This window comes from Zingiber officinale, chromosome 6B (genome assembly GCF_018446385.1).
Source record: "Zingiber officinale cultivar Zhangliang chromosome 6B, Zo_v1.1, whole genome shotgun sequence".
Lineage (NCBI taxonomy): Eukaryota > Viridiplantae > Streptophyta > Magnoliopsida > Zingiberales > Zingiberaceae > Zingiber > Zingiber officinale.
In genome coordinates this window covers 8,130,593-8,202,158 of record NC_055996.1, presented here as the reverse complement: position 1 = coordinate 8,202,158, position 71,566 = coordinate 8,130,593, and the positions used below count along the sequence as shown (strand labels likewise).

General features: G+C 38.9%; 4 protein-coding genes across 21 annotated transcripts in view; 2 read left to right on the top strand and 2 right to left on the bottom strand.

Annotated features, from left to right (window-relative positions):
• LOC121991859 (pentatricopeptide repeat-containing protein At5g41170, mitochondrial-like) overlaps nucleotides 1-302 on the top strand; it is a 5,449-nt gene extending 5,147 nt beyond the window's left edge. For all 7 annotated transcript variants that reach the window (XM_042545923.1, XM_042545924.1, XM_042545922.1 and 4 more), the window contains one exon: nucleotides 1-302. This exon is cut by the window's left edge. The gene's annotated coding sequence lies outside the window, so the exon portion shown is untranslated.
• Nucleotides 303-43,230: 42,928 nt separating this feature from the next.
• On the top strand, nucleotides 43,231-45,313 carry LOC121991858 (acyl transferase 7-like). The gene is made up of 2 exons (XM_042545916.1): nucleotides 43,231-43,803; nucleotides 44,222-45,313. The coding sequence occupies exons 1-2, from the start codon at nucleotides 43,369-43,371 to the stop codon at nucleotides 45,059-45,061; spliced, it is 1,275 nt and encodes a 424-aa protein (XP_042401850.1). The 5' UTR covers nucleotides 43,231-43,368; the 3' UTR covers nucleotides 45,062-45,313.
• A 198-nt stretch (nucleotides 45,314-45,511) lies between these two features.
• LOC121991856 (arabinogalactan protein 22-like) lies at nucleotides 45,512-59,802 on the bottom strand. Of its 11 annotated transcripts, none has more exons than XR_006114748.1 (5): nucleotides 59,238-59,802; nucleotides 59,061-59,141; nucleotides 58,915-58,975; nucleotides 45,809-45,886; nucleotides 45,512-45,715 (listed from the first exon to the last, which is right to left on the bottom strand). XR_006114748.1 is itself a non-coding variant. In XM_042545915.1 (3 exons), the coding sequence occupies exons 1-3, from the start codon at nucleotides 59,349-59,351 to the stop codon at nucleotides 45,642-45,644; spliced, it is 264 nt and encodes an 87-aa protein (XP_042401849.1). In that variant the 5' UTR covers nucleotides 59,352-59,802; the 3' UTR covers nucleotides 45,512-45,641. The 11 variants fall into 11 exon arrangements, 1 of the variants encoding a protein (XP_042401849.1); XR_006114751.1 differs by lacking the exons at nucleotides 45,512-45,715; nucleotides 45,809-45,886 and adding exons at nucleotides 57,223-57,479; nucleotides 58,568-58,630 and having other exon boundaries at nucleotides 58,915-58,993; XR_006114747.1 differs by lacking the exons at nucleotides 45,512-45,715; nucleotides 45,809-45,886 and adding exons at nucleotides 57,223-57,479; nucleotides 58,568-58,630.
• Nucleotides 59,803-62,389: 2,587 nt separating this feature from the next.
• LOC121989909 (probable WRKY transcription factor 12) lies at nucleotides 62,390-64,385 on the bottom strand. Of its 2 annotated transcripts, none has more exons than XM_042544208.1 (3): nucleotides 64,035-64,385; nucleotides 63,663-63,959; nucleotides 62,390-62,640 (listed from the first exon to the last, which is right to left on the bottom strand). In XM_042544208.1, exons 1-3 carry the CDS (start codon nucleotides 64,301-64,303, stop codon nucleotides 62,472-62,474), a joined length of 735 nt encoding a protein of 244 aa, XP_042400142.1. In that variant the 5' UTR covers nucleotides 64,304-64,385; the 3' UTR covers nucleotides 62,390-62,471. The 2 variants fall into 2 exon arrangements, with proteins under 2 accessions (XP_042400142.1, XP_042400143.1); XM_042544209.1 differs by having other exon boundaries at nucleotides 63,663-63,935.
• Nucleotides 64,386-71,566: the final 7,181 nt, after the last annotated feature.

The window sequence follows — 71,566 nt, the reverse complement described above, 5'->3', positions numbered from 1 at the left end:
CTGACTAGCATGAAGGAAGAAGGCAAATCCAGCTATAAAAAGGAGGAAAAAGTTATATTAATCGACTATAACATGTGCTTTTCCAGAAATCAAACAAACAACCAGTCCTAGTTCTCTTTGTTGTATTTAAACTATCTTTTCATGACTAAAGAAGTTCATTGCTTGTAAGAGCTGGCGAAAATGCTCAGAAAAAAGACTAGAAAAATAGTTCATTGCTTGCATTGTTCTTATTCATGTTTGAGCTAAAGGTCTTTACTGTAAATCTTCATTGTGTTACACGAGCTTGATTTACTTTGTTCTCATTGCAAGAAGTCTTTTTTTGAGGTTTCTCCAACCTTTTAGCACCATGACTATGAAGAAGGCATCCAAGTTAAAACAAATAATGTCATGAGGAATGAAATACCAATGCTCTAAACATCCCACGTTTCTGATATTTGAGAGTATTTGGGCTTTGGTCAACTAATTCTGAAAGTAAATGATCATCTTCCTCATTCTGCTGAGGTCGATTGATTAAATTATAGTCTTCTTCAGTTAATTAATTCTGCTTTCTGATTTGTTTCTTTATTTCAAGATTATATTTCACCAGTTTTTCTCCATCATTTAATTCTAAGCTACTTAATTTGCTCGCAAAAATGTAGTAAATGCATGCATCCATCTCCAAATTCAACTAATATTCCTGCTTGTGTTATCGTTGTTAGGGCATCTTCAATAATTAAATCTCTTCATAAGTTTTTTTTAGTTTTCAATATGCCACATCAATGTCACATCAAAAATAGAAAAATTTACTATTCTCTCCACAATCAAAAAACTTCCATACAATTTTTTTTGTAGGTCTTACATTACAAATCATACATCTTTATTTTTTTTTCATTTAATATCTCTATATAATTTTTACTTAATATTTTATTTAATTCTCATCTTTAAATTAATTTATTTGTAATTTTTAATTAATAAATTAATAAACTTATGATTTTTAATTTAATTTAATTTATAATTTTTATTTAATATTTAATTAACTTATGAATTTTAATTTAATTATAGTCATTTGTATTTTTTTTAACTTACTAAATATATTTATTTTCAAAAGAAAAATGTATAATTTAACTATTAAATAAAATATTAATGGTTTAAAAAAATCAAACATGCAATATTAATTTTTCAATGATTAATGGCTCCATTTTCAAGAGAAAAAAATATGTTTGAAATATCAAACCTGCTCTTAAAATAAAAACCTCAAAACTTATGTCTCCATTCATTAAAGCTTTTTTGTTGAGTTTTTTCAACTTTACAAACCTGTTAAAAAAGCTACATTCATTAGAGCTTTTTTGTTGAGCTTTTTCAACTTTACAAACCTGTTAAAAAAGCTGTATTCATTAGAGCTTTTTTGTTGAGTTTTTTCAACTTTATAAACCTGTTAAAAAAACTGTATTGGAGATGCTCTTATGGCTCAGTTATTGATGGGTGTTTATAGCCAATTAAATGCTCAATATTTTTGCTAAGTAAGAGATATCAATCAACCTAGCTACAGATTTTAGCAATTGATCTAGAGAAGTCTGCATTGATCACTCAAGTCCATATTCTTATGAGATTAATTAATTATAGTGTTCATGTGGAAGCGTGCTTAACTTGCCGTTTAAGAATTCACCCTTCACTAAGATCCACAATACAAGAGCTTGATGTTGGTCATGCGAGTGCAGTTAATCCAAGTTAGATAAGCCATTGAAAAGATTGGCAACTCCATCGTTTCGCCACCAGAATTTACTATAATTTGTTCCCTCAAAATAGCTAAATTTCGCTTAAATGAACTAATACCGTTCGCTCGTGTTGCATGGGTTACTCTTTTGTTCACCACCTGGTCCACCTTGGCCGGCATGAACTAGACAGCTCGATCACGTGGCCATCATAATTTACCATAATTTTTGCAAAGCCTAAGAATTTAAAATATCATAGAGATTTGAATAGTGGTAAGGATTGATGGCCCATTTAAAAAGGACAGATGGGGTTGAATGGACAGTGCTAAATTATTAACTTTATCATTAATTTTTCATGTGTTAGTGCAATCGTGTATTAGTGATCATGTTTTAATATGCTTCACAAAAGGTTTAATTATGTTACATTTGTTTATGTTACTAATGTATGGATGAAATTTAGAATATATGAAGATCTTACTAACTCAATGAGGTTAAATGTGGTTATTATCTTAACATAACTAAGCTAATTTATTTGAAAGGTTTTGTCTATGAAGTGATGGATGCTCCCATATCTAAGAAGGCCTAGTGTCTCGCCATGTTTAACCTGGAAGCCAATATCTGAAATTAATATTTAATTAAATTTGTAACATAGGTGAATTTGGATTAATAATGTTAAGCATTGTTTGTGATCCAAGTCTAAACTACTAAGAACAGATAAGTTGAATTTGGAATCAATAATATTAAGTTTTGTTTGCGATTTCAAATTTAATTTCTAAAGAACGCAATAGGTTATTAGGAATGATTCAGGACTTGTATAAAATTTTTGTACAGGGGAACCGGTACGATATTCCCAGTAGCAACCAACAGTTAGAGCAAATTTTGTTGATGTTTGTTATGTTTTAGCAAGTAATCTAACATTTCATTACCTTGTTGAAGCTTAATTTGTATTTAATTTGTACTTGGTTAATTGTTAAGTTGGCTAGTTTTCAGTTAGGGTTTAAAGTTTGCTATTGGTTAGATTTATTTCCGTCTCGCTATTTCATATTTAGAGTTAATGGTGTTGATGATGAAATTCATTACGTAGTGTGACAATGCGTATGGATTAATAGGAGATACTTAGTTAGATTTTACTATTGCTTTAGATTAGTTCTTATTCGCTTTGATTTTCATTTATTTAGTTTAGAATCAAAATTCAAACCCCCAATTCTATATAGCAATCCCAAAAAAATAAGAATAACATACAATCTTAGGTTATCATCGGACTGTTAGTTCCTCGAGAGATTCAATTCTGGGCTCGTTATTACAGCATCATTGTGTAGTTAAGGGGTTCAGTGGATATAATTTGTTAATTTGATTTGCGGGTGTGACAGATTGCACTCATCAAATTTTGGCGTCGTTGCCGGGGAACTTGTAGCGGTGTTTGATAGTTTTAGGATTGTTCATTATTTTGGAAAACTTACAAATTTTGTTGTTTTGATTGCTTTCATGTTCATATATCCATGTGTTTGATTTTATTTGTTCCTGAGTCTTCTGATTTTCTTTGTTAGTTGTCAGTGTAAGAACAGGAAATCTATTTGACCATGGATCCATATTATCAGCATTTTGGAGATTGGAGGGAGAGTTATTACTATCAGCCTCAGACTCAGTTTTATCAGCCTAAATATCAATATGAGAATGTACAAGTATAATTTGCGGAGTCAATTTGGAAATTCAATGAAATTATGCAACAAATGAGAGAGCATCAAGAGCAACAATTTGCAAGGATACAGAATATACAGAGTCAGTTAGATCAAATTGCATTATCCATCAATCAGTTACAAGCACAAAACTACAGTGGAGAAATGGATAGTAGAGATTCTGTCAGGCCGGACCCTACTTCCATTTATTCACAAGATTTTTCAGTATTATTTGTGATGATGATGTAGTTATTCAAATTTTTGATTCTACTAATGTTATTGCTTTAGATGTTGGAAATGATGCAGGTATTGATGTTGAAGATAATTTAAGTATAGGGGAATGCTTATTGGAAGCATTACCTCAAGAATCACCTGAATTTGATGATGATGAAGAAGAGAGTGTAGGGACTTGTGCTATGGAGCCAAGTACCCAAGAATCACTACCTTTGGTTGTACGTTCTCCTGAACTAGAACCTGAGCCATTACTTGATGAGAAAGAGGTAACAAACACCGCTCTAGGTACCTTTCAACATGATAAGGTTAATATTTCTTGTGATTTTTCATGAAACTTCTTTAAGGTACCTATTTTTGACTTTATAGCATGTGATACTCATTTTTATCCATTTGGTTTAGACACTAATTGTATTTCATTTTCTCCTAATCATGTGAGTGCACGGGAGGTGTTTTTCTTTGATCTTGCAGGTAGCCATAGGATTTTGAAATGGTTACTTGATCTGAACCGCCTTCGTCCTCCAGAAAGAATTTGCAATGGAAAAATGAAGAATAAAAAGGATTTGTCTGTATCCACGATTACTCCACTTCCGGGGTGGTTTCTTCTTTTAAATCTTCTTCAACCACCGGGAATTAAAGGGGAGTTGGTTCTAATTTCGTTTCCTTTTACATTTTAATTCATGCTTTGTTAATAAAATCTTTGTTGCAACTTTCCTTAGTTTCATTTTCTTACATTTGCATTTTGTCTAGTACATAGCATGTCATTTTGAATAAAACTCTCCATGAAATTGTTCTAGTAATATTTTTAAGATGGTCAAAGTTTCTTAAATTTGATCATCAATTTTAGGTCATTGGACATGATTGGATGCTTTACTTACATGAAATTGGTTAGTTTGGTGGTGGATTCCACTTTGATCAATTGAGTTTGATTGCAAAAAAAAATTACCTAGAAAGGACCACTTTAAGCATATACTTCATTACTTCCTTTTGTGTGGCATGTACTCATAGCAATTGAACTCTAGAACTTGCTTTGCTTCTTTTTAAAATCACAATAGCATATGTATGCGTGGAAATAAAGGACATTTGTCATTCTTTTTCCCTCATTATTTCCCACTCCTTCTTCCCACAATTTTCTTAAACATTTTCCTCTAGTATTCTAACCTTTGATTACCTTTTCTAGCTCTATTTCATTGAGGGTTTTGGTTGACTATCTTGATGAGTTAGATTGTTCGATGATGGACAAAGTTTTAAGTGTGGGGGAAGTGTTAAGTGTTAGTGTTTAGAATGAATGTTTAATGTGTAGTGTAAGTTGCAATTCAAAAATGATTTGGAAATGGATTCTATGATGATCTTTTGTAGAGCTATGGAAGTATTTTGGTCTTGTCTTTACACTTCATTGTTGGATTTTGCCATAAGCTAAATTTGTACAGCAGATTTATTCAAAATATTGGAAATATGTTATTATGGAAGCATAGCTGGATATGAAGTTGCTGTTTTGCACTTGTTTTAAAATGCTACTGATGGAGAATTGAATCTATGGAGTGGTTAAAAGAGTTGAGAATGGAGTTGTTAAAAGCTGAACTACAGAAGTTAAGGAACACCACTGAATTTGAAATGGAAAAAATGTGTAGGAATCTGTTTGGAAATGCAGGATTTTATGCCAAAAGTGTATCAAAAATCAGGTACAACATTTAAACAAGTGAGAAGTTTAAGTGAATCTTTGGGATTTGCAGTAACAAATGGTATTCTTGTTCCTTATTGACCTCTATAAATTGTATAGTCATATTACAAAGAATTTGAATGGCTGTAATAAGGGACAAGTGCAGGAAAAATCAGATTAATTGTACAAGGCTGAAATGTTGAAAATCAAAGCTGTGCCACTTTGGAGATTTTGATTTGTTAGAGCTTAAACTAATTGAGTTCAAGCTTGAAGTGATTGAATGATAACTGAAACAATCTTTAGGGATAAAATGTTGGAGCTTGATCAAATTCAGCTAAACATTTAAACCATTTGAAGTTGAAAAGGTGGTGTAGAGTTTTTTTTTTAAATTCTATGTATCATGTTGGTATCAAAACTTATAGAAGACCTTCAAAATAGTTATGAACTCAATTGAAACTCATTAAATTCAGTAACAAATGGTGCCTTTGTGTTTCTATGTTTTATACGAATTGACTAGACGGATCTCTCAAGTTTGTTGGTGCAATATTCCCTAGGTCAATGTTGACCTGGTTGACTGAACTTGAATTGGGTCAAGCTCGAGTCTTGATGGTTAAGTTTCGATGTTTGACAATACATGTAGACAACACATGGAGATTGCAGGTGCGATTGTTTATGTGGGGAGATTGTGAAGGAGAGTCAAGTAGGTCAAGGTTGACTGGATACTTGACTGAAAAGTCTTAGTGAGTGAAGCTAGGCAGAAGGAAAGTCCCGGTGAGTGAAGCTGGGCAGTTGAAAGTCCTGGTGAGTGAAGTCAGGCAGTTGTGAAAGACCTAGTGAGTGAAGCTAGGCAGTATGGGAAGTCCTGGTGAGTGAAGCTAGAAAGAAGGGAAGTCCTGGTGAGTGAAGTCAGGCACAGGAAATCCAGATGGATCAAGGTTGATATGACATCTGGTGTTGGGAAGTCCAAGTAGGTCAAAGGGATTGACCGGATACTTGGCACGAGGAAATCCAGATGGATCAAGGCTGATCGGACATCTAGTGGAAGGAAGTCCAAGTGGGTAATGGAGGACCGGATACTTGGCATAAAGAGAAAGTCCAGATGAGTCAAAAGTTGACCGAACTCTTAGCGGTCGTAAGTCCAATAGGGAGTTGGCATGAAACTAGGAAGTTCGGACGTAGTAAACTTCCGAAGACCATAACTTTTGACTCGAATATCGGAATGAGGTGATCTCGGATGCGAAATGAAGCTAATTTCAAGCTCTACACAGATTTCTGCTTCCCAATCAATTGGTCAATTGATTGGAGGGTTCAATTGATTGGGCGACGTGATTTTGTGCAGAAAAGCTGTGGATCGATTGGGTAATCGATCAAAACTTCCCCAATCGATTGGTCAATCGATTGGGAGAGTTTTTGAGTGAACAATGAGCTTCTGATCGATCCGTTGATCGATCGAAACCTCCAATCGATCGGGCAATCGATTGGGAGGCTGGAAAATCACGCGATAGCTCTGGAATCGCGTGAGACACGTTGAATTGATTGGGCAATCGATTCAAGTATTTTCCAAGAGCACAAAGGCGCTCTGGATCGATCAACCGATCGATCCAAAGCCTCCCCAATCGATTGGGAGCAATCCAATCGATTGAGATTCGACCGTTGGTGCGGATAAAGCCGTTGGCGAGCGTTTTTCTACAAAATTCTTCATATCTTCTCCATGGGCGATCACAGCAGCTCTCCACAGTGATCTTTTCTTCCTCACTGCCAGTTCTTGATGGTTCTTGGAGGCTCATCTAAGTCAAGAGGCGAGTTGCAACAAGAAGAAGAAGAAGGTAGGGTTTTCATTGTAATCTTGTAAGATTCATTTGTATTTTGCTTATTTCTTTCTCATTGTTGTATTGTGAGGTTGTAAGGCTTCTCCGCCTTCGGTAGTTACCGAGAAGGAGTGTTTTATAGTGGAGGGTGCGTGAGTGTGTGGATCCTTGGACTAGTCACCTCTTCTTGAGGTGGATACCAAGTAAATCCCTAGAGTTAGCGTTGTTGTTTGTGTTTCTTGTATTTCCGCTGTACATCATCCCAAGAAGCGAGCAATGACGAGCACGACGATTGCGACGAGCTATTCACCCCCCCCCTCTAGCTCCATTTTCGGTCCCAACAAGTGGTATCAAAGCTAGGTTGCTCTTCATCGGAATCATCGCGGGAAGGGGCAAAAAGCTAGAGGGTGAAGAGGTTGGAGCAATTCTACAAGTCGAAGACTTCATCAAAAAGGCTCAACTTCAAGATGGAATTTCGAGATGGACTCGGATTCGACACAAGGGTGCCTCCACCATATGTATCCACAAGTTTCGATTCTTGGAAATCAAGAATTGAAAATTTTCTTATGATGGAGATAGAGCAATGGTTTGCTCTAATGGAAGGCTTAGAAGCTCCAAAGAATTCAAAGGGCAAAATTCTCAAGAGAAGCAAGTAGAGCCAAGAACAAATCCAAAGGTGTGAGGCTAATGACAAAGTGACCAAGCTTTTGGTCAATCTATTGCCGAGCAACATCTTGGAGAAAATTGGAGAATTTGAGGATGCCAAAGAACTATGGAGCAAGTTGGCCAAGCTTCATGAAGAACCCTCCAATGTACCAATCCAAGAAAAATCCAAAGAGGGAAACTCAATGGAACAAGATCAAAAGGAAGAGGATTCCGAAGTTGAGAGATGCTCAACTTCTGAAGAAGAGGTCCAAGAAGCTTCATCTTCAAAGGAATACAATGAAAAGGGCAAAGAGGGAGCATACTCCTTGTTCCATGTACAAGATGAAGATGAAGAAGTCTCCACCTCTAGGATTGAGGGGGAGCGACCCTTGTTGACATCGGATCAAGAAGAAGGAGAAGCTTCTACATCCGGGTCAAATGGAGAAGAAGACAATGCATCCTCCAAAAATCAAGAAACATCAAAAGGAGGAGCAAGTGTCATCCCTACATGTGAAGGTATAAGTATTTCAATTAAAAATAAAAATCATATCATATGTTTTGAGTGTAGGGAACATGGGCACTACAAAAGCAAGTGCCCTAACTTGGCAAATAAGAAGGGCCAAGTGACACTAAAGGGCAAGGAGAAGCCTAAGGAGACTGTCTCCGCTACAAAGAAGAGCAAGGAGCACATTGTGTGTTTCTCGTGCCATAAAAAAGAACATTACCGGAGTCAATGTCCTAAGGGGAAGAAAGCAGTCAAAGCTAAAGGAGGAAGCATAGATCAAGCAGGAGCTTCAAAGGTAAAACGCAAGGTATCATTTATTGAGCCTACCTCTTTAAATTATGGTAAAAAGCATGCTAGTTCTAATTTATATTATTTTAATGCTATTTACCATAAAAATAGGAAGCATGATAGTATTAAGGAAAAACATGTAGCTCTTCATGCTAAAACTACCACACCTAGGTCTAAGAAGGTAGATAAAAATTTAGGCAAGAATTCTAAGGATTTTAGTTACAAGCCTAAAAATAAAAATGCTCAAGAATTAAATGAAAAACCAAAAACTAAGGATTTAATGAGAGAAAATCGAGTCTTGAAGTCAAGACTTGATAAATTAGAAAAGACCCTAAAAAGGATGGAAAATATCCTAAAAGGGCAAAATGAGCAAAATCTAAGTTTATGACAACAAGGGTCATAGAGGTTTGGGATACAAACCTAAAACTAAAAAGGATGTGCCCTCTTACCATAGAGTTCCATATAGTTATGGAACTAACCCTAGGCCTAGTGGTCAAGTCAAAAATACAAGGGAAGTTATCCCTAGAAGTATTTTTGCAACAACAAACATGACTAAGACTTCTAAAAGGTCTAAGAAAGTCACTAACAAGGTCACAAGGGAAGTAATTCCTAGAGTTGACCTAGAACATGTGACCAAGGCTTCTAAGAAGTCTAACAAGGTCACTAGGAAGGTATCTAGGGAAGTTATCCCTAGTGAGTACCTAGAGCATCCAAGGAGCACCAATAGGTTTTGGGTTCCTAGGAGCATTTTCTCTACCCCTTAGATGAGTTAGAGAGTGTCAACTCAAATTGAAAGGGTGGTTAACCTAATCATGATGAAGTTGATACTCGGAGAGCATTTTCAAGGTTGTTGTTGACCTTTGAAAATGAAATTGATAAATAAGTTACTCTTGGAAGGGGTAAGATGTGTTATAATTTGAAAAATTGGATATAATTTTAATTGGCACAAGAAATCAAGTGTAAAGAAATGTCAAGTTGGGATTTTGACATTTTCTTGGGAAATAGTGGGAAATCTAGGATCAAATTTTAAGTTAACTAAGGTTAAGGATAGTTAGATAGATAATCTAGGTATTCTATTTATGCAAATTTTTTATGTTTTGCTTGCCCATCATATGTCATGACATCATATTTATTTATTTGTTTTTTCATTCATGTTTTATTATGAAAAAAATAAAAATAACATGTCATGACATACATACATCATGTAGTTATAGGAAATCTTCCTTTGAAAATTATTTCATTTTGATGTATGTCATAACATATCATGCATTATGTCTAATTCCTTGCAATTAAGGACTAAATAGCATTTACTAACAAGTAACATCCTTGGTGGATGTTTATATTTCAAAATGCCTAGATAGATATGCATGATCCCTAGTTTAGGTCAAAATCAAACTTTGCATCTCACAAAAGGACTATAAGGTGACTTGTGTGTATTTTCATACACATTAAATACAAGTGAGATATTAGGGTGATGAACAAAACTCAAGATGTTGATTTAGTGCATTCTTTTGAGTTTTATGTTCATCAAAACACATAGTTATGTGCTTTCCAATCATTGGGAAAGCTAGTGTACAAGTCATGTACATTGAGCCCAAGGAACATGGTTGGATATTGGGTTTGAAAATAATTTTAAAATGCTTTCGGAAAACCTTGATGAAGACTATCTTTTGATAATAATCATCATTGAATAGTTAGGCACAAACTTGGAAGAAAACACTAAAGTTTTTATAAGTTTTTAAGTTTGTGTCAATCTTTGAAAATAGAAAGTATTTTCATAGAAAACTATTTTTCCTTGATAGTGTATATCCTAAGTAGTGTCTACATGAATTTTCATGATTTTTCGAATTTTGTAGAATTTTTGGGGAGTTACTGAAGTTGACTGAAATTGAATTTCAGCAATTTCAGGCCTCCAATCGATCACCCGATCGATTGGAGTGCCTCAATCGATCGAGTGATCATTTGAGAGGCGTTTTCTCGCAAGCAGAAGCTTGCTGGATCGATCCACCGATCAATCCACATGGTTTGAATCGATCCATTGATTGATTGAATCACTGATTTTAGTTGGGAAAGCTTGTTTTCAGTGATTTAAACCATTTTTGGTCTAAGTAACCATTCCTAACCCCTTGAAACATATTTATATACATTTAGGGGGAGTTTTCATGATGAAAATAAGGATGGATTGGTTAAGAAAGACTAAGTAGAGGTTTAGGTTGAGGTTTGGTTTCATTATTGAATTTTTGAACCTAACTTCTAAATTTGAGTTTCCTAAAGATTTAGGAATTCCAAGTCATTGTTGGTGCAATGACAGAAGTGACGTGCATGTCTTTAGGGGGAGTTACTCTTTAAGGACATGAAAATCTATTTTTCATACACCTTGGGAGGTGGCTAACCTTCTTTAGCGTAAATTCTCAAGGTTGGGCATTTGCCTACAATGGAGAGTGGGTATCTTCATTGTTCACGGGGTATATGCTCAAGGTTGAGCGTTAAGAATAATGAAGGGTATGAGACCTTCGTTATTGTGCTGTGAACAACGGGTGAAGTTGTAAACAACATTGGGTAACTCTTCAGCGGGAGAGTTTTTGATGTGTGCCAATAGGGGAGAATGTAAGGTTAAGTTAGGCCTTCATTACCAAAGAGGGAGGTTGTCCTCTAGAAAATGAGGAGAATGGAGGGAATCCTCATTCATATATTGGCATGAAGGAGGTTGAGGCTATGAGATTAGTCTAACTTAAAGGAGGTATTGTCAAACATCAAAAAGGGGGAGATTGTTGGTGCAATATTCCCTAGGTCAAGGTTGACCTGGTTGACTGAGCTTGAATTGGGTCAAGCTCGAGTCTTGATGGTTAAGTTTCGATGTTTGACAATACATGTAGACAACACATGGAGATTGCAGGTGCGATTGTTTATGTGGGGAGATTGTGAAGGAGAGTCAAGTAGGTCAAGGTTGACTGGATACTTGACTGAAAAGTCTTAGTGAGTGAAGCTAGGCAGAAGGAAAGTCCCGGTGAGTGAAGCCGGGCAGTTGAAAGTCCTGGTGAGTGAAGCCAGACAGTTGTGAAAGACCTAGTGAGTGAAGCTAGGCAGTATGGGAAGTCCTGGTGAGTGAAGTCAGGCACAAGAAATCCAGATGGATCAAGGTTGATATGACATCTGGTGTTGGGAAGTCCAAGTAGGTCAAAGGGATTGACCGGATACTTGGCACGAGGAAATCCAGATGGATCAAGGCTGATCGGACATTTAGTGGAAGGAAGTCCAAGTGGGTAATGGAGGACCAGACACTTGGCATAAAGAGAAAGTCCAGATGAATCAAAAGTTGACTGAACTCTTAGCGGTCGTAAGTCCAATAGGGAGTTGGCATGGAATTAGGAAGTTCGGACGTAGTAAACTTCCGAAGACCATAACTTTTGACTCAGATATCGGAATGAGGTGATCTCGAATGTGAAACGAAGCTAATTTCAAGCTCTACACAGATTTCTACTTCCCAATCGATTGCCAATCGATTGCCAATTGATTGGAGGGTTCAATCGATTGGGCGACGTGATTTTGTGCAGAAAAGCTGTGGATCAATTGGGTAATCGATCGAAACTTCCCCAATCGATTGGTCAATCGATTGGGAGAGTTTTTGAGCGAACAATGAGCTTCTGAATCGATCCATTGATCGATCGAAACCTCCAATCGATCGGGCAATCGATTGGGAGGCTGGAAAATCACGCGATAGCTCTGGAATCGCGTGAGACACGTTGAATCGATTGGGCAATCGATTCAAGTATTTTCCAAGAGCATAGAGGCACTCTGGATCGATCAATCGATCGATCCAAAGCCTCCCCAATCAATTGGGAGCAATCCAATCGATTGAGATTCGACCGTTGGTGCGGATAAAGCCGTTGGCGAGCGTTTTTCTACAAAGTTCTTCATATCTTCTCCATGGGCGATCACAGCAGCTCTCCACAGTGATCATTTCTTCCTCACCGCCAGTTCTTGATGGTTCTTGGAGGCTCATCTAAGTCAAGAGGCGAGTTGCAACAAGAAGAAGAAAAAGGTAGGGTTTTCATTGTAATCTTGTAAGATTCATTTGTATTTTGCTTCTTTCTTTCTCATTGTTGTATTGTGAGGTTGTAAGGCTTCTCCGCCTTCGGTAGTTACCGAGAAGGAGTGTTTTTATAGTGGAGGGTGCGTGAGTGTGTGAATCCTTGGACTAGTCACCTCTTCTTGAGGTGGATACCAAGTAAATTCCTAGAGTTAGCGTTGTTGTTTGTGTTTCTTGTATTTCCGCTGCACATCATCCCAAGAAGCGAGCAACGACGAGTACGATGATTGCGACGAGCTATTCATCCCCCCTCTAGCTCCGTTTTCGGTCCCAACAAAGTTGTCGCTGAAAAGTAGAAACAATGCTAAATGCAAATCTTTGTGAAGCTGAAATCTTCATGTTACAAACTAAAATTACCTTAACTTATAGATCTTGAAACTTTATCTTGAATGACCTTGAGGAATGGGTTCAGACCATGAATTTCTGCTAATCTGGAATTCTGAAATTGTACTTAACAGGTTATTTGCTATTATGAAGCTTAAATAGGATGGAAATCAAGTTCTTTTATGATGAAATGATTGTGCAGTCCTATAGAAATAATCTGTTAAATCTTGAAGTAAGGAAGTAGTAGACATCAGAATTAGCAATTAAGTGTACCAATCTGAAAATTTAGAAACTTGTGCAGTTCTGTAAACGACTGAGAGCTGCAAAGTGCACTTAAAATGTAATCCTTTAACAATGGATATCAAGTGATGAGGAAATGAAAATGGGATAAGTAAGATCATAATTGAAAGGCAAGGTTATGAATCCAGAGTTAAAAGCTTGTGCAGAGAATGAGGAAACAGAGAAGGATGCAGAACCTGGAATTTTCCAGCTGTACTACTGATTGTTGCTGAATTCCATGATCAAGGTTGTTGTAGGTGTTCAATGAAGATCAATTTGGTTTTCTACAAATGTAATAGAGTTGCACATCTCTGGCCGAGTGGTATTGAATGTTAGTTGAAAAATCAAGAGCAGAAAAGAACAAAACCATAGTTTGAGCCAAAATCCCATTGCAAGCAGTGTAGTTTGAATTTCTTTTATAAGCTAAATTCTGAATGTGCAGTTACAAGATTCTGGATTGCAGGTTTTCAGAGTAAAGAATGGTTGCTGAAATTTTGGAGTAAGAGTAACAGGACAGTGAAACAAAGAATGTGCATCAAGAGAAAACTAAGCTATGGAATTTTATTTTTTTTTATCCTTGCAGTTGCTGCTGTTGAAGAAGTTTTGATGAAAATTGAATCCCTAGAAGCTAGATAAGAAAAAAAAAACTCTTCTTCCAATGAAGGATACTTGATAAGCAAGAGAACTACCAGCTATATTTCTGGAATTTCAGTTGAACAACTCTTGATTGAGAAGTTAACTGAACAATGGAAGTAACTAACATGAAGGAAATGCAGATGGTAATGGATCATATATTAATCTACTGCTGAATCAGGAATCCTAGATTTTGTAACTATCTGAAATTCTGATACAAGACGCAAATGAAAAATCATTGCATCAATAAGGAATAGTTGGAGTTTGAAAACCAAAACGTATCTATCAAATTCAATTCTGAAAAACACTTCTGGCAGATGGAGAACTGAACTGTAGAATTGCTCCAAGTATGTGAAAATGGCAGTGAAGAGTATAATACAGTCCTAGACTCTTGGTACTCTGGGCTAGTATCATCAATTATTTAAGTACACAAAGTTCAGAATCCTTTGTAATTTCTGGATTTGATGAAGTACAGTTATGCAATGGTGCCAACCTCTCAATCCATTTTCTGATCAAGAAGAAGGTGAATTTAATTCTCTATTAATGCAGTGCTACATGATGTTTACTTCCAAGCTTAACTTGTCATGAATCCGGCCAAGATCTCCTTGAATTCCAAAATATGAAACTAAGAGATTAAGTCCACTTTAGAGACTTAGTAGCTGGTGCTGCAATTCCATAAGTGGATCCTGAAATTAATTTCCAAGCAACTGAAATTGAATTTTCCATGATACAAACTGAAACTACCTTACCTATCAAATCCTGAAACTTGAAGCTAAGAAGCTATTTTGTTCTGATTCTGTTGGTAAGGAAGCAAATGAAATGAATTAAGAAGGAAACAGAATCGGTTGAAGTTGTTGGAGCTGTGCTGATTGTTACTGATTTCTGTGAGCAAGGCTGCTGTGTTGTTTGTTGTTGAAGTTTTTAATCATTCCAGAGCTTAATGAAACCCTATGCCAAGCTTTTGACACTAATTTATGATCAGTTTTACATTTTCATTTAATGTTCCTTCTCTTCCGAGCTTACCATGGATAAAAAAAAATATGCAACTCCAATGAATTGATTTTCTGAAACTACTCAGTTTTACAAGAAATTAGTAAAGTAGCTTGTTAAGGAAGGTGGCATTGGAGATGTTTTCTTGTTAACATGATCAGAAAAATAAGTCCAGATGCAGTGAGTGCAGAATTCTAGACTGCTGCCTTGAAAAGTGAACTGAGTTGCTCTTAGTCTACTCGATATGAGGGGAACCTAAAGCTATTACAGGGATGAGTGTTCTCTGTGAAGTTTTGCAGAATGGCAAAGGGAAAAGGAATTTGAACGTTGCTGCTGTGCAAGAATTCAGAAGTCTCAATTTCAGGAATCACTTAAATATGTGGGAGGCTAGATGGTTACAAATGCTATAGATAGTGAATCCATTGAAAAATCTATAAACTGCTTAAATCTGAAAGCTACAATCATTTTGAAAATTAATGAATTAGATGCTGGAATTTTTGGTAGCTAGAATTTGTGTACAACAGAATGCTTAAAACTGAACATTCCTGCTGTACAAGAATGGAGAGCTAATGAAGACCATCAAATTTGGAAACACCACTGAGTGTTGCATGACCATCTTATGTGTTGTAACTTCTGCAATTTCATTGAAGTCGAATCCTTAAGCTGAGATATGTGATAATACATTAAAACTTGATACACTAAATTTGGCATTGGCTACCAATTAGAACATAACATCTATATGCATAAGTGGAGTTTGAAATGAATTCTGAAAAGTTGTTCTGTGGAGTTGTAATCAAAGTGTTGATTCAAATTCTGTAATCAAAGTGTTGGAATGCATAAATTAGAGCATTTGAAATGATATGTTGAAACTGGACCCTTTATGGTTAAATTGAGGAAACACTAAGATTCCAATTTTGAAATTTTGAAATCTTAATTGTAGAAGTTAAATGCAGGTTTTGGAAATGGTTCATTGTTTATGTGGAATTGGTTTTGGTTGAGATTTGAACTAAAGTGGATATGAGTTGTTGGATAGTTAAACTAATCTTATGGTTTTTCCATTATTATGCAAGAAAAATTCTTGAAGAGATAAATAGAGGAACTCAGGGAGTGAATATATGAATCTCATCTCAAAAAGCTCCTTATTTTTGAAGAGATAAAGAACAAAAGAAGGAAGAAACAGGGAAGCTATTAGACTGCTAGGATTCAAGACTGAACAGTGGCACAAGGAATATGTATCAAGATTGAATAGAGCTATTGAATTTGGTTATTTCCCTGCTGATTGCTAAATTTCAAGAAGCTCTGAAAATGTGTGAGTTGTAGAAATAGATTTGAATTGCTAGTTTTAGAACTGTAACACTGGAATTACAGGAAATACAGAATTTGTATATGAATATTTTCAGGAATCAGAACTGTTTGGATGGATAAGTAGGAAATCAGTGTTTATTCATTTTAACAACTTATTGTAGGGTTCTGGTCAAAGGAACTGAAGTGAAGTTATGATTCAATCATTATCAAGTGATAATATCTCATTTTCAAGCCTTCTTGTTTCAAGAACTTGAAACTTCTTCGAACCTAAATTCCTGAATTTCTTGAATTTATTCGAACTAAATGCTTTTGATTTATATGGGTGATGAGTTTCTGTTGTAAGTTTCTGACCAATAAGAGTTAAAGATGAGGACTGGATTTTCCACTACCAGTCAATAAAAAGGTGAATCATGGATGCATTATTTAAGAATGCTAATGAAGAATGCAGAAATGTTAATGTGGAATAATGACAATGTTGAATCTTAGACTGAACACAGGAATAAAATCTACAAGAATTAAGTTTTGAATTTTCAAAAATGAAGCATGGCTGAATTTGGACTTTGTTGCTGTATGTCCAACGTTCAGAAAAAAAAAATTGCCTAAGATCATGTGTCAATTCTTACTGAAGTTGTTTGTCAACAGCAGCTTAAATTATTTAGTAGTTTGATAATCAAATGCTAGATGTTTGGATAGAATTTTCTTTGGAGTTTCATCATTACACTATATGTTATAGCAGTACCAAAAGATACTCATGATTCACAATTCCTGCAATTGAAATCCATAGAACACATTTTAGAAACTAGCTCCTGTTTTGATTTTTTGGAAGTGGAATTCTTGAAACCAGAAATCCAGAGATGAGTTAGTTCTGAACTGATCTTTAGATGCCAAGTGGAGTTCTTGCAACTAAGGAATCCGTAAGATGAGTTAGTTTGAGTTGTAATTCAAAAAGCTGCAGAATGAAGACAAGAAAATAGTGGTTAAAGAGTATCAAGTAAGTGGATAACATGGTTGTGTTTTATTGCCCGAGACGACCAATGTTGTAAGTGTGAGGGAGGGAATTCTTCTTCACAATTTGAGATTGTTTTAGCTTCCAAGTGATGGAATTTAAGTGGAAAACAGTGAAAAGGACAAAAAATGGTAAATCAAAAGTATCAAGTGTGGAGATAGAGTATCAAGAATCTTGGATTGTCATCAAATTGAAGGAGAGGTTAGCTTGATATTTTGAATTGGTAACGACAAATGGTATTCATTGTTGGTGCAACCTTAGGTCAAGGTTGACCTGGTTGACCCGACTCGAGTTGACTTGACTCGAGTTGTATTTTGATGTTTGACTTGGGAAGATTGTTGATGCAACCTTAGGTCAAGGTTGACCTAGTTGAGTTGCATGTTGATGTTTGACACTCGTGAGAGAGTTCTATTCTTGATATGGGACAAGAATAGATGTTTGGGAGATTATTGGTGCAACCGTAGGTCAAGGTTGACCTGGTTGACCTGATTCGGGAAAAGTCCAAGTATGGAGACTTGGCACTGGAAAAGTCCAAGTATGGGGACTTGGCACGGAAAAGTCCAAGCAGGGAGCTTGGCACGCGAAAAGTCCAAGTATGAAGACTTGGCACGGGGAAAGTCCAAACAGGGAGTTTGGCACGGGGAAAAATCCTAGTGAGTGAAGCTAGGTGAAGGTGAAAGTCCTGGTGAGTGAAGCCGGGCATTGGGAAATCCTGGTGAGTGAAGCCGGTGAAAATCTAGTGAGTGAAGCGAGGGGAATGAGAAAGACCTAGAGGGGATGGTAGGGGGTGTGGAAATCCTGGTGAGTGAAGCCAGGGGAAAATCCTAGTGAGTGAAGCTAGGTGAAAGGTGAAAGTCCTGGTGAGTGAAGCCAGGCAGTTGTGGAAATCCTGGTGAGTGAAGCCAGGTGAAAACCCTAGTGAGTGAAGCTAGGTGAAAGTCCGGTGAGTGAAGTCGGGCAAGGGAAAATCCGGATGGATCAAGGGTGATCGGACATCCGGTGTTGAGAAGTCCAAGTGAGTGAAGCTTGGCATATGGAGTCGGAGAGGGCTCGGTAGCTCGTTCTCCGAACTAGGTTAGAGAGGGCACTCTAACCAGGAGTTGGATCGGTCCGGTGGACCGATCCGGGATCTCGTTTGCCGATCGGTCCGGTGACCGATCGAATTAGATCGATGGCTCATCGACAATCGATCGGGAGACCGATCGAGGCAACGCAACCTGCGAGAAGAAACCGTGGATCGCGACCGATCCATTGATCGGTCGGCGGCACCGATCGAAGAGATCGATGGCGAGAAGCTCGATCGGTATGGACCGATCGGTGGTTCCTGATCGGTCCACGCATCGATCAGGGCTTGATCGCGACACCTGATCGTGCGGGGACCGATCGGTGACGAAGCTTCGCGCCTAGGCTGATCGGTCTGCAGACCGATCAGTGTTCTAGCCGTTGCGATGCAACGGCTAGTTTCTTCGCTGTTTCTTCTTCGCAGGTATAAAGGGGCTGAGGGCTTCTACAGGACTTAAGTTACTTCTTCTTCTTCTTCACTCTTGCGACCAGAGCTTTGCTGAGCTCTTTACTTCGTGAAGCTTCGTGTGAGCTTCCCCGGCTGGTCAGCTGCTGCTGCTCTTCCGTGAAGTTGATGCTTCGTCAACGGAAACCAGTCGAAGGCAAGCTAGTGTTTGTTTTTACATTCATATTGCTCTTGCTTCTTGCTGTATTTCTTGTACACTTATCTTGCTGTTGCAAGAGACTCTGTGGTGAGGTTTCTCCACCCACAAGGAGTATATTATTAGCCGGTTCTCCGGGGACTCATCCACCGACGGATTGACCGGACTCGTCCACCTTACGGACACGCCGAGGAGTAGGAGCCCTAATCTCCGAACCTCGTTACATCCATCGAGTTTGAGGTTTGATTTCTTTCCTTGTCGCTTCTATTGTTTTATTTCCGCTGCTCTAACTCGACATTGTAGAAAGAATCGAACGAATTGGGGTCGGCTATTCACACCCCCCCTCTCTAGCCGTACGAAAGGATCCTAACAAGTGGTATCAGAGCAAGGTCGCTCTTCATCGGATTCACACCCGTGGGAGCACAAGCGCTAGAGATGGATCAATTCGGAGAAGACATCACCATTCCACCCTTCTACAACGACAACTTCGCATATTGGAAGGTAAGGATGATGTATTTTCTTAGGACTAATATGTGGAATTGGTTTTGTGTACAAGAAGAGTTTACTCCTCCAATGGATAAAGAAGGAGAGCCTCTAGAGAAGAACAAGTGGACAAAGGAACAAGTCCATCAATCAACGATCAACAATGAGGTAACTAAAACAATTGAATTTTCATTACCTACTAATATTTTGCGTAAGATAGGTGAATACAACAATGCCAAGGAGTTGTGGGATAACTTGGCCAAGTACCATGAGGAGAGTTCCACTTCAAGCCATGAAGAGGAGCCTAGTGAGCCAAGTAGCTCACATCATGGAGGGAGCGAATTGGGAATTGAGGGCTACTCAACATCCAAGGAAGAAGAGGAGGAGAGTTCCTCTTGCTCAAGTTCGGAGCAAGAAGAAGAAGTTTCCACCTCCGGAAGGGTTGTAGAAGAAAGCTCATCTCCATCCACAACCCTAGGTAACTCAAACACTGTGATTTCAAGCAAATTACACATAATGTGTTTTGAGTGTAGGAAACATGGACATTACAAGAGTAAGTGTCCAAAGAGGGTAAGAAAGACTCCACCTGCGCCAAAGGTCAAGGAAGCCGGAGTCCCGAAACGCAAGGGCAAGGAGCACATCGTGTGTTTCCAATGCAAGCAAAGGGGACACTATAGGAGCCATTGTCCGAGGGGGAGGCAACCTCACAAGGGCAAGAGACCGGGCACATCGATAGGGGGAGCTAAGGCAAACCCTAAGGTAACCTCTAAGGTTCATTTTTGCAACTCTAATAAAATGCATGCTAGGAATTTTATTGCACTTGTCGATAATAACAAGCATGATAACCTTAGGAATCAATACATGTGCTTAGGTGCAAAACATGTGAGCCTAGATAAGGATAACACTAGGAAAGCCAACCCTAGGATTAACTCATCTAAGGTTAAGGAGAACCTAGGTAGAAATCCCAAATCATCTAGACATATGCCTAGAAATACCTCAAGGAATAATGATAAATTAAAGATTGAGGTATTAGAGAAGGAGAATCAAGTCTTGAAGTCAAGACTTGATACTTTGGAAAAGACTCTTGAGAACATGGAGAAGTCATCTCTAGGGTTTAAGAGTCAAAAACCCAAGTCCAAGGACAAGAAAGGTTTGGGTCACAAACCTAAGTCCCAAGTGGTCAAGCCCACCTATCATAATGTTCCATTCGATTATGGAACAAAACCTAGGGCTAGGAAGACTACTACCAAGGTCACAAGGGGAGTCACCCCTAGAGTTGATTTTGATGAGACCCAAATGACCAAGGCTTTAAAGCCTAAGAGGGTCATTAGGAGGGTTGCTAGGGAAGCTATCCCTAGTGAATATTTAGTGAACCCAATGAGCTCTAATAGGTATTGGGTTCCTAGGAGCATCTTCTCTACCCCATAGATGGGTTAGAGAGTGTCAACTCCAATAAGAAGGGTAGTTAACCCAACTTTGAGGAAATTGACACTCAAGGAGCATTTTCAAGGTTTTGTGAACCTTTGAAAATGAAATGAATTATCATTTACTCCTTTGAAGAGTTAAATGTGCCTAAAGATTGGAAATCTCATTTTTAATCTCAATTGGCACAATTTGGGAAAATCTAGAGAACTCTCGAGGAAAAATGAAACATGCCAAGTTTTGAGGATAAATTTGATCTTTAAGTGGCATGAATTAATCTAGAGTTCAAGAAGTGTCAAAATTAGGATTTTGGCATTTTGGGGCAATCTAGGATTAAATTTGAAGTTAGCCAAGTGGTTAAGGATACTTAGATAGGGAATTTAGGTATTTTATTTGTGCTAACTTGCCATGATTGGTTGCCATATGCCATGCCATGACATCATATTTATTTTATTATCATTTGAAATGTCATGATAATGCTTAGGTTATCTATATGTCATGTGTTAGTTTAGTTTCAAACTTTATGCCATGACATCATGACATTGGCACATGTTTTCATATCATTATATGCCATGTCATCATCTCTTGCATTATAATCAATGAAATTGATTTAAGGACAAACATATAATTTGATATTGAGATCAAATTGGTGTTTAGAGAATGCATGAGACCTTAGTCTAAGATACCTAAACTCATATCTCACATCAAATTTGACTTGGATGTGTTTGATACACTTTAGATGTGTGTGAGATATTAGGATCATGAGTTAGGATCAAGGTGCATAGTTCTTGTATCTAGATGAGCCTAATTCAAGAAACTAAGGATCATAGGGAAAGCTTGTGTACAAGTCATGTACATCTAGCCCTAAGATTATGGTCCTAAATTCAAATGGTTTTAAAAGCATTTTAAAATTGATTTGAAAAACCTTGATGAAGCTTTCCTAGTGATAGCATTCATCATTGAACTTTGTGATACAAAGTTGAGTTAAAACTTGAACTATTTCAAAGTTTTTTTAACTTTGTATCAAGATTTGAAAATGGAAACTATTTTCATAGAAAATTATTTTTCCATGATAGTGTATGATATGAGGAATGTATCCTCAAAATTTCACAATTTTTCGAATTTTCTGGAATTTATTAGGGGTTTCTGAATTTCGGGAGAGGAAAAATCAGAAATCCCTGTGATCAGTGTCTGGATCGGTCGCTGGACCGATCCAGGGAGGGCTGGATCGGTCACTGGACCGATCCAGAGTGCTGTGGATCGGTCTGGTGACCGATCCAGTGAGGTCTGATAGCGTGCCAATGTGCTGAAATTCGACTGCATGTCTGAAATTTCGGCTGACAGTTGGTTTTTAGATTTATAAAGGTTTGAAACTCTCCAAGACATTGTTGGTGCAATGGTCAAGGGGGAGTTGGCCTTTAGGGGGAGTTTTAACTATTAGTCAAGGGGAGTTGACTTTTAGGGGGAGTTTTTACTCCTTGAGGATTAGTGATATGGGATTATCACTAAGTGGATTGTTGAGCTTAGTATCAAGGGAAAAATAAGAGTTTCAATGAAAGGTATGGGACTTTCATTAGGAAGAAACTCTTGACCTTGATACCCTCCTTTTTTCTTTTTGATATGTGTCAAAAAGGGGAGAGTGTTCATTGGAGAATTATTAGAGAACCCAAGTTAGGTTATCGGTTTAACCTAAGCTAGGGGAAGATTGTCAAGGAATGTTCGAGGAAGAACATTGGAATACTTTTTGATGTGTGTCAAAAAGGGGGAGAATTATTAGAGAACCCAAGTTAGGTTATCGGGTTAACCTAAGGGGAGAATGTCCAGAGAATGTTCAAGGAAAGAACATTGGACATTGGAAGATGGTTGGAAAACCTAAGTTAGGTTATCGGGTTAACCTAACTTGATTATGATTTTGTCAAACATCAAAAAGGGGGAGATTGTTGGTGCAACCTTAGGTCAAGGTTGACCTGGTTGACCCGACTCGAGTTGACTTGACTCGAGTTGTATTTTGATGTTTGACTTGGGAAGATTGTTGATGCAACCTTAGGTCAAGGTTGACCTAGTTGAGTTGCATGTTGATGTTTGACACTCGTGAGAGAGTTCTATTCTTGATATGGGACAAGAATAGATGTTTGGGAGATTATTGGTGCAACCGTAGGTCAAGGTTGACCTGGTTGACCTGATTCGGGAAAAGTCCAAGTATGGAGACTTGGCACTGGAAAAGTCCAAGTATGGGGACTTGGCACGGAAAAGTCCAAGCAGGGAGCTTGGCACGCGAAAAGTCCAAGTATGAAGACTTGGCACGGGGAAAGTCCAAACAGGGAGTTTGGCACGGGGAAAAATCCTAGTGAGTGAAGCTAGGTGAAGGTGAAAGTCCTGGTGAGTGAAGCCAGGCATTCGGGGAAATCCTGGTGAGTGAAGCCAGGTGAAAATCCTAGTGAGTGAAGCTAGGTGAATGAGAAAGTCCTAACTGGGATGTTAGGCAGTGTGGAAATCCTGGTGAGTGAAGCCAGGTGAAAATCCTAGTGAGTGAAGCTAGGTGAAAGGTGAAAGTCCTGGTGAGTGAAGCCAGGCAGTTGTGGAAATCCTGGTGAGTGAAGCCAGGTGAAAACCCTAGTGAGTGAAGCTAGGTGAAAGTCCTGGTGAGTGAAGTCGGGCAAGGGAAAATCCAGATGGATCAAGGGTGATCGGACATCTGGTGTTGAGAAGTCCAAGTGAGTGAAGCTTGGCATATGGAGTCGGAGAGGGCTCGGTAGCTCGTTCTCCGAACTAGGTTAGAGAGGGCACTCTAAACCGAGGAGTTGGATCGGTCTGGTGACCGATCCGGTGATATCTCGTTTGCCACGATCGGTCCGGTGACCGATCGAATTAGATCGATGGCTCATCGATTGCAATCGATCGGTCCGAGACCGATCGAGGCAACGCAACCTGCGAGAAGAAACCGTGGATCGGTCTGGCCGATCCACCCATTTTGATCGGTCGGCGGCACCGATCGGGAAGAGATCGATGGCGAGAGGGGAGGCTCGATCGGTCTATGGACCGATCGGTGGTTCCTGATCGGTCCACGCATCGATCGGGGCTTGATCGCGACACTGATCGGTCCGGGACCGATCAGTGACAAATGTAAGCGCCTGGGCTGATCGGTGCAGACCGATCGATGTCTAGTTGCGATGCAGCGGCAGTTTCTTCATTTCTTCTTCGCGGTATAAAGGGGTGAGGGCTTCTACAGGACTTGCTACTTCTTCTTCTTCTTCACTCTTGCGACCGGAGCTTTGCTCTCTTTTCGTGAAGCTTCGTGTGAGCTTCCCTAGGCCTGCTGCTCTTCCGTGAAGTTGATGCTTCGTCAACGGAAACCAGTCGAAGGCAAGCTAGTGTTTGTTTTTACATTCATATTGCTCTTGCTTCTTGCTGTATTTCTTGTACACTTATCTTGCTGTTGCAAGAGACTCTGTGGTGAGGTTTCTCCACCCACAAGGAGTATATTATTAGCCGGTTCTCCGGGGACTCATCCACCGACGGATTGACCGGACTCGTCCACCTTACGGACACGCCGAGGAGTAGGAGCCCTAATCTCCGAACCTCGTTACATCCATCGAGTTTGAGGTTTGATTTCTTTCCTTGTCGCTTCTATTGTTTTATTTCCGCTGCGCTAACTCGACATTGTAGAAAGAATCGAACGAATTGGGGTCGGCTATTCACACCCCCCCTCTCTAGCCGTACGAAAGGATCCTAACATTCATCTCTTTACACATCAAAATGGTCAACTCATCAAGTATATTTCTCCAATACTCTTATCTTCTCACTTTCCTTATTGAATTCTTTTCTTTTGCCTATTTCATCCACTTTAATTGTTCTTTTTGATTCCATTTCAATTCTTGATGATAAAATCCTTTTGATTCATGTATGCTATGTTTTATAGTGGTGGAGAATTAGAAAATAAGCAAGCTTATGGTAGTGAAATGTTGTGAGTTGCATTGAGTGAGCTCCACTTATATGCATGTTTGAGTGTGAGAGATAGAATAGGTGAATACCTTGTGAGATTGCAACTTGCTTAATTTTTCAATTGGATTGAAACTACCATACTTACTGATTATTGTTTGGATTGTATTCATGATTGTTTGTGATCTTTAGATGGTCTTAGTTAAATTCTTTTTACTATCTTCTAGGAATTGCTAGGAAATTTGTGGAGAGATGATTTTTAGATTTTCTTTACTTTCACGGGACACTCAAGACTAAGTGTGAGAGATTTGATAATCATGATTTTACTGTATTATTTTGATTCATACATGCATGGTTTGATGTTATGTTCATAGATAAAACCTATATTTGCATCACATTTCATGCATTGTCTTTATTCTTGGACTTAATTACAAATTATCTTATTTTTGTGTTATTTGATGATAATATTTGATTCTTATTTTGTAGGAATCAAGGGATCTTGGATTTGGATCTATTCAAACCAAATTTGTGCTCGAATCAGAGTTTAAACGAGAAGATCAAGCTGCGGAGTATTATGGACCGTTCATCAAAGATTGGACAGATCTGAACCATCCATTGAAGATCTTGTCCATCCGACCTAAGGGAGAGTAGATCCGGACCCTTGATCAAGATCAATACATTTGGATCAGATTTTAGGCAATCTTTCACCGTTGATTGAGCTCCGAAGCATCCCAGCCGTCTGATCAAATCTGAGATCTGATTTAAAACGAGAAGCTACAGTGCTTCGTGTTGGTCGATCTCCTCCACACTGTGCTTCGTGTCGCGCGGGCATCTCCGACGAGTTCCAACCTCGTTTTCCACCTCCAATCATCCTCTCAGGCGACATCATCATTGCAGAGTTTCAAGGCATCTTCATCCCGTTCATCTGGAGCCATCGGCGGGCGTTCCCTCCGGCGCAATTTCTATTTCTGCAATCCTCTATTCACCTCAGATATGGCGGCGTTCCTCCACCCTGAGACTTCTCTTCCCATCAGCAACGCTTGGCGACGTTCCTCAGGCGTTCCTGAGCTTCATCCGACGATCATCCACAATCCACAACTTCCATTCAGATCCAGAGATCCGGATTATAGATTTCCAGATTTTCGGCCATTTGTAGGTTTCGGGTTGTTTCTAGCTTGCCGGAGGCGTTCCTCTGGTGTAGCTAAGCAATTCTGAGCTGATACGCCACTGAGATTCTCCACTGATGACCGGAGTTGGGCGTTCTCGTCTCCGGGCTCTTGTGTGACGACAAAAGTGTGAAGTTTGGTTAGATTGATTGTGGGATTGGAACGGCTATCATTTTAGTTCCTTTTATTACTGTTTTAGAAGTTAGAACAAATTTCGTTGATGTTTGTTATGTTTTAGCAGGTAATCTAGCATTTCATTACCTTGTTGAAGCTTAATTTGTGTTTAATTTGTGCTTGGTTAATTGTTAAGTTGGCTAGTTTTCAGTTAGGGTTTAAAGTTTGTTGTAGGTTAGATTTATTTCAGTCTTGCTATTTCATATTTAGGGTTAATGGTGTTGATGATGAAATTCATTACGTAGTGTGACAATGCGTATGGATTAATCGGAGATACTTAGTTAGATTTTACTATTGCTTTAGATTAGTTCTTATTCGCTTTGATTTCCATTTATTTAGTTTAGAATCAAAATTCAAACCCCCAATTCTATATAAAAACCCCCAAAAAATGAGAATAGCATACAATCTTAGGTTATCATCCAACTGTTAGTTCTGTTGGGGCAATTTCCCTTGGTCAAGTTTGACCAGTTTGACTAAGCTTAAGTTGAGTCAAGCTTGAATCAGAATTTGAGTTTTAATATTTGACAATATATGGAGATTGCTAGGGCAATCGTCTGGTTGTGGAGATGGTCAAAGGGTTGACCAGGTTGATGAGAATACAAGTCAAGTAGGTCAGGATTGACAGGAGACTTGACTCTGGAAGTCCTAACTGGAGGTTAGGTAAATTGAAAAGTCCTAGTGAAGCTAGGCAGGAGAAAGTCCTGGTAAGGAGCTAGGCAATTGGAAAGTCCAAGTGTGATCTTGGCAAAGGAGAAAGTCCTGGTGAGGAGCCAGTCAATTGGGAAAGTCCAAGTGTAATCTTGGCGAAGGAGAAAGTCTTGGTGAGGAGCCAGGCAACGGGAAAGTTCAAGTGTGATCTTGGAAAAGGAGACAGTCCTGGTGAGGAGCCAGGCAAGTGGAAAGTCCAAGTGTGATCTTGACAAAGGTTGTAAGTCCAAACATGTGGTCTTGGCAAGGTAAGTCCTAGTGTGACTTGGCAAGGAGAACTCGACAACTAGGATGAGGCCGAAGGAAGTTCCTGAAGGCAAGGCATGAAGGATGGGGAGATATCCAAGGGACGCAAGGCTGATGGAGGAGGCTAGAATGCTAGTTCGAGGTTAGTCGAGTGTGGTGGTATAATCCGACAACTAGGATGAGGCCGAAGGAAGCTCCTGAAGGTAAGGCGTGAAGGATGGGAGATATCTGAGGGACGCAAGGCTGATGGAGGAGGCTAGAAGGCTAGTTCGAGGTTGGTCGGGTGTGGCTAAATGCTAGGCATGGAGACCCAACAGGTCACGGTTGACCGGGAGTTGGGTTTGGGAATTTGGACTTGAGTTTGAGCCAAGTCTAGGCTGGTCAATTGATCGGGCGATCGATTGAACCAGAGTCCAATCGATCAGTGGATCGATTAGAGTGTGCTGCGATTGTGGGAAGGCCCAATCGATCGGTCGATCGATTGGGATATGAAATCGCGAGCACAGAAGTTTTCCCAATCGATCGGGCGATCGATTGGGCAGGGGAGTTCTTGCACGATCGCGAGAACACAGAAAGCTTCTGAATCGATCCACCGATCGATTGAGATGTTCCCAATCGATCGGTCGATCGATTGGAATTCGATCGTTAGGCAGGATGCAGGTGATGGGCGACTGCGATGGAGCGGTACTGATGTGGCAATCAATTGGGGATAGATTAGATTTATTGGGAGCACTGTTTAAAGCCTTACTGGAGCGTTTTCTCCGCAGGTTTTTGCGATTTCTTCCTGCAGTTTTCTGCAATCTTCACCAGCGATTTCCTCCGAGTTTCTTGCCAGTTCTTGAGGGTTCTTGGAGTGCATCTCCAAGATTCAAGAGGCAACAACAACACACAGCAAGCAAGCAAGAAGAGTGTGTTTTCACTTGTGTTTTTGTATTTCGCTTCTTGTGTGAGTTGTATTTGTGTGTTTGGGTTTGTACGAGGCTTCTCCGCCTCCGGCTGCGACCGAGAAGGAGTATTTCATAGTGGAGGAGTGAGCCGGTGTGTGGATCATTGGATTAGTCACCTCTTCTTGAGGTGGATACCAAGTAAATCCTACTTGTTAGCATTGTATAGTTTATCTTCGAGTTGTATTCCGCTACAAACCATCAAGACGAAGCAAACGACGCAAGCGCGCGACGAACCGCTATTCACCCCCCTCTAGCGGGCACAAAGGTCCCAACAATTGGTATCAGAGCGAGGTCGCTCTTCTACAGACTAACCACCAAAAGAGCAAGAAGCTAGAGGAAGAAGAAGATGGAGAGTGAAGGACCTCTCGGATGGGACATCCGGATTCCACCTCCATACGACAAAGAGGACTTCAATTTTTGGAGGAACCGATTGGAGACTTGGTTCCAAATGGATTGGAACCAATGGATGGTCTTGGAGGACCCATTTGAAGCTCCAACGGACAAGAAGGGGAAGCGCCTCCAACCTCGACATTGGACCGAGGAACAACGGGAACAAGCGGAGGCCGATAAGGAGGTAACTAAAATTTTGCTAAATTTATTACCTTCTAATATCATTGTGAGTGTAGATGAATACACAAGTGCAAGTGATCTTTGGAAAAAGATCATTGCTTATCATGAGACCCCTACACAACTTCAAGGAGTGGAGGAGCCCAAGGAGAAGAGCTCATTGGTCCAAGAAGAGAAGGACCAATCGGATGTTGACACGAGTGCAACATTTGAGGAAGAAAAAGAAGAGAAAGAGAAGGAAGATGAGGAGAGATCATCCACATCTTCAAGAGAGGAAGAGGTGGAAGCATCCACATCCTCACGAATTGAAGACGTGAAAGCCCTCACACCCTCAAGAGGAGAAGAAGAAGAAGATGATGCTACCTCCACAATTCAAGCTACATCAAATGGAGAATCAAGCATCATCTCTACAAGCAAAGGTATATAAACTTCAATTGTAAATAAAAAATCATATTATTTGCTTTGAGTGTAGGGAACATGGGCACTACAAGAGCAAGTGTCCCAAGTTGGCCAAGAAGAAGAGCCAAGTAGTACACAAGGGCAAGGAGAAACCAAAAGAGACAATCCCCACAACAAAGAAGAGTAAGGGACACATTGTGTGTTTCTTGCGTAATCAAAATGGGCATTATCGAAGTTAATGTCCAAAGGGGAAGAAGTCAGTCAAGGTCAAAGGAGGAAGCACAAGTCTAGGGGGAGCTTCCAAGGTAAAAATCAAGGTATCATTTAATAAACATATTCCTTTGACACATGATAAAAAGCATGCTAGAAATAACTTTTATCATTTTGATGCTAATTATCATGAGAATAGGAGGCATGATGGCTTTAAGGATAAATATATTTCTCTTCATGCTAGAACTACCATACCTAAGGTTAGGAAGGTAGATAATAATTTAGGCAATAACTCTAAGGATTTTAGATACATGCCTAAATATAGAAATGCTCATAGGGGTCAAGAAAAATCCAAGCCTATGGATTTAATGACGGAAAACCAAGTCTTGAGGTTAAGACTTGATAACTTAGAGAGGACTCTAGCAAGAATGGAAAATATACTTAAGGGTCAAAATGAGCAAACTCTAGGGAGAGCTAGACAAGAGTCATCCAATGGCTATAGAGGTTTGGGATACAAACCTAAAGCCAAGAAGGATGTGACTTCCTTTCATAGAGTTTCATATAGCTATGGGACCAACCCTAGGTTTAGAGGTCAAGTCAAAGATACTAGGGAAGGAATCCCTAAAAGTACTTTTGGCAAGACCAATGTGACTAAGACTTCTAAGAAGTTTAACAAAGTCACAAAGAAAGTCACAAGGGAGGTCATTCCTAGAGTTGACCTAGTAAAGGTGACTAAGGCTCCAAAAAGGCCAAATAAAGTCACAAAGAATGTTACAAGGAAAGTTAGCCCTAGAAATGACCTAGTGGAAGTGACCAAGGCTTCTAAGAAGCCAAGAAAGGCCCTTAAGAAGGTATCTAGGGAAGTTATTCCTAGTGAGTACCTAGAGCATCCAAGGAGCACCAATAGGTATTGGGTTCCTAGGAGCATATTATCTACACCATAGATAGGTTTAGAGAGTATCAACTCTAATCAGAAGGGTAGTCAACCCAACCTTGATGAAGTTGGCACTTGGATAGCATTTTCAAGGTTTTACTAACCTTTGAAAATGAGAAGGATTAAGTGTTACTCTTTGAGAAGAGCAAAACGTGCCAAAATTTGAGGAATTGAAATTAATCTAAAATTGGTACACCTAAGGAAACTATAAGAAATACTAAGTTGGGATTTTATTATCTTCTTAGTGATTTAAGGGAAATCTAAGTGTTAATCTAAAGTGTTACTATTTGGAGGAGTAAAATGTGCCAAGTCTTGAGGAATTGGACTTAAATTTAAATTGGCACAAATGTAAAAAGAAATACCAAGTTGGAAATTTGGTATTCTATTGAGGGGTTAAGGGAAAATTTAAACCTTAATCAAATTAATTACTCTTTGGAAGAGTAAGTTGTGCCAAACCTTGAGGAATCATATCAAAGGTAAGTTGGCACACTTAGAGAAAGGATAAGAAATGTCTAGTTGAGATATTAGTATTTTCTTAAGGGATTAAGAGCAAAATTAAGTCTCAATCTAAATGTTTGATCCTTAAATAGAGTAATATGTGTCAAACAAATATTTGAGAATTGAATTCTTAATTTCAATTGGCACAAATAGAAAAGGGGTAAAAGAAATGCCAAGTTGGGTTTTGACATTCCTTTAAGAGATAAGCAATCTAGGCTTAATTTTAAGGTTTTAGCTAAGGTTTAAGGATACTTAGATAGATTATCTAGGTATATTTTATTTATGCTAAAATGTCATGATTGATTGCATATTATATGTCATGACATCATGTGTTGCATTCATTTTATTATGAAAAATATAAAAATATCATGTCATGTCATACATACATCATGTAGCTATAATATATTTTTTCTTTTGAAAATTGCTTATTTTGATGTATGCCATTGATCATCATGCATTATGTCAATTTCCTTGTAATTAAGGACAAAAGACATTTATCATGAATGGTAAATATCTCAATTAGTGGGATTATACCAAATGATATTCTAGGTAAATGATCATAAGTCTTACAATGCTTAGATAGATATGCATGATCCCTTAGTTTAGGGCAAAACCAAATATACATCTCACAAGAACTATATATAAGGTGACTTGAATGTGTTTTAATACACGTTAGATACAAGTGAGATTTTAGGATGGTGAGCAAAACTCAAGATGTTGATTTAGTGCATCTTGTTGAGTTTTAGGTTCATCAAAGCATATAGTCATGTGATTTCTAATCATTGGGAAAGCTAATGTACAAGTCATGTGCATTGAGCCCAAAGAACATGGTTGGATATTGATTTTGAAAATGATTTTAAAATGCTTTTTGAAAACTTTGGTGAAGACTATCTTTTGATAGTAATCATCATTGAAAAGTTAGACATAAACTAGGAGAAAACATTGAAGTTTTCAAGGGTTTTCAAAGTTGTGTCAATATTTGAAAATAGGAAGTATTTTCATAGAAAACTATTTTTCCTTGATAAAGTATACCTTAAATAATGACTACATGAGTTTTCATGATTTTTAAATTTTTGTAGAATTTTTAGAGAGTTTTGAATTTCGCTGAAATTGGATTTCAGAGAAATCAGAAACCCAATAGATTGGATTGGGTTCAATTGATCAGCCAATCGATTGGGAAGCCAATTCCCGCAAACAGAAGGGTAGTGAATCGATCAGCCGATCGATTGACCCAGGCTGGATCGATCAGTCGATCGATTCAGAGGGAATTTCTGCGAGCAGTAGCTTGCGGAATCGATCAATGGATCGATTGAAGTGATTTCAATCGATTGAGTCCCAACTTCAAACGATTGGGAAGTCTGTTTTTGGCTGGAAAAGCCTAATTTCAGCACTTCAAGTCACTTCGAGTCCCGTTAACCACTCCAAACCCCTTGGAATACATTTGTATACGTTTAGGGGGAGTTTTCCATGATGAAAACAAGTATAGATTGGTTAAGAGAAACCAAAGTGAAGTTTAGGAAAAGGTTTAGTTTCAATTCTGAATTTTGGAACCTTAGAACTTCAAGTTTTGGTTTTCAAGGGTCATTAACCATTCCTAACCCTTTGGAATATATTTGTATATACTTAGGGAGAGTTTTCATGATGAAAACAAGCATGGTTTGGTTATGTAGACTTAGGTGAAGTTTAGGTTGAGGTTTAGTTTCATTATTGAATTTTGAACATCAAAACTTCGAGTTTTGATTTTCCTAATTATTTAGGAACCCCAAGTCATTGTTGATGCAATGATAGAAGTTTGACCATATTTTTAGGGGGAGTTACTCTTTGAAAATAGAAAAATCTTTTCAAAGACCTTGGAAGGGGGTTAAACCTTCGTGATGAATTAATACTCAGGGTCGAGTATTGGGGAGCAATGGAAGATTGATTATCTTCATTGCTAGGATGATAAATGCTCTCAGATGAGCATTGTGGAGTAGATTACTGCTCAAGGGGGAGCATTGGGTTAATGAAGGGAATCAGACCTTAATTGGTAAAGTGAAAAATGCTCTTAGATGAGCATTGAGAAGAAGATTACTGCTCAAGGGGGAGCATTGAATACAATGAATGGGAGTTTCATTGGGAAGTTGATACATGCTCTAGGATGAGCATTATGAAGTGAAATAGAGCTCAAGGGGGAGGTTTGGCGGCAATGAAGACTATGAGATCTTCATTGTGGGATTGTTAACAATATATGAGGTTTTAAACAACGAAAAGTTAACTCTTATGGAGAAGAATTTGTTTTCTGGTTTTGATGTGTGACAAAGAGGGAGAATGTAATGTTAAGTTAGGCCTTCATCCCAAGAAGAAGGTTAAGGATATGAGATTTAGCCTTGGTATAAAGAAGGAGTTAAGGCTATGAGATTTAGCCTTGTAATAAGGAAGAGGTTAAAGCTATGAGATTTAGCCTTGGTATAAAGAAGAGGTTAAGGCTATGAGATTAAGCCTAACTCAGAGGTATTAACTTAGAGGTATTGTCAAACATCAAAAAGGGGGAGATTGTTGGGGCAATTTCCCTTGGTCAAGTTTGACCAGTTTGACTAAGCTTGAGTTGAGTCAAGCTTGAGTCAGGATTTGAGTTTTAATATTTGACAATATATGGAGATTGCTAGGGCAATCGTCTGGTTGTGGAGATGATCAAAGGGTTGACTAGGTTGATGAGAATACAAGTCAAGTAGGTCACGATTGACAGGAGACTTGACTCTGGAAGTCCTAACTGGAGGTTAGGTAAATTGGAAAGTCCTAGTGAAGCTAGGTAGGAGAAAGTCCTGGTAAGGAGCTAGACAATTGGAAAGTCCAAGTGTGATCTTGGCAAAGGAGAAAGTCCTGGTGAGGAGCTAGACAATTGGGAAAGTCCAAGTGTGATCTTGGCGAAGGAGAAAGTCCTGGTGAGGAGCCAGGCAACGAGAAAGTTTAAATGTGATCTTGGCAAAGGAGACAGTCCTGGTAAGGAGCCAGGCAAGTGGAAAGTCCAAGTGTGATCTTGGCAAAGGTTGTAAGTCAAAGCATGTAGTCTTGGCAAGGTAAGTCCTAGTGTGACTTGGCAAGGAGAACTCGACAACTAGGATGAGGCCGAAGGAAGTTCCTGAAGGCAAGGCATGAAGGATGGGGAGATATCCGAGGGATGCAAGGCTGATGGAGGAGGCTAGAATGCTAGTTCGAGGTTAGTCGAGTGTGGTGGTATAATCCGACAACTAGGATGAGGCCGAAGGAAGCTCCTGAAGGCAAGGCGTGAATGATGGGAGATATCCGAGGGACGCAAGGCTGATGGAGGAGGCTAGAAGGCTAGTTCGAGGTTGGTCGGGTGTGGCCAAATGCTAGGCATGGAGACCCAACAGGTCACGGTTGACCGGGAGTTGGGTTTGGGAATTTGGACTTAAGTTTGAACCAAGTCTAGGCTGGTCAATCGATCTGGCGATCGATTGAACCAGAGTCCAATCGATCAGTGGATCGATTAGAGTGTGCTGCGATTGTGGGAAGGCCCAATCGATCGGTCGATCGATTGGGTTGTGAAATCGCGAGCACAGAAGCTTTCCCAATCGATCGGGCGATCGATTGGGAGCTGTGGGCAGGGGAGTTCTCGCGCGATCGCGAGAACACAGAAAGCTTCTGAATCGATCCATCGATCGATTCAAATGTTCCCAATCGATCGGTCGATCGATTAAGTGGGGAGTTCTCGCACGATCACGAGAACACAGAAAGCTTCTGAATCGATCCACCGATCAATTCAGATGTTCTCAATCGATCGGTCGATCGATTGGGATTCGACCGTTGTGTAGGATTAGGTGATGGACGGCTGCGATGGAGTGGTGCTGAAGTGGCAATCGATTGGGGATAGATTGGATCGATTGGGAGCACTGTTTAAAGCCTTAGCGGAGCGTTTTCTCCGCAGATCTTTGCAATTTCTTCCTGCGGTTTTCTGGGATCTTCACCAACAATTTCCTTTGAGTTTCTTGCCAGTTCTTGAGGGTTCTTGGAGTGCATCTCCAAGATTCAAGAGGCAACAACAACACACAGCAAGTAAGCAAGAAGTGTGTGTTTTCACTTGTATTTTTGTATTTCTCTTCTTGTGTGAGTTGTATTTGTATGTTTGGGTTTGTACGAGGCTTCTCCGCCTCCGGTTGCAACCGAGAAGGAGTATTTCATAGTGGAGGAGTGAGTTGGTGTGTGGATCCTTGGATTAGTCACCTCTTCTTGAGGTGGATACCAAGTAAATCCTACTTGTTAGCATTGTATAGTTTGTCTTCGAGTTGTATTCCGCTGCAAACCATCAAGAAGAAGCAAACGACGCAAGCGCGCGATGAACCGCTATTCAGCCCCTCTAGTGGGCACAAAGGTCCCAACAAGTTCCTCGAGAGATTCGATCCTGGGCTCGTTATTACAACATCATTGTGTAGTTAAGGGGTTCAGTGGATATAATTTGTTAATTTGATTTGCGGGTGTGACAGATTGCACTCATCACCTAGCCTCTGAGCATTCATTTTCCTTAGCCTTATAGACCTTCAGGGCAAACTTGGAAGCAGCTATCTCGAACCTAGTTCATTCTAATTTGGCTTGTAGGGAGTCCAGCTCAGTTGCTTATGAATCCAAGTTTCGCTGCTGGTGCAATATTGTCAGGTCCTTAGCCTTGGCCTCCCTAGTCATCCGAGACATTGTGGAAGAATGCATCATTCTCAATTCATATAGTTTCGTAATTCTGTGCGCTAGGTCTGATGAGGCTTTGTTCTTCATCATAATCTCAGCTCAAATTTTAGACTTAGCGGTGAGTAGGCGCACCTCAAGTTCTTGCTAGTTCAAATGGTGGAGATCTAGGGCTTGCATCGCTTATGCTAAGACTTTCTCCTTTTCAGCAAGCAGTTGTGGCTGGTGCTTCACCTCTAGTCGGAGTTGTTGAAGCTCTTGAGCTACGGTGAGGGGATGAGATTTCAACTCCATTACCTGATCAAAACAATAAATCATAGTGGCTAGATTAGCCAAAAGATAAAAGATCACCGACATACCATAGTGGGATTCGCAGAAGGAAGACAAGGGAGAGGCGCAACAAAGACAAAGAATAGACGGGTGTTAGAAGTCCTCAAACTTTTTAAAGAGGGATCATGAGACATAAACCATATGATCGCATCGAGAGATGAGCCACTCACCAAGACCGGTGGATCAAGGAGTAGGTGAATCATCGTCCGTACAAAAGGTCACACGTCAATTGTCTTGCCTAGGAAAGGTAAGTTGGATAAAAGCGTGGCGGTATTGGAAAGGAGGAATATTTATGGCAACAACAAAAGGTGAAGAGGCACGCCATCCAGAGGTTCTTTTCCTACATTTATGACGTTTGCAATCTATCAAGCTTGGCTACAACCCACGAGTATCTCCCTTGTCTAAAGTCACGCTGCTAGAGCTGAGCAGGTCTTCATAAGGGCAGGATGCCTCATCTAATTTGCCCGACCAAATAGTAGGACAGTGGTCAGATTTGAGTCTAGTCAGTCAGTCATGAGCCTTCTTCGACTAGACTTGAGAGGAAGACTTGTTATATGGTATATAATAGAGGGTCCTAAGAGTACGAAGAGGTCAATAGTCAAGCTGATGTGACGGTCACAAGTTAGGAGGTGGCGGTCAAAGTTGAGGACTATGTTGTTGGGATATTCCTAGTCTGGTGTGTGCTAAAATCATGTTTCGTAAGCATGCACAACGGAAGATTTAATGATAAATAAACTAATTTATTATATCACACACACTACATGCATGTAAGATACAATCACGCAGACAAGATTATAAAACAAAAATGAAATTGAATAACAATTATTCTAGGTATACCCTACTGATGACGTTATTGAACCTCGCCTTTATTCGTATCCACGCCAAATTCTTCAAGACAACTCTAAGAGAACAAGCTTTGCCTTTGGACGGTACTAGCTACAAGCGAAGGAAAATGATTAAGAAGAGGAAGAATAAGCAAAAGGAAGATCTTCTTCTTTTGGGTAACTCACGGCAACAAGAGGAGATCCTCTTGTTGTGGTTGGTGGCAAGAAAGAGGGAGAGGGAAAGAGAGGTATTGAGTTTAGATTTCCAAAACCTAATCAAGCTAATAATAAATTGTATTAAAATTTTCTCTTAACCATATCAATATAAGTCCTTTTTAATGTGTTGGATTATAAAGTCCAAATTCAACCCATTATGCCTTAATAAAAAATTAGTCTATTAACCCCTTGGTTTGGTGCATAACTAAATCAAGTTGGTTTATGGCTAAATCAAATTGGTTCATGAATAAACCAAATATGGTCCAACTCTTTCATAAGAGATGTGACCCATCTGTGCTTTCGTTCTGATAAATATTTCTATATTTATCTTATGTATGTTCAATCAAATATTTATCTCTTAATTTGAGAATTCTATTCTCTAACTTGTTTTACGTCTTTTAGAGACTTGTAGTGTGTGTGACCCAATAGGTTCCTGGTTTATCTTGGTCATTCATAATTAACCACTTAATTATAGAAAGACCATGAGTGACACCTAGTAGTAAATCATGATCTCTAATTAACCAAAAAATCATAGTTGATCTTAGAACTAATTATGAGCCCTTCAATAGCTACAGTGAGTCGTGCTTTGTTCCTTTCACTCGTCTTATACCCCACTTGGTTCAGACATGGTTTATGTGTCTGCCCCCACTAGGCTACCTACATCACACATAGCCTAAGTAATACTTCTTTATTCTGTAGATTCAAATTACTCATACATGTGTACGAGAGTCTCATACTCTTAACATATGATTTTTTGGCCAAAGACTTTGAGTAATAATTCTAACGATGGTTATAATCTATACGTCTCCTCGCAAGGAGCGGTGAATCTTATGTGGGCTATCCAAATACCTTCGAGTACTTTGACTTATACCCAATCATCTCGGGTCCACACCTCTAAGAGATATTTGTTTAAGATGTCAAAGTATAAGTCTCTATGACTAAGATGACTTGTATGTAGGATCGAAAAGAATTTAGATATCTCCACAATGGTATGATATTGTCCACTTTGGGCCCAAGCCCTCATAGTTTTGCTCTTGGGCTTTACCCAAAAGGCCTCATGCCAATGGAGATATCTTTTCGCTTATAAACCCATGATCTTTTCCATGTGTTTTCAATGTGGGACTATGTTTGCAACCTTGCAACCCCAACAATCCCCCCTCAAACAAAGGACCACAGACTTCCCACATCCGATCCTCGACCCACCAGGTATTCCTGTCCCTCGGTCCACCCGACCTACTAGGACTTCCTTACCTAGCCGCAACTAGGACTTCCTGCCTAGTGTCTGGTCCTCTTGATCCGAACATAGGAGCCCCCCTTTCTTTGTTCGAGGTCAATATTGTACCCACATGTCTCAATCAGATTATAGCTCTTGTGCACAGTCGGCGATTAAACCTTTTGGCAGTCCAGGCTTTGATACCAATTGTAGGATCAAAAAGAGTTTAGATATCTCCACAATGGTATAATATTGTCCACTTTGGGCCTAAGCCCTCATGATTTTGCTCTTGTGCTCTACCCAAAAGGCCTCATGTCAATGGAGATATTTTTTCTCTTATAAACTCATGATCTTTTCCATGTGTTTTCAATGTGGGACTATGTTTGCAACCTTGCAACCCCAATATTGTAGACCTCAAGTTGAAGGAAACTTGCACTCGAGCTGTAGTAAGAATTTTACAGGCATATCTATATATGTAGAGAACCATAAGAAGTCTTATAGCAAGTTACTCTAATGAACTAGTTATCATACTAGTAATCCACATTTAACTCTCGACATCCTAATATCTCCAAGTAGTGAGAAACAGTTGCTTAGCCTAACCAAGGAGTATAACTCGAGCTAGTCTTACAGAATTGATGATGTCTAAATGTACCAATTCGATGACTAGGAAAATTCTAATACGCTCATAATTACACATGTAAAGATAATCACAAGTTGCGATCAAATCATAAATTCTCTCATGCTATAAATTGTATTACAAATATTCAGTAAATAAATTTAAGACCATTCAAACATATAATATCTACTCAAATAGTAAATCTATATTTATCAATTAAATAGTAAAATCATAAAGTGATTGCCTTAAGACATCCCTCATAATCTAACATCTGTGTCCAAGCAAGCCATTTGGATCCCAGGGCTTAGTCTTCTCACCTCCCGGGTATAGCTCCCAGTCTACTCCCGGCTGGTTCCATGGCGATCGTGTAGGAACCTTTGGCGGCCGACAAGAGCGGGGTCAACTGCCCTGTAAAAATAAAGCGCAAACCTTTCTTGAGCTTTACAGTGTAATTAACTAACACTTACATAAAAAAGAAACTAATTAATAAGAGAAAGAAAAAGAGGCAAAAAAAATTACTTGGTTGCAATCAGAGAATTGCTAATCCAAGGTAAGAGAAGCACACTATGAAGATCTCCTTTGGGCGGAGTAGCCTCTTACAATGTTGATGGCTCACAAATAGTAGTAGAACAAGAAGGAATGATTTACAAGTGTTGTTTTTCACTACTGGGATCAGGGTTGTATTTATAGCCTGGTCGAGACACCTGGAAGGGTTCTAGGCATATGGAGGGGGATAAAGTTTTATCCCCGTCGCAACGGAATGTGACACGTGGAGTTTCAGATAAAACTCTGGTCCGGGTGCCCGGAACCCTTCCAGACGCTCGGACAAGAAAGTCAACTTTTAGTTAACTTTTTGGTCCAGGTCTTCCGCTCCGGTTCTGCTCACTTGGCTCTGGGTCTTCCGCTCCATCTCCGCTCACTTGGGTGATTTCAGCCATCCGGAATAGGGCTCACCCGACCCATTTTCCGACCTTCGACTTCCTGTGCTCCTAAGTTCATGCACACTTAGACACAAGGGTTAAATACCAACAGGACTTAACTTGACTTGGTTGATCACATTAAAACTACCTTGGGGTACTTATAGTTCGGACCCCAGGGCTCAGTCCCCCCACCTCCTGGGCACAGCTCTCAGCCTACTCCTAGCAGACTTCATGCCGATCGGACTCCAAGGGCTCAATCTCCCCACTTTTGGGTACAACTCCCAATCTACTCCCGACTGGCTCCATGATAATCGGACCCCCAAGGCTCAATCCCCCACCTCCTAAGCACAACTCCCAGTCTACTTCCGGTCAGCTTCATGCCGGTTGGACCCCAAGGGCTCAGTCTCTCACCTCCTAGGCACAACTCCCAATCTACTCCCAACCGACTCCATGTCGGTCGGACCCCTAAGGCTCAGTCCCCTCACCTCCTAGGCATAACTCCCAGTCTATTCCCAACTGGCTCTATGTCGGTCAAACCCCAGGGCTCAGTCCCTCTACTTCTCCTAGGCACAACTCCTAGTCTACTCCCGGCCAGCTCCATGCCGGTCAGACCCCAGGGTTCTGTCCCCCCACTTCTCATGGGTACAACTACTAGTCTACTCCCGGCTGGTTCCATGCCAGTCGAACCCCACCCCCCCCCCACTTCTTATGGGTACAACTCTCAGTCTACTCCCGACTGGCTCCATGTCAGTCGAGCCCCAGGGCTTAGTCCCCCCACTTCTCCTGGGCACAACTCCTAGTCTACTACCGGCAGGCTCCACGCCGGTCGGACTATTACTAAGAAATAACATTGTCAGGGAATCACAACTACTTGTCATGGAATAATGATTATTCATCAGGGAATATTCTGATGCTCTGCCATATGCATGAAGTGGCACCTTCTTCTACCCAATGAGAGTCTGTCGTACATCATTTATCACCTAACATTTGACATTCTCTAGCGCCTCATGATTGTGGAGGTTATGAGAGATCGTATAAAAAGGGAGGTCAACTTCGTTAGCCATGTTTGCGCGCTCGCAACACGCACTACTACAGTTCTACTTTTTCATACACTTTCTGCTCAACCTCTGTCTGATTTAAGCGTCGGAGTGCCTGCACTAGAGATCTCTTCCATGGTTCTTTCTCTAATGCCCTTGTATGAGATGTTTGTGATGTGGGTAGGTCCACAGATACCCTTTTCCATCGTCTCCCCTTGTTCCGCTAAAAAAAAAAAAAGGACTACGGTATATCTCTAGGTCCACGGTCTAGGTTTTCTCTCCATCAATGTTCATACCCTCGTCGTCATCGACATCCCATTTGATTCAACTTCTGGATAGAACCATCTTAAAATTTATCTCAAAATTTAAATTTGAAGAAATAACAAAGCTTCTTCCGGTTAAGAGAGAGGAGGCAGAATTTTTTTTTTTAAAAAAAAACTATGAACTTGAACTCATTTTTGATGAGTTTAAGTTCAGCTATAGACACTTTAAAGGTAGACAGTATGGAATCAGACTAGACAGTTCTAAAAATATTGATTCTTAAACTTCTAAGACGATTAACGATTATAGTTTACTATTCAAAATCGTCGGTTAAAATTTAATTCATGCTTAACAACGGTTTAATATTATTATTATTTTACTTTATTTAAAAAATAAATTTTATAAATTTATAAAAATTATATAAACAAGAATTTACACTTGTTTAAATATCTTCTCAAAATATAAGAAAAATTAAAGTCATGTCGTTGGTTATTTCGGTAGTAAAATCTTTTATTTCGTCCTTTAGAAATTACATTTCTTTATTTTTTTTATAATTTTTGCTTAATTAAAGCTTTAAAAAAATCGAAAGTCAAATTTAATGGACAAAAATATTATATTAAATCTTAAATCATTTTTATTTTTTTGATTATATATATATATATATAATTTTTTAATTGATAGCGCCGGATCCCTCCCTGATATTTCTCCAACAGAATTCTCCACCTATATAAAGCTTCTTCCCGTCCCGGTCGAGATCATTCTTTGCTGTTGCTTGATTTCCGTCCGCAAGGCGCTCAAGATCCTGCAAACCTTTTCCACCATGGTCGTCAAGCTCAAACTGGGAGCAGAGGAGCAGTCGAGAAAGGGCGGTGGCAAAAGATTGAGAGCGATCGATGAGGTCAAGGAAGGAGGAGGAGGAGGAGAAGGCAAAGGCATGCAGGGACATGAACTGGAGCTGCACTGCATCCGCTCTGTGCTCCAAAGGTTCTTCGCCTCTGGTTCGATTTCATGGTCTCAGGAAGAGACACTGACTGATCTTTGCATCGAACTCCATATCACGAACGACGAGTATTCGTTGGAGTTAAAAAAATTGGGGTCCGAACTGTCCCGCCGCCGCAGCAACAGAGGCAAACTCTACGGAGGCCGTTCTGAGAGGTTGGCCGTCCCCAGCCGTGATGTGATGGCGCTGGCCAGCACCGGTGAAGCGGTTGAAACCCCATCACAAGATGATTAACAATAATCAAACTGTGGGAAGCTTTTGAGATTTTATTTTTCTTCTCTTTTTTTTTTTCGGTTTTTTTAATATTTACTATGATATTCTTTCTGTTATCCTTGGTCTAGTGGGAAGATAGTCTAATCATTTTTTTTAATAACTCAAGTGTCTAAATTTAGTCTAATTAATTTTAGAGGTAGGCACAATTATCATTATATTTTAATTATTTGACTACATATTGCTCATCTTTGAAGTTGGTATTCTTTGATTGTACACTTGATTTACATACTTATGGTTGAGATCATTAGCAAATTAAAAAGAAATATCTCCTTGCGTTATCTTGTCAAGTGAGGAACAAAAAGAAAACTAAACCTCATCCTTCCCAAATTGAGTGGAAGCAAAGAGGCAAAACAAACGAGGAATTGACAAGTGAGTCATCGATGAGTTGCCACATGTGTTGACAAAGTGACGAAGAAAAGGGGAGTCGATCACAAGGAGTTAGAGTCTCTAAAGTCTTGGGCCACTAAATGAGATGTTATATCCGTGATAAAAAAAGTGCCCTATCATCGTATAGGAAGGTCTCATCTCCCATGTCCCATACTGTAAAAGTTCACACGGGGTTATGCTATGTCGACCATATTATCCCACATGCCCTGATAAATCATGTGTTGCTCCACTTGCTCTTGATTGGTCAGGATAATTGGACTGAAGGATTTGGTATGTCAAGGGGCATCAGATTGGAACGGAGGTGAGTCGAAGCGTCTAATCAATGGAATCGATCGAAGATAAGATGAGTGTTCAATCAGTAAGATTGATCGGAGAGGAGCTGGGCATTCGACCGATGGGGCCTAGTGGAGAGGAGCTAAGTGAAGTCAAGTCAAAGACGAGTAGGGTTGATCTTGTTTACCTATCTTGATACTAATCTCCATCTCGATAAGGTCATTAACCTTCCTTGTACATGTGGAGGCTTCTAATCCTCGCTACAACAACATTGAAACTAAATCAAAACTATAGAGCTAACTTTAATATTTATAATTTGATAAATTAATAAATAAAAATAATTTTGACCATTATTTGCTTAAATTATGCAACATTTTCTAGACCAATGTGTTTATCTCTCTCATTGTTTTTGTTTTTATAAAATAATGTGTTTGTCAACTCTTTATTAATCATTAGAGGAACCCATGACAAGCCAATAATTATGTGCGACTTTGATGATTTCTCTAATTTATTGGTAATTATTAGTATGTTGACGGTAGACAATTTTTTTTTTCTATATTAAAATTTTAATATGATAATTGTCTTGATTTCTTTAATATATATATTACAAAAGTTAAAAATAACTAATTAAATAATGAATATATATATATCATTTTCTGCCGATTTAATTTGCTTAACGTTTCCACTGATTCCATAAAACGTGACTGACTTCTGCCGCAAAGACAAGAATAACAACTGCTGAGCTCCAACGCAACACTTTGCTCCCCACCTAACCCGTGTCTTCTCCTCTCCTTCCTCATCCATGCCGCCTGCTTAATTACACCTCCGTTTGACCTCGATCCACAGCTCCGCCGCCATGGACGCGGCCGAGATCGCCGTCGTCCGGCTGTCGCGGAGGTTGGTGGTCCCGGCGGAGCCTACGCCGACCGGCCACCTCCGCCTCTCCTGGCTCGATCGCTACCCGACCCAGCGCGCCCTCATCGAATCCCTTCACGTCTTCGACCGCGGCGGCTGCCGGGACGACCCGGCGGCCGAGATCCGCGCGGCGCTGGCCAAGGCTCTGGTGCATTACTACCCCCTGGCGGGGCGGCTGGTGGAGACGGACCACGGCGAGCTACAGGTCTCCTGCAACGGGGCGGGCGTTTGGTTCGTCGAGGCTGTCGCCGACTGCGGCCTTCGCGATGTGGACTACTTGGAGCACCCCTTGATGATCCCCAAGGACGAGCTCCTGCCGCGACCCCCGCCGGATCTAGACGCGGAGGAGGAGGAGAGCCTTGTTTTGATGGTCCAGGTACGAATTCTTCACCTAATTTGAGGGGTTCGACTTCGAATCGAAGATGAAAATTTTGAATCAAGTCGATCGGATCGATCAATTACCATTTCGTTCATAGATCTAGGTTTGGGTGGAACACAAATCAAAACGTTACCTCAAAATTACCATCCGCATTGTTTTGAGAAAAACGCAGTTCATGAATGGAGATTTAAATCAAGTCGAATTTGAGGCAATCCATTCATGGATCTAGGGTTTCTTGTGGAAGTTTCCCCAAATTCTGTCTCTTCCTCCATCAGTTCTCCTTGGTTTTTTACATTAAATTAAACAAATTCTGGGGAAAAGCCAAAAATTTATCGATATTTTAGCTGTAAGGAAGGAATTTTCTTCAGAATTCCTCCAGTAAAAGTCCGTTCCAACTTTTTCTTCGAAATTCCAGGCGACCAAGTTTGCTTGCGGCGGATTCGTGGTGGGTTTCCGTTTCAGCCACGCGATCTCTGACGGTCCAGGAGCGGCCCAATTCATCAATGCCATCGCCGAGCTCGCGCGTGGCCTCCCGCAGCCCACCGTGGAGCCGGTGTGGTGCCGCGACGCCATCCCCAACCCGCCCAAGTTTGTCTCCGGGCCGTGCGCGCTGCCCACCGACGTCCACCTCCACTACCTGATCATGGACATCTCCCCGGATTTCATCGGCCGCCTCAAGGCCCAGTTTTTCGACCAGACCGGCGACCGCTGCTCCTCCTTCGAGGTCCTCGTCGCCAAGGCTTGGCAGTGCCGGACGCAGGTCATCCACCTCGCCTCCGACGTGGACGTCCACCTCTGCTTCGCCATGAACACGCGCGGCCTGCTCCACCAGGTCCTCCCCGACAACAGAGGCTACTACGGTAACTGCTACTACATCATGAAGGTGCGGGCGGCGGCGGGGACGATTGCCGCCGCGTCGATCGCGGAGATCGTGAAGCTGATCAAGGACGCCAAGCGGCGGCTGCCGATCGAGTACGCGAAGTGGGCTAAGGGGGAGCTGAAGGAAGACCCCTACCAGCTCACCTCCGCCTACGAATCGCTGCTCGTCTCCGACTGGACCCGACTCGGGTTTTCCGAGATCGACTACGGTTGGGGGCCGCCGGCACATGTGGTGCCGCTCACCAACACCGACTACATCGCCACCTGCATCCTCGTCCGCCCCTCCGCCCCCAAGCAGGGCGCGCGCCTCATGACGCAGTGCGTCACCGAGCACCAGGCCGCCGCCTTCCGCCAGTCCATGATGAGCCTGAGCTAAGCTCCAGAGCTCCAGTACCTCTCTAAACCCTTCGATGTCTATGAATTCTTCCAAGTTACTACATTTTTTTTTTTTCGATTTCTGGCGTTGATTTAAACATACGTGAACTCTTCGTCCGAGGGAAGAATTCTCAGCTCGAATTCTGCCAAATATTCCATGTTTATTCTTGCGAATTGCTATTTTCTCATTAAATTTCTGTTTATTGTACTCTTGCTACTTGGCCTCCGTTAATGACCATTTAATTCTCAACAAGTCATTGCGATTGATGGAGGCGTTCGAGCAACTGAGATCGTACTGACATTATTTAGTTTGGATGGCAACTCGTTCAATGCAATTTTCTTGGATTTATTGCTTTAATTTAGCGTTTCCATAATTTATTTTATAATTTCAAGGAAGTCTTAACACAAGCCTGATCAGTAATCAACACAAAAATACAGAAACTCTTCATTTTTATTCAAACCGTTTTAAAAATAATCCTCTCGTTAACAAAGAGAGGGATTAAAGAATAACTTATAGAACATATAGACTAAATAATTAATTAATTAATTAACCTCACTCTTTGACTTATTAAGCAACTGTCTTAATGGAGAAAATAAGTCATAAGAAGTGCAACGATCATAAGCACGTATGCTAATCCCTGCTCTATTGTCTTACCTGCATCAGAAACGTAACACACAAATTAAGGATACTTAAACAATAATCTAAGACATGAGTACTCAACAACTAAAAGGGACTTAATAATCACACCGTCATTTGATGCAACTCCTTCTTCGATCGTTATCTTTGTCGCCGATATTCCTCGACACAACAATGGATGCAGAAGCACTGCCATGAGCGCGTAAGTAAAGATGAGAGCAGAAACCTTCATGGAAGCCATGCTATGCCTATATATATATCTATTACTGAAATGAAATGGAATTAAAATTGAGTACTGAGTTAATGCTTGGTTATCAATATGCTAAATGCATGAAGATATATATAAAGATAGAGGAGGAGAGCTGGGAGAGAGTAATTAATTAATTAATAGTTAGTAGTTTAATACTCACTGCGTACACCATGCGTTTGGTTGATTAAACAATCGTGTGGTTAAGTTGAATTTTAAGTGACCATTGATTTTGTCCTAAACCTCTCAGCTAATAACAGCAACTAAATTTTTATCCTACTAAATTTATTCTTAAATTTAAGTGGAGGGGGCTTGAAGTGAGATCTAGCCAGCTCTAGTTTCTCTTTTATATTTAGCACTGTGTACGTTCTTTTGAAAATTAAGTGCACAGCAAAAATATAAGAAAAAAAAGGTGAGATAAAAATAAAATAATCGCTAACAAAAGTTCAATTTATTTCATTCAGAGCCTTTAATGATTTATAATCTAAGACTCGTACTCGTTGAATACTTTCATTAAATAATTACTATAAGCTCATAAAAATTACAAAAGTTAAGTATAAATGCAAGAATAATAAAAGAGTACCGACAACAAAAGGAAAAAAAAACTTGATTCTTGGTTGTCGGAATAATTTTTCATTGTCATAGAAGTCTTTTTAGAGCAAGTGCAAGAGCAAAAGTTGAAATGAATGTTGTATTAAAGCTTTTAGACGAAGGCCTTTTTATAGGCCATCTTCAGGCACCCGAAAAATCCCTGCGCACCTCCAACAGGGCCTACTATGTCATTGGCTTATCCTCCTCCAAGCGCTTGGGTTATTGATGTGGCGACTCCTCGGTGAAACTTCATCTTTGAAAATTTATCCTTCTCCGGGCTGAGTGCTTCGACTATGACATGTGGCAGCCAACCCACGTGCACCACATCAGCTCCACTAGTCGCCCTGTTCAGCCCTATCCCGAGTGCCCGGACACAGTCCGATCGCTTGGAGCCTCTTTTTTCATCAACTTATTTTCTTACATTACAAGGTTAGCACAACAGGTAATAATATATAAGGAAAAGTAATATTTGACAGTCTCTAGACTGTCCAGTTCTGACTTTGAGTTTCACTGAAACTCTAGATCGGACCGACACCTATTATTCCCTCAACTTGGAACGCGTCCTTATTGGATCTCTCTTCCAGTTGTTTACCTCCACTTACCAATCACAGACTTCCTTGATGTCAAGTCCCTTGACCCACCAGGACTTCCTACCAGATCTCAACCAATCTGGACTTCAGCCAGTTGTCAACCCAATTGGACTTCCTTCTACCAGATCTCAACCAATCTAGACTTCGTGCAAACTATCAACCTAGCTGGACTTTAGCCTGGTGTTTCGGTCCTCTAGACCCATCAAGTTTATATCTTGCACACTTGGTAGATAAATTAGATAAATATAACATCTAACTTTAATTCATTTGTTATTCATCAAAATCTAAGTTTGACCATTGGTGATAATTGCACCAACAATCTCTCCCTTTTTGATACAATGATAACCTGGGTTAAAGTTAGAAAATAAGCATAATAATATATGCAAGTAAAAATATTTTTATGTTGTTGAATTTTCTATCTATTTAACTATTCCCTCCCCCTTTAGCATTCATCAAAACATATAAAAGTAGTGTGTAACAACAGGACAAAATAACAGTCATAATATTAGATCAAATAGTCAAGTGTATCAAAAGTGCATATCCAAAATAACCAACATAAGGTATGAATAAAATGCAACTAAGATTATCTACTGAGAAGATGATGAAGGATGGTCCAAGATCTGAGAGCAAAGCATATCCATTAGCTCGATATTGCGAGTCATCTCCTCCTCTCGAAGACTAGAATGTCTTGTCGAAGATCGGAGACCTCCTGTCTAAGACTAGTCATAGACTCCTTAAGTATGGTAACTCTATCGTCTAGAGTAGGAGGGGCTAGAGGTGGAGGCAACCCAAAAAGATTAGCAATGATATCGGGCATATCTACCTCCTCTGCTTGAGCTGGGTCAGACTGAGACTGGGCTACGGGTTAAGCTAATGCTGAACCTCTCTTCTCCAAGATTGGACTCCATGATTATCTATATGAACACTAGATAAGGACAAGTTCCTAGCACCTACTATGTCAAACTCATTTAGGGCCTTGACATCACTAGTGGTGACATCAAAATCTAATGATGCTAAGTTGGAGGTTAAAATATGGCAATAAGGTATATGTGTTGGTGTAGTTAGCACTAACGATTTAACCCAGGTTTTGATGAATGACAAATAGGTTAAGTTAGTTGTGTTGTTGTCTGACACTTTGATCAAGTGTGCAGGAAAAGTCCAGCTAGGTCGACGGGCTGACCGGATAGCTGGCGAGAAGTCCAAGCGGGTTAACGGGCTGACCGGACGCTTGGCGAGAAGTCCAGCTAGGTCGACGGGCTGACCGGATAGCTGGCGAGAAGTCCAAGCGGGTCGACGGGCTGACCGGACGCTTGGCGAGAAGTCCAGACGGGTCGACGGGCTGACCGGACGTCTGGTAGGTAAGCAAGGTAAGTCACTGGAAGGGAGTGACTGTGAGGACGCGTTCCCGGGAAGGGGACATTAGGCGTCGATCCAGCTTAGATCCATTTCGGATATCTAAGTCGAGATCGTGACTAGATTCCGGTCTCGGAAAGACGGAATCTAAGTCATACTCTTTTTAATTATCTGTTGAACCTTAACTGTGCTGACAATCTGTTTTACAGGATATACATTTGCCTCGGACTAACTTTGTTTTGCGGGAAAATGGAAGGGATCCGGGCGCCCTGAAGGCGAATTTTATCCAACCAAGTCGTCGCCACGTGGAGCATCTTGGTTTGGCGATTCGTCACACTCCGTGCGCCGGAAGGAATCCAGCCGAGATATAAAAGAAGCCCTGTGCAGAGCTTCAGAAATCAATCAAGCTGAGAACTCTTCTACTGCTGGTCTTGCTGCTCGACGCTCAGTGCGACGCCAACAAAGCTCCGACACTACGCTCCGTTCTTTTCCCTTTTGTCGGTATTTGTTTTTCAGTTTCATTAGCATTCCCTGTACGGTTCTTTTGTAATTATTATTCCGAATTGCTAGTGATTGCCCAACGAAAGTGGTCAAGGACCACGGGCCTTCGAGTAGGAGTCGTCACAGGCTCCGAACGAACTAAAACCATTGTGTCTATTTTACTTTTCCGCTGCGTTTAATCTCTTGTTTTTTCGAATCGATATTCACCCCCCCTCTATCGAATCTAACGGTCCTACAATATGGACCCGTCGACTAGTGCTAAAACTAGATGAATAAAGATAGTATGAAAGATATGTAAACTGATGTTTATGTCTAGCCTCTGACATAATGCATAGAGTAGGAATGAGTGAAATTGGCGCATCATAGCTACATCTCGGGTAGTCAGAGGCAAAATGTGCACATGACTAGTATCTTATAGTCCTGGATCCTAAGGGTGATAGACCTAAATTAAGCCATAGTAGGTATACACTGTCCCCCCAAAAAATATGAATATATGGTATCTAGAGTGACATACGAATAGGGATCATCAAATGATAGATCCCTAGGAGGTAGCATAGAAAAGGACATACATAGGATCGTAATCCTAAGAAGTCTCTAATGAGCATAAGAGATAGTGTAATGTCAATACCTGTCTAGCAGTGTATGTAATATCATTGACTTTAACTAAATTGTTGTATAGTTCAGCACATAAACCTATGTTTATTAAACTAGAACATTATACTAAATTCTGCAGCCTATAGTAATTAATGATCTCTACACAAGGAATGCATGACCGCATAAAGAAGCTTTTATCAAGATATCTAAAATGCAATGGAATATATGAAATGGAGGAAAACCTAATCCTAAACTCCTCTGTAGGAAACTTAGGGTTCATACTAGGAGTTTGAGAAGGACTAGTATCAGTATTTAGTCTCTTCCTATTTTTTTTTTTTAATTCTAAGAATGAAATTTTAAATTAAACAAAAAAAATAACAAAGTAAAGTTTAAGTTTAAAATATTATCGACGTATCTGAATATTTATAAAAGAAATGATGACCTCGGTTGCTTCTAAATCCCTTGCACGCTTGAAGGTCGGGAGTAAAAAAATTTAAATTTGAGGAAAAAGTTTGATTTCGGTAGTTTGCAAGAGGAGACCACCATGTGCACCTAAGACTCACCTCTGGGGTGCCTTATATAGGCGTGTGCGGGTGCCTGGACCAGGAGGTGAGGCATGACGCTTGGATAGGGGTCCAGGCGCCCAGACCCCAATACTAGAGGCGCCCTAACAAAATCGTGGGTTGGTTTTGCCGAGGCGGGGTGGGGTGCCTAGACAAGGTCCAAGCACCTGAGTTTGGGTGAACAACTTGGTTATATTTATTTTTTAATGAAGGTTAAATTAAGTCTTAAATTAACTTTAATTAATTTAACTTAAGTTTTAAGTTAAATTTTAATTAAGTTTAATTTCATTAAGGTTAGATTAGGTTTTAAATTAAGTTGAAGTTTAAATTAAATTGAATTAAGTTTAAAGAATAGGTAATGTTTAACTTAAGTTTTAAATTAAATTGAAGTAAGTTTTAGTTAAAGTTTAACTTAGGTTTTAAATTTTTAACTAATTTTTAAATTAAGTTTTAAGTTTTAATTAATGTTTAATTTTGGTTTTAAATTTTAATTAATTTTTAAATCAAGTTTTAAATTTTAATTAAATTAAATTTAAGTTCAAAATTTAAATTAAGGTTTAACTTAAATTTAAAAGTTTAATTAAGGTTTTAACTTAAGTTTGAAAGTTTAATTTACATTTTAAATTGAATTTAGGTTTAGCTTAAGTTTTAAATTTAATTAAGTTAAATTTAAGTTTGAAATTTAAACTAAGGTTTTGTTGGTGTAGGGAGCACCAGACGATCGAATATAAGCTTTAATTATGGCAAAAAGTCCAAAGTTAAGGTTACTTATTATCTAACAAGTGTGATTGAGCTTGCAGCAAACTCCTAGTGGATTCTAGGCAAGTGGAAAACTTAGGGGTAACCCTAGGTTATAGAAAGTCTTAACTACGGTTAGGCAAGATAAAGTCTTGGTGGGTCGAGCACTTTGTGAGAAATCCTAGAGTTAGAGATTCTATGTGAAATTCCTGGTGGTCGCAGACCAGGTAAAAGTCTGGATGAGTCATGAAGCGAGTGTTGAGCATGATGACTTGAAGTCTCATACGCTGAGCAAAAGTCTAGACAATCATGAAGGACCGGTCTGGTAAGTAAACTCTCTTGAGAGGAGTAGGTGAGAACGCGTTCTCCAAAAAGGGAACAGTAGGCGTCGGTTTGACCTAGAGTTTCAGTGAAACTCAAAGTCAGAATCGAATAGTTCGAGTCTGTCAAATTCATATTATATATATTGTTTATTATTTGGACTAACCTTGTGTTACAGAAAATAACGAGGCTGGAAAAGTTGGTCTGGGCGCTCGGAACTGGTCCGAGCGCCTGGACAGGCTCACCTTGGGCGGGTCGCTGGTACCCAGGCGGTCGGGCGCCCGAACACGGAAAATGATCCATAAGCTTATGTGGAACACGTCGATTGACCGAGCCACGTGGTCCAGGCGCCCAGAGGGGTTCCAGGTGCTCGAAACAACTTATATAAGCAGCATTCGACCAGGGGCTAAGACAACAACATTCTAAACGACTTCTGCTCTTGCGCATTGATCAGAAAATGGTTCCTCAACGCCCAAACGCTGCTCTGACGACTGAAGGCTTAATTCTTCAAATTTGTAGATCATTGGTATATTTTATTTCAGTTCTTCAAAAAGTTGTAAATCTCTACTTGTATTATTTTGATTGATTAGTTATTGCCCATCGAAAGCACTCTCATATGCGGACCTTGGAGTAGGAGTCGCCACAGGCTCCAAGCTAAGTAACTCTTGGTGTTTGTATTTGCTTTGTTTTATTTCTGTCTTTCTTGTCTCTATTCCGCTACATTTTATTCGAACGTTTTTATACGAACGTGAAAGCCACGAGTACTATTCACCCCCCTCTAGCGCAACGATCCTACAATTGGTATCAGAGCTAGGTCTCCTCGAATTGGTGAAACCACCATTCAAGTAAATTTTTTCGTTGTATTAGTTTTCTTTATTTTCTTGGAGTTGATCAGAATTGGTACAGTTGCCTCATTCCGATCAGTTTTATCGCAATCAATTTTTTTTCATCGAAATTGTTGTAACATCATTCGAGACAATTTTTTTTTGCTTTATCTTTCTACCGCACTTCTAATCCAAGACTAAGTCTTGGAACAATCCTACCGCACTACTAATCCAAGACTAAGTATTGGAACAAGTGTCATTGTTTCTGTCTTTGGAAGATCCTTTCTCTAAATGGCCCACCAAGAATGTTACAGCACTGTACGTCCTCCACTCTTCTCCGGCGAAGATTTCGGCTACTGGAAAGGCTGAATGGAGTACTATCTGAAGACCGAGATAGAAATGTGGATCTTCATCCAAACGGGCCTCTCCCTAGCACTTGTGTCATGCGAAAACTGGGGCGCACACTTGATGAAAAAGATCGAGGCTGATGCCAAGACGATTCAAGCCCTACAATGCGGACTGACAAAAGAAGAACTGAACTGAGTCGGCCTATTTTCAAGCGTAAAAGAACTATGGGAGAAGCTGATCAAACTGCACCAGGGAACTTCAGACACCAAGGTAAGTAAGCATGATTTGATTCTAAATAAACTGTATAATATAAAAATGCAGAAATGTGAATTGGCAAGCCAACTTCACTCGCGGATTCAAGACCTGCTTAACGGCCTCCATACAATCGGTCAAAGGGTGGAAAATCATGACATCATCAGGTACACATTAAACGCCTTTCCAAGGAATACTTTGTGGGCATCCATGGTAGATGCTTACAAAGTATCCAAGGATCTTTCCTTAATTAGATTAGACAAATTATTTTCTGAATTCGAATTTCATGAAAAAACTAATGCACTATCGATTGAGAAAGGTATTGCTTTGGTCGCAGGAATAATTAAAATGCGGGAACCAAAAGCAAAGCCTCAGACTAAACCCGAATCTAAAGATGAATCAGACTCAGAAAAAGACAAAATCACCGCCGAACTAGTCAAACTAGTTCAGAAAGCACTTAAGAAGAAGAAGGTGACTCAATCCACAATGAAGGCCAAGTCTGGAGTTACCTGCTATGGTTGCAACCAGAAGATACACTACAAGATGGAGTGTCCAAACCAGAAGAAAAAGAAGAAGGAAGGTCTTGAAAGCAACATGGTCCGAATCCTCGGAAGATTCTGACGAATAACACGATCAATTAAGCTTTCTTGCTCTACCAGTACAAGCGTACGTTGCTGAAACAGAGTCTGAAGCTGAAGCCGGAGCAGAATAAGAAATCGAGTCTGAAAGAAGCCACGGATCAATATCCGTTTCGGAAGGGCCAAACAATATTGCAAGTTCTTTGTTAGCTGATACTCAAATAGATGAATTACAAAATTTAATTGAATACTTATTAAGAAAATTGGCCAAATCCAATATTTGAGTCAAGACACTATAAAAGGAGATAACAACCATTAAGGAAGTGACTAACTTGAGTTCTTTGACTAAGCAAGTTCAAGAAGGAACCTCAACTCAAGTTCAACAACTTGAGGAAAAGTCAAGTTAAGGAACTAAAGGATACATTGGAACAGTTCACCTTGGGTTCCAAGAATCTTGATCTGATTCTTGGAAAACAATGAGTTATATACAATCGATCCGTTCTTGGATATAAAGTTAAACATAAATTTAAATCGTATTTATCTCTTGTTAATAGTACCAATAGAAGAATAGCTCAAGCATGAGCCCCCAAGTCTAACTTGATTAATCAAATTAGACTTGGTCACTATTGGATCCCCAATGATCAGATCCTTTATCTTGATGGACCCTATCAAGGTTATGATCCAGGGGGAGCCAATAGAAAGATCATTTTTATCATTAGATAGACTTGTTTGATGCTTGCTTTACTGCTTTTATTATACATGCTTAGACTAGGGTAGATGATGACTTAGGGTTGATCTACATTTGACTAGTTAGACCTAGGAATTTTAAGAAGAAAATTAAATATTCAATTTCTTTAAAAGGCTTTGTCTATAAGTAGTTGATGATCCAATACTCAAGAAGGCCTAGTGTCTCGCCACAGCTTGGAAGTCAATTATTGAAATGAATATTTAATTGACTAACTGTCAAATTTTGGTTTAACTCAAATGTAAATCAATCCTTAGATTTGAATTTAAATTAAAGATTAAATTATCCATCTCACAAAACTTAACTTATAAAGTTCCCTGATTAAAAATATATAAAAGAGTGAGATGCACTTAGGTTTAAAATAAAAAAAAAGTCAACCAAACTCAAATTAATTAAATTCAATTAAATTAAGTTAACTTAATTAAAATTCAACTAGAATTAATTATATTTAATTAACCTAAGTCATCTTAATTAATTTCAAAAGTATAATTAAATTTAAAATCTTAATTAATTTCAAAAGGATAATTAATTTCAAAAGTATAATTAAATTTAAATTATTAATTAATTTCAAAAGAATAATTAATTTTAAAGTCTTAATTAATTTCAAAAGAATAATTAATTTAAAAAATTAATTACTTTCAAAACATAATTTTCAAAATTCAAACTTAGTTATTTTTTAAATTAAAAATTAAACTTAAAATTTTAAATTTAATCTATTTTGATATTCAAAATTAAATTATTCTCCTTAGACTTAAATATTTTTCAAAATTCAGATTTAAGATTAACTCCATCTCACATAAACTCATAAGATGAACATGCTTGATAATTTAGAAAAGGTGAGATGGAAAATCAGGAAAATAAATAATTATTTTTATCTTATTCTATACTTGGACTTTAGGATCCTAAACTTAAAATACTTAATTATATTTAGGGCATTAATCAAGGGGGAGTAAAAGGAGTTAAGACACTAAACTATTTTCTCAAAGTTTTCTAAAATCTCAAATATACGTTTATGTTTTTATTTGGAAATTAAGTTTTTAAAGTTTAACTATTTTTAAAAAATAACTTTAAATATTTTATTAGAAAAAGAAAGTTCAAATATTTCTATCTGAAAAAAAAACACATTTTTAACTACGTTTTTATGAACTTAACTAAGTTTTTTTTAAATCTTTCAAATACTATATTTAGTTAAAACTTTTTAAGAAAATCTTTTTAAAATCTAAGTATTTAGTTAAAACTTTTAACAAAATCTTTCAAAAGCTAAATATTTAACTTTTTGAAATCCTTTCAAAAGTATTTAGTTAATTATTTTTTAAAGACTTTTATCAAAATCTTTTTAAAGATAGCTACTTAAGCTTTAAAGTTGTTAAAAGTTTTATCAAATCCTTATAAAGCTAATTAAGTAAAGTTTTTTTTGGCTAAATACTTAACTAAGTGTTTTAAATCCCTTTCAAAACTAAATTTGTTTAATTAAGGAAGAGCTTAGTGTTATAATTATGAAAGATATTAGAATTTTTTTTACTATCTTTACAAATTAATTCTCTCTCTAAACTTAGTATCTTTTTTATGTATGTCAAAGGGAGAGAGAAAGGTTAAAATTAAGTTAAACATATAACTTTTGATTAAGGAGGAGCATAAGACAGATTTTTTTAAATATGTCAAAGTGATTTACTCATGTTTAAGTTCTTTTAACTATTTCACTTATGCTCATGCATAAGTTATTTACATTATTGTTATGGTTTATTAACTTTGAACCAGGTTAGCATAATTAAAAAGAGAGATATTGTTGGTACAGGAAGTACTAGACGATCGAACCTAAGTTTTGATTATGGAAAAGGGTCTAAATTAAGGTTATTTGTTGTCTAACAAGTGTGATTAAACTTACAGGAAAATCCTAGTGGATTCTAGGCAGGTGGAAAACCTAGGGGTAACCCTAGGTTCTAGGGGGTGGTAATCCTAGGTTATGGAAAGTCCTAACTGTGGTTAGGCAAGACGAAGTCTTTGTGGGTCGAGCACTTTGGGAGAAATCCTAGAGTTGAGAACTTTAAGTGAAAATCCTGGTGATCGCGGACCAAGTCAAAGTCTGGACAGGTCATGGAGTGGATGTTCAGGATGAAGACTTGAAATCTCGGACTCTAAGCAAAAGTCCAAACGGTCATGGAGGACCGGTCTGGCAAAATATAAACTCTCTTGAGAGGAGTATGTGAAGATGCGTTCCCCAAAGAGGGAACAGTAGGCGTCAGATTCTAGGTGAAAATCCTGGTAATCACGGACCTAGAGTCGAGAACTCTAGGCGAAAATCCTGGTGATCGCGGACCAAGTGAAAGTCTGGACAGGTCGTGGAGTGGACGCTCAGGATGAAGACTTGAAATCTTGGACTCTAAGCAAAAGTCCAAATGGTCATGGAGGACTGGTCTGGCAAAATATAAACTCTCCTGAGAGGAGTATATGAGGATGCGTTCCCCGAAGAGGGAACAGTAGGCGTCGGTTCGACCTAAAGTTTCAGCGAAACTCAATGTCAGAACTGGACAGTTCGAGGTTGTCAAATTCATATTATCTTACTATTTTATTAAAAATCTTCCCCCTTTACTAACTAACTTTGGTGAAGCCTAAAATGCATTTACGTTAATGCCCTTTTTTCTATTTACACTAAAAATAATTCCAAAGTTTATTAGTAATTCCACAAGCAAAACAATCACAGCGTATTATTATAAATTTTTCTTATCATTAATTTTCTCTGGTTGTTTTATATTAAAAAATATAGTTATCTTTAGTCCCATATCTTAGAATTGACAACACTATTATCAAAGAAGGTTCTATAAATATTTTAGGCAGACGATATTAAAAAATATACTTTTCTTAGTTTTTTTTTACTAAGACAAGTATAATTAATTATTGGTTTATAAGGGTGACACTAGAAAATCCAAACAATTCGAATTTTCAAAGACCCAAATATTTTATATATTATTATATTACACACGCAACGCGTCTGCACAATCACACTAGTATATATTATTTATTGCCTAAACTAACCTTGTTATGCAGAAAATAAGGAGGGTGAAAAAGTTAGTCCGAGCGCTCGGAAGGGGTCCAGGCGCCCGAACTCTAGGCGCCCGGTGTCATGCCCCAGAGGAGTCCTTGCCAGAGGAAAATCCGGCAACATCTCCCCTGTGCCAGTGACAATCTAAATCATATATACATCAACAAACAAAATACATCAGCCCACACGGCTGGAATATACACAACCATGCAGTTATATATATTAGACAACCCACACGACTGTACTAAAAATACAATCACGTAGTTATATATATTAAACAACCCACACAACCAAAATAACACAATGTGTGCTGGCACAGCTTAAACACAGATACAACACTAAAAACAATAAAATAGCCACATGGCTAAACACTAATATAAAGCTAAATCAATAAAGAATATATAAAAGAAATCAAGAGCGAGGTAAACCGTCTTCTGATGTGACGTGAGACTGACAGTTAGGATACTCCAAGCGATACGACATATCTATGTGCTAACCTAAAAACAACATGAAAAATAAGGGTAGTGAGTTTAACAATTCAGTGGGTATCAAGCGGACATGCATAGTAAAATATAACTACCAGTAATAATCATGGAGTATAGTCTCCTGACTAATAACAGGAAATGCAAAATTGAATAACAAAAGAAACTGTACTCACCAGGACCTCCTATCCGAACATAAGGGTGTGAATCTCACCAACAGATGCAGGGTCATCAGACCAAATACATAATGTATTATGTATGAATGTCAAACATATGCATCCACAAAAATGCAACATCCAAAATGCAGCAATCACAAGCAATAGATGCAATCCATGCATATGATGTAAAATGTCCTGGTCACCCCTGACGACAGTCAGCCATCACACACGTGATGGTGAGACTAAGTGGGTAGGGCTATGCTAACTGTGCACTCTGTCATCACTACTCCTAAGTGACCGAGTGGATATGATGCTGTCGGAGTACACCTATCCTCTTATCCCAAACAGAGTGGGGGAGCTCAATGCTCTCATCTCCCTGAGTCATAGTCCAGAGGAGGGATCCCTGTCCTGCTACCACGCTGCGTCACTACTACCCATGAGCGGACTAGCGGAGCCCTTGACAGAGCATCCTGCTGCAACACACTCTGCCTAACATACCACTAACCCATGAGTGGTTGTGTGTGTAGATCCATGTAACTGACAATGTGTTCAACAATAATGGAGCCGACAATCGCTTAATATGCAATCATGCAAGATGGTGCATGTCACTAAGCATGTAAATCATAAACATATCCACCTCCATAAAGTATGTACCAAAAGGTAAATAGATCCAACAAAACGATCTAGGTACACCTGACAGGTATGGAAAATAATTAGTCCTATACACAATAAGGCATGGTAGGTCACTACCTCTATGAACATAAATACACATGGCAATAATCAAGAGGATATAAGCATGGATGTATAGCAGACAACAAATAAAGCATGCTGCAAGTATCAAGTAAAGACCTGACCTTCTAATGTAGATATAAACATAATCATTACTACTCGTTATAATCTACTACGTATATCAAATGACAATATCAAAAAGATAAGTCAAGATACCCATCTCAAAAGAAGATCGTATCCAGAAATCCTACGTCGAGACGCCCATCTTGAATCAAAGTCCTACATCAATCAATATATATATATATATATATATATATATATATATATATATATATATATATATATATATATATATATATATATATATTATTTAGCTAAATTCAAATGAATTAAATAGCTAAATAATATCCCCAAAACAAGTTAGGGAAAACCCTAATCAATATAATCATCTAACCACTCTAATAATCCTCAATCCACATAAACCTTTTCACACATGAACAACAAACTATAATATCCAACTCAATCCATAATCTACAGCAAAGGTCCAATTTTCTACACCTTACCTCAATCTCACAGCCACTCTTGTTGATCCACAGCCAGGGATGGTTGTTGCCGGAAGAGTAACTGTTGGAAACTACCTCACTGATCATATCAAGAAATAAACACACCAATTCCACAACCTAATTCCAGAACAATTTGTGCACCTTACCTCTTCTCAAACCAGCACTGTTGACTCACGACCAAAAAACATAGCTACTAGAAATTTGTGGTCGACACCTCCCAAAAGCCACTGTCAGGAAGCAACTATCCAGTTAACACAACATCATATCCTGAATTCGAACTCCATACCTCTACAAAACCTAGAACTCATAATCAATGGACTTACCCAATCGACAATTCCTCTTCGATGGAGACTTGACCTAGTGGCTATCGAGAGATCAGCAATGAAGGATCGATGATAGTACCTCAATACCAGCGCAAGGGAGAAGGAAGTAACCATCTGGAAAGACGATCACGATCAACTCCAACCAAATTAGGGCTCAGATCCTTCCCTTTGGCCGAAGATCGCCTCGTGTGGAACAATGACTTGGAGAGGAGAGTAACTGGTGGGCTCCCAGTGAGGGATAGAGGGAACAAGATGCTCGACTGATGCCGAAGTAAGCAGCGCCAGCACGATCGCGATCGGGTGCTAAGGTAGGTCTCGGAGAAATCGACGTCGATTGTGACTCGGGAGGGAGATAGGCTCGGGGTGTCGGCGCAGAGAGGAAGGGACGAGTTTTGTAGCGGAGAGAAGGGAAGCGAGGCGTCGGGAGGGCGTCGGCGGCGGCGCATCGGTTGGGGAAGACAAGGAGGAGAAGAAACGACGCTGCTCGGGCAGATGAGAAGAAGAGAAGGAAAGGAATCGGGAGGAGAGGGGTTCGGCGAAGCATGGAAGAGAAAATAAAAAGAATGAACTTAGGTTAGATAATTAAACTTAAGGTTAAATTCCTCAATCAACTCTCATCTTTGGGTATTCCAAACAGATTTTTCTCAAGCCCATAAATTCATCTCCTTAAACTCATCATACGAGCTCCGAAAAATTTCCAGAAAATTTCTAAAAATTCTAATAAAATTATTCGCCCATTAACCTTATTATTTTATTATCATTTTTTCAGTATTTTACACCTGGATCAGGCTCACCCCAAGCGCCCAGGCTCGGTCTAGACGTCCAGACCCGATCCAAGCGCCTAGACCTGAAAAATGATCCATAAGTTGATGTGGAGCCGTCGATTGGCCGAGCCATGTGGTCCAAGCACCCAGAGGGGTTCCAAGCTTCTAGAACAACTTATATAAGCAGCATTCGACCAGGGGCTAAGACAACAACATTCCAAACGACTTCTGCTCTTACGCGCTGATCAGAAAGCGCTTCCTCAACGCCCAAACGTTGCTCAGACAATAGAAGGCTTAATTCTTCAAATCTGCAGATCGTCGGTATATTTAATTTCAGTTCTTCAAAAATTTCTAAATCTCTACTTGTATTATTTTGATTGATTAGTGATTGCCCATCGAAAGCACTCTCACGTGCGGATCTTGGAGTAGGAGTCGCCACATGCTCCAAACCAAGTAACTTTTGGTGTTTGCGTTTACTTTGTTTTGTTTCTGTCTTTCCTGTCTCTATTCCACCGCATTTTACTCAAACATTTTTAAATGAACATGAAAGTCACGAGCATTACCCCCCCTAGCACAACGATCCTACATGTTTAACTTAAGTTTTAAATTTTGATTCTAATTAAGTTAAATTTAGATTTTAAATTTAATTTAGGTTTAGCTTAAGTTTTTAATTTTAATTAAGTTAAATTTAAGTTCAAAATTTAAATTAAGGTTTAACTTAAGTTTTAAATTTTAATTTTAATTAAGTGGGATTTAAATTTTAAATTTAATTTAGGTTTAGCTTAAGTTTTAAATTTTAATTAAGTTAAATTTAAGTCCGTAATTTAAATTAAGGTTTAACTTAAGTTTAAAATTTTAATTATAATTAAGTTGAATTTAAATTTTAAATTTAAGATTTAACTTAAATTTTAAATTAATTTTAATTAAAAATAAAAAAAAAATCTAGTTTAAAAATAATCATCTAAGAATAATATCCTAGGCATATGTCTAACTTTTAATTACTGACTAGCTACCAGAAGATAGTAATATTCACTTAGTAAGTCAAGTTAAGTACTTGTATTGAGTTAGTTATTTGCTAAAGGGATTACTTAACTTGATCAATGTGTTTTGATATTTTTCACCCAGACTTATAGTGATGTATTGATATAAGCATCTGAAGTCCAGACAATGTCTTATGCATTTCACACCATTCTATATTTTTAAATACACAAGCAAGGTAAAGCTAATGTGCTTGTGAGATTCTGGTTGCCTAAAACTATAAGTGCATACTTTCTAGGAGAAAACCTAGGCTAAGTTCATAAAATTTGAAAGCATAAGTTAATAAGTTTTGTAAAAGATAACTTTTGAAATACGTGAATTTTTAATAGAATAAGTCCTAATCTATCGTGAGCATTCTGTTGGATCGTGAGCACATGAGAGGGAGGGGGTAAATCACGTGATTTTGAAAATATTCTTTTTTTTTAAATCAAATACGCAACGGAAATGTAACTAAGGAAAAATATACAAGAAAGAAAAGAGCAAGCGCTAACACAAGTTTAGTTTACTTAGTTCAGAGTCTTCGCCGATTCTTACTCCAAGACCTACACTCATTGAGTGTTTTCATTGGGCAATCACTATCAGTTCAAAATTTTGAGTACATGAACTGTAAAATAAAAAGTTATCAACAAGAAAGAAGTATGAACATAATTTCTTAATCGTTGATTGTTAGAGCAGTTTTTCAAGATCGTCGGAGCCTTTTCAGAGCAACGCGCAAAAATGAAAGTTATAGTAAATGTTGTGTTGAAGTTGCTAGCCACTAGTCGAACCCTTCTTTTATATTTATAAATCAATATAGACTAATTAATATATCTGGAAACTTTTAATATAAATATAAAGTCTCATTTAGAATGGGGTATTCTTCATCTTTCATTCACATTTTCAAGCGTAAACTCATAAATGCTGTTTAAATTTTCAATCACGAGAAGAAAGAGGGAAAATACACGACTCTCTCCAGTCTTACCGAATTCAACTTTATTTACTTGTCCAATTTTAGCTGAACTCAAATTATTTATTGATCTCAACTATCAATATTATTAATCTTATAGATTGAATTAAAAGTTTATCTGATATATAAAATTAATATTATGTTATTATTTTTAATATATTATAAATAATTCTATATTATAAAATTTTATATATTATTATATTATTGCTTTAAATAAAAATTTAAATTTAAAATTAAATTTTATACAAATTAATAAATAAATTTATTCAAAAATCATTTATGAACTTTATTTATATTTTTTTTTTACAATTGAATGCACATAAATAAATTTTATCAAACTAAACATCAAATTTATTCATTCTACCTCTTTTCAAAGCATTAGAAAAACACAACAACAAGACATCTTAAGAAATTTACATGCATATATAATTAATTAACTAAACAAGAAGCCAATATATATGTCTCACAATTAATCAGTTAAGAGAACTACCAGAACCAACTAATCTTGGCCAAATCCTGTTCCTTATCCTCATCATGCGGCGGAGAATGTATATGCCTCCCCTCATACGTCGTGATCACCATCCTCTGATCCTCTGGCAACCGTTCGATCCTCTTTTTAACCCTACAATTTGCTCGCGTGCACCTATAGTAGCTCCTATACATCGACGACGTTGCAAAGATAAAAATGCACAAGAGATCGCGGCCTTATTTAGAGAGTGAAACAAGTGCATTGAAACTAAATGAACATCAATATCATGTCAATATAACTTTCAACTGATCACTGAAACCCTAAAAGATGAAAGGAAAAAAAAAAGGTATGGTAATAATTGTGTGCGATGGGGGTTGGTGTGTGCTTTTGGTCACTTTGCACGTTGGATTTCTGAAAGCAAAAGATTCTCAAGGCATGGATCTAAGCCATTGGATCCATTTCTATCAATGCAATGAAAGCACATTGATTGCTAACGACAGTTTGGTCCATAGAGTTAGAATAATGAATCATTACACGGTCATGGATTCTTTTCCTGTCTATCTAGTGGGTCTCCCCATTCCTGGGTAGCTCGTATTTTTTATTTTTTATTTTTATTTTTATTTTTATTTTATGTTATTTTCTGGACGTCTAATTAGCCTTGTAGGTAGACGGTCTAGCTACCAGACAAATTTGGAAACATAAATGATTCCTCGTGCAGGAGTCAACATCCAATTTTTTCATTCAAGAGTATTTTTTGTCTTGGTGCAACTATTCTTTGCACGGAGGAGATTAGACATCCAACGAGATATTTTGTACTCATTAAAAATTGATCCCAAGATTTATTGAGATAAATATTCATGTAAGTACCAATCAATTGTATTAACCCGTGACGACTATGCGCAGCACTTAGCATGCACGGAGGAGAGTTAAATCAAGTTATCTCTTAAATAAACTTCTTTTCAAGTACTTAAACAAAACACTTGTTTTCAAATGGTAGAATATTTATGAAGTCTTAATGCATGAGTGATCAGATATACAGTTACTTCTAAGAGTATTTCTCAAGATTTTTCCCTAGTCCTTATTAAATTAACTGTTTAAGTAATAGGAAACAGATGCATGTAATCCAAGGAGTTAATTATTAGTTCATCTAAACTATGAACTAAAGCTGTTTATAATTTGTAGTATCATACTGCGCATATAATTAATACCTTGGATACTGGGTGTTCTTGACGAGCTTCTGTCCGTACTTCCTCCACTTGTAGCCGTCGTCCAGCACATCCACATCGCTCATCGTCTTGAAGCAAAACCTCGGCTCCCTCATCCTCGTCCTCCCTCCTTTGCCTCTCTTCTTCTTGCTGCTCTTCGTCCTCACAACGTTATTATTATTACTATTATTATTATTATCAGCATTCGCCATTTCATCATTGCCATAACTGTTATTTTTCTTCTTGTTCTTCTTCCTCATCTTGATGAATCCGGCGCTGCGGCCAGGCATACACGCAGAACTACTCATTAAATAAGTGGATTAATTCCAAGTAGTATAGTTCATGAGAAGTGAGTTATAATGATGAGTACTTTACCATGGAGTAGTGGAGGGGTTTGATATGGCTTGTGGTGTTGCTGATACTGAATTAGAAGGTTCAAGTGGATGAGGAGGAGGAAGGGTGAAGTCTATCATCTGAGAAGCTGAAGTGGAAGAAGCTCGAGGAGTCTGATCCAGCCTTGGTTGGCTCAGCGGCAATCTTCCAAGAGGAGCATAATGAATCATCTTCTTAATAGATTTCCTGCTTGCTTTCTTTGGTTTAAAGGAAAGGACGAGGGTGGAATGTAGTTGTTGTGGTGTACGCATGGAGATCTTATTGGATTTGGAACGAAGGGTGCGGTGATGTGTATAGGAGGAATCACCATCTCACTATTAATCTATTGATTATTTATTTATTAAGATGAATGATGCGAGAAACTTTCATGTTTATTAACAAGGTCAATAGTCATATAAGATGAGTCAAAGTTAATAAGCAACTGGGACCACCTCTACTCGGTCTACCTGACACGAGAAGTTTTACTATTCGGCTCAGGATACCCAAGATGAACACAGCCTATCTGAGAGGAGAAGGTTTTATTAATAATAATGAAAAATAATCTCGAATTGATATCATTCTGCACAGCCTACTTAAGACAAGAAGTCCTACCGATCCGACACTCTTGTTCGTCCCTCTCAGCGTTGCGTAGCCGATGATGCTCTTGTTCGTCTCTCTCGGCTCCGCCGATTCAACGCTCTTACTTGTCCCTCTCGGCTCTGTCGATCCGACGCTCTTGTTCATCCCTCTTGGCCTGCCAATTCGACGCCTCTCTACTTATCATGTTAAATCCTCTCGCCCAAATATCTTAGCTGATCAATAACACGTAGGATAGCACATGAATTATTATAGTACGTGGAATAGCATGATCAACATAGCGTGACCCCACACGATCTTCTACAATATAAAATGTCAATGACATGACCTTTTGATACAATGATATGACCCTTTCTCTATCGAAATATGACATATTATCAATCAAAACCGGGAAGAGAGTATCATTCCATTCCTTCAGTAATAATATAAAAGGAACCCACTCCTGTAAGTAAAAGTATGTGCACACACATATGCTCACAAATCATCAGTATTTTTCTCATCAACTATTCTTTTTCTCCACTATCCTTATTGAAAATCTGACTTGAGCATCGAAGTGATTGAGATAGCACCCTTTAATCTCCATTCTAAGCCCCCCTCTTTCCCAAGTTTCAAGTTGATTGCTTGACGATCTGACTCCTTCAATGTTTGGTGACTTGGTCAAGAATACAACTCTCCGATGACTCATTCATTGATGGTCAATTAATTAAAATCTTTATTAGATAAAGTCAATTGAGGAGTAACTTGACATGGGGTTGGAACAACAATGGAAGATCTAAGACTTGTAAACATATATAAGAACATTCAAATTTTAAAAATTCAGTACAAATCTTAGAAAAAGTTCATAATACATATAATTCGTAGTTTAAGACGAAAAGAGGGACGGAAGAAGAGGTTGCACATGTGATACCTAGATTGCACTGACACAGGGAATGACTTTTGCACGGCCTACATTTCAAGGCAATGATGCTAAATCTCGTGTGCAAATCTTCCCCTGCAGTTAAAGTTAGAATGATTGACAAGGAAGGGATGATGAGTTGAGTTTTTTTTGTTTTGTGTTTGTATTGGACGAAATGAAGAAAAAGCCACCTACCTTTCAAAATTCCAATCACTTTTACCTTCGTGCTCTCCATCTGATCAGCTTCTTCAAAATCCCTTTATTACTTGCCACATGAAAGCTCATAAAAGAAGATAGTGAATGTACATGAATCATCCTCTCTAAAAATTGAAGAGATGATATATTGATAATGATGACTTAGTTATTATGGGGAGAAGACTTTTTAGACTTCCATTCGATTATGCGCACACTAAGACGAGCCAACAAAATATCAGCGTCCAGAAATCAGGGAGATCCCTGACGAAGACCCTCCAACGCTCAAGTTAGTACGAGTTTCGATTGGACAAATGAAGAACAGTAGAGAACATGCACCCGAGAGTAACCTTGAGATGTTGACAAAAATGTACCTTGCAACGGAGATGACCATCTTTATATACCACCTCTCATAACCTCCGTAATCATGAGGTGACGAAGAATATCAAATGTTGTTGATTAATGAAAAGTGTACAACTTGTGTAATAATTATCCGAGGAATCTTCTCTTACCCACATGTGTACATCTTTTGTCGTTATAGCTTATGTCATTGATGAGGTAGTTAAAGGAATATGTTGTCATAAGTGGTTGGCTGCTGAGAAACATGATAATCCCTGAGGAAGGTTTAGAAGAATATTCTTTAACATATGGCTGTTATTCTGACAGGTTGTTAGAATTCTCTACTCATATTGTCTGCTGAGTATATTTCGTCCGGCCTATAAGGTCGGTCGTCTTTATGCCTGTTCTCGCATTAAGCTACTTTGTTATATGCTGAATGGTGTTAGCAATCCGTTCAGAGAATAATATAATGCATTGGGCATGCTGGAAGTCCGTTTGAGAAGCAATATGATAATCTGTGTGTGCTGGAAATCCATCTAAGAAGTAATATAAAGCTAAGTGCCTCAGGTCCGGTCGACCTTTTATATGGTCGGGCGTGTAAGTGCCTCAGGCCCAGGTTATGGGGCCACCTAAACTTATCTGATTCTATTACTGAACGGATACACATGCATATTTCATGTGGAAATCCATAGGGATGACCAATAATAGGGTTGACTGGGCCTGTATAGCGAGACTCGTACAAAGTAAGGAGTTTGACCTTTCTCTCGACCGGACCTATGATCGATCGATTGTGAGGTGGGTCGGACATCCCCTAAATTTGGTCAGCTATTACATGACTGGATATGCTAGGTTCCCAATTCAAGAGTAAAGCATTAAACCCACTATATTTGACCAACTTACAGGTCGATTGGCCCTATTCTGAATGACTTATAATCCGGTTGGGTTGGAATGCGAGCCTTAGCGCTAGGAGAATAACAAAGTCAGTTGGGGAATCCTTTCTTTTCTTGATTTTGACTGTCACATCACCTTGACTTTGACCTTCACATCATCTCTTAAGTCTGCTCGTTGCATCCCATATCACTAGCCTCCCCTTCAAGTCTAGTTGAAGGAGGTGTAGCCAACTGACTGGACCCAAGTTTGATTTTCGTCCGTTCGCCCCTTTTACTAGGGTCGTCCATAGATTCATGTTGTCAATTGCACCTTGGGAACTTAGTGATATTTTTTCAAAAACTACCCGTTAGAGGTTGGCCATCCAGAGGAGAGTACCGAGAATGCATAAAAAGGTGCTTCTCCTATATAATGATTCACTTGTCACATCCATCAGAAATGTCCATTTATGGGTGAGTGTCACGTGGCTCCACTCCTCATTCTTTGAAATGACTTTTGACGCACGCTGCTTCATACGACTCAGCGACATCTCTCTCCCTATAAATCAACGATCCTCTGTGTGTCTGCTACTTTAATCTAATGATTGTAATTAAGTTGCACTCTTTTTCTTAAAAAATCCTAAGTAAAGCAAAAACCCCTCATTCTGTGCTTTGTCTTCCTTGCTCTCTTTCTTTGGCAATCTTCCTTTGCAAACTTCTTCTCTTTTACATCCTAAGCAATCTAGTAAATTGCTTGTTCTTTGTTTTCTCTATGCTCTCTCATGGATCAAGAACTCTTTGCTCCTTGGTATACTCTTACTAGCTCAGATTTTGATAAGTCTGATAGGGCTTCCATCCACTTTCGGTATGAGATCTCGAAAAGTTATCATATTGTTATTCCTTCCTCAGACGCTTGTCCTCATCGTCCTCCTCCTAACCACATTACTTTTTTTAAGGACCAGTTAATAGTCGGTCTACATTTTCTTGTCCCTCCGTTCATGTCAGAGGTGAGTCGGTATTTTAATGTCCCTTTACAATAGTTTTCCATGAATGCATTCCACACTATGTGCAAAATGTTCATGCTATTTTGCATGTATGGCATTCCTCCGACTCCTTGTAATCTTCATTTATTCTCTTATCCTAAGAAATCAGAACTGGGGGTCTTCCTCTTTCAATCTCACTCGAAGTCAATTTTCTTTGAGGATATGTCTTCTTCGAATAAGGGTTGGAAATTCTATTTTTTCTTCAGTGAAATGCCCGAGCTTACAACCTAGTCAATCGAATGGTAGTCCTCACTTTCTCCTCTTCCTGACCTTGGGAGTTATAAGCAGGACCCAACCTTTATTTTATACTCTACTAAGTTAAGTGGTCAATGCTTTAAAATCCATAAATGGTTGTGTGAAGGCCTACTTTACTTGTTTGGTCTGAGCCTAATCCGGACAAAGCTTTCTTGTTCTTTTGGTAAGTCTTAATGACATGCTCGCTATGTTATCACTAAGGTATTTCCTATTTTATGAAGTGGACGCCATTTTTAAATCTCTGATCATTGACCAGATCAACTTAGAAGAAGAAGAGCTCCTTGCTCAGGAGAGGGCATTGTTAAGCGAGTGGGCTTTCCCACCGGTCGTCCCTTTCAACAGGGCCTTTGGTAGCCGACAACCGAATCTAGCACTGTCACTTCTTCTAGGGAGTTATCTCCCGTTCCTCTCCCGATGTCTGAGAGTTCCCCTTCAAAGGCGGAGGCCATTCCAAAAAGGAGACCCAAACGACGTAAGCTCTCTCATGCCCAAGGACAATCTATTGAGACACCTTCCTTGCATTTATCTCCCACCCGAGAAGAGCCTGTCTAGGAAGAGATACAAGTATAATCTGTTGGCGCGGCGGGGCCGGCAAGGGGGGTGAATTACTTGTCGAAATAAAATAAACATCTTTCCCGTTCTTTCAACTCTAATTAAAAGCAACAATAATGGTAAATTAAAATAACGACTAGAAAGAAGAGGCACAAGGTTTACTTGGTTACAACCTAGATGATTGTTAATCCAAGGCAAGTGAAAGCGTAATAAAAATCTCTTTCGTTGAAGGCAGAGAAGCCGCTTACACTCGTTGAAAAGCTCAGACAGTTGCTAGGAAATGATTACAAGAGTTGGTATCTATTTCCAAAGTCCAGAGGTCTTTTTATAGCTCCTGTGAAATTTTATCCAAGGCTGGAAGGCGCCTCCAACAGGTTGGAAGGCGCCTCCAGTGAGTCAAACAGCAATATCAGCCTGTCGAAGGTGCCTTCAATAGGGCTGAAAGGCGCCTTCGTACTATTCATCGAAGGCACCTTCCAGCCATGGAAGACGCCTTCTACAGTGAAGGTGGAGAGGGGTGCGGAGGTGCCTTCAACTCCCTTTGAAGGCGCCTCCAGCAGTATTTCCAGCCTTCTTTTTGCTCTTCTGTTGCTTTGATCGCCTGGATGATCGCGGCCATCCGGGATAGGGCTCACCCGAACTCATTTCCCGATCTTCTCCTCGAGCAGGCGTCCATTCTGGCTTCTCATCCCTTGGAATGTCGCACACATCCTTCTCATCCACCGGTGTACTCTTTCGCAGCACCTCATCCCTCGGATGCACAGAGCCCGTTGACTCCCTTCCTGTGTCATCCTTCTCGCTAGCTACGTTTTCTGCTTGACTTCTTGTATTTCTAAGCTCCTACACACTTAGACACAAGGTTCAAACATAACAGAACCACTTTAACTTGGTTGATTACATCAAAACTACCATAAGGTTCTAACAATCTTCTCCTTTTTGATATGCATCAACCCAAGTTCAAGTTAAGGAAAAACAATGTAATAAAAGTATTGTAAAGAAATTAACATTTTAGGAACATTAAATATAATGTTGCAAAATTTAAAATTTTATAATGTTGCAAAATTTCAAAATTTACAAAATTCAAAATTTTAATATTAAAATTCAAAATTTCAAAATCTCCCCCTAACCTTGTACATATTCCTCCCCCTTTGATCATATCAAAAAAATAGGGAAATAACATAAAAAGTTAGAAAGTTTGAAATAAATTTTAGGGGACTTAAAAAAATTTCAATAAAGTCATACTTTGTATTCGACAAGAAAGAATTTTAAAGAAAATATTTTGTCAATTCTAAAAGCTCGACTCATCCTTAAAAAAAAACTTATTAAATGATTATAACAGTAAATTATTTAACAATTAGTCAATTAAACATTAAATTCAATAATTGGCTTCCAGACTATGGTGAGACACTAAGCCTTCTTGGATATTGAAACAACAACCACTTTCTTAGACAAAGTCTTTTAAAGAAATTAATATTTAATTTTCTTTCTGATATTTTAACCCTATTTTAAAAATTTTAGTTTAAGCATGACTTTGGAACCTAATATAGGTTCCTATCTACTAGGTTAGTCAGAAATTTTGAAGGTATATAACTTCTGGGATCTTTTAAATTTGACTCCTCTGAAATCGTAAATACCATTTTCTAAAGTGGAGATTTGTATAATTCGAAACCAAGATTTGTATAATTCAAAAGTGGAGAAAAGATTTTCTAAAGTACTCACCTTGAGATCCTTGGAGATATAGTAGGAGTCTACTATAGATGCCCATTCCGGTGTTCTCAAGAATGCATTTAAAGCATACCTTAGCGTGTCTCGATTGGTTACCTTTTCTTCGAGGTTTGTTAAGCCAGTAATTAGCTCCTTAATTCTTTCGTGTAGTTGAGTAACCGATTCACCTTCTTTTATTCGGAGATTGCTTATTTGGTTCCAGAGTAGGTCCCGTTTTACGAGTTTGGCTTCGGACGTACCTTCGTGTAGTTTCAGGAACTTCTCCCAAAGTTCCTTTACTGATTTGTAGGTGCCGATTCTGTTGACTTCTTGCAGAGGTAGCACACTCAATAGATGAAATTTGGCTCGTCCATTTGCCACAAAATCTGCTTGCTCTTTTTTGGTCCATTGATACTCCTCTTTTTCTTTCGATGCTACAAATTCATGTTTTAATATTAACAATAATTTAAAATTGGTTTTAAAAAATACCTCCATGCGTTTCTTCCAAGACGTAAATTCTCCTTCAAACTTTGGTGGGTAAATTATCGTTCCAGCCATCATTTCGATGTTTTAGTCGGCGGTTAGTCCTTCTGAAGCGGTTGAGCTCTGATACCAATTGTTGGCGCAATGGGGACGACAAGAGGGGGTGAATTGCCTGTCGAAATAAAACAAGCACCTTTTCCATTCTTTCAACTCTAATTAAAAGCAACAATAATGATAAATTAAAATAACTACTAGAAAGAAGAGGCACACGGTTTACTTGATTACAACTTAGATAGTTGTTAATCTAAGAAAAGTGAAAGCGCAATAAAAATCTCCTTCGTTGAAGGCGGAAAAGTCTCTTACATTCGTTGAAAAGGTTAGACAGTTGCTAGGAAATTATTACAAGAGGTTATATCTATTTCCTAGGTCCAGGGGCCTTTTTATAGCCCCTGGGAAACTTTATCCGAGGTTGGAAGACGCTTCCAACAGGCTGGAAGGCGCCTCTAGCGAGGCGCCAAAGGATAAAGTTTTATCCTTTGGCAACAACAATATCAGCCTAGTCGAAGGCGCCTTCCATAGGGCTGGAAAGCGCCTTCATATTATTCATCA

Bases quoted from the DNA above. Each gene is read 5' to 3' on its own strand.
- LOC121991856 (XM_042545915.1), bottom strand. From the start codon at position 59,351: ATGGTTACTTCCTTCTCCCTTGCGCTGGTATTGAG. The intron at 45,964-59,316 runs GTACTATCATCG...ATTTCATTTCAG, and splicing joins TCCCTTGCGCTGGTATTGAG to TAATAGATATATATATAGGC. The intron at 45,716-45,808 runs GTGTGATTATTA...TTTCTGATGCAG, and splicing joins AGGAGTTGCATCAAATGACG to GTAAGACAATAGAGCAGGGA.
- LOC121991858 (XM_042545916.1), top strand. From the start codon at position 43,369: ATGGACGCGGCCGAGATCGCCGTCGTCCGGCTGTCGCGGAGGTTGGTG. The intron at 43,804-44,221 runs GTACGAATTCTT...TCGAAATTCCAG, and splicing joins GCCTTGTTTTGATGGTCCAG to GCGACCAAGTTTGCTTGCGG.
- LOC121989909 (XM_042544208.1), bottom strand. From the start codon at position 64,303: ATGCGTACACCACAACAACTACATTCCACCCTCGTCCTTTCCTTTAAA. The intron at 63,960-64,034 runs GTAAAGTACTCA...TTTAATGAGTAG, and splicing joins AACCCCTCCACTACTCCATG to TTCTGCGTGTATGCCTGGCC. The intron at 62,641-63,662 runs GTATTAATTATA...GTCGATGTATAG, and splicing joins AAGAACACCCAGTATCCAAG to GAGCTACTATAGGTGCACGC.